The 72,089-nt window shown below is 37.3% G+C and overlaps 2 protein-coding genes across 2 annotated transcripts; both read left to right on the top strand.

Moving 5' to 3' along the window:
* The first annotated feature begins 26,376 nt into the window (after positions 1-26,376).
* LOC107785989 (PRA1 family protein B4) lies at positions 26,377-27,532 on the top strand. The gene has a single exon (XM_016607424.2). The coding sequence runs from the start codon at positions 26,584-26,586 to the stop codon at positions 27,256-27,258; it is 675 nt and encodes a 224-aa protein (XP_016462910.1). The 5' UTR covers positions 26,377-26,583; the 3' UTR covers positions 27,259-27,532.
* Positions 27,533-34,980: 7,448 nt separating this feature from the next.
* On the top strand, positions 34,981-36,826 carry LOC107785980 (uncharacterized). Its single transcript, XM_016607417.2, has 2 exons — positions 34,981-35,132; positions 35,309-36,826. The coding sequence occupies exons 1-2, from the start codon at positions 35,110-35,112 to the stop codon at positions 36,540-36,542; spliced, it is 1,257 nt and encodes a 418-aa protein (XP_016462903.1). The 5' UTR covers positions 34,981-35,109; the 3' UTR covers positions 36,543-36,826.
* The last annotated feature ends 35,263 nt before the right edge of the window (positions 36,827-72,089 follow it).

Raw genomic sequence — 72,089 nt, forward strand, 5'->3', positions numbered from 1 at the left:
TCCAATTGTTGGTCTTGGCCTCAGGCCCCACAAATTGTATCTCTGCCCTGCTGGAACCCTCTCCAGCTTCCACCATACTGACATCTGCGAATAGTCTCTCAAAACTCTGATTCAGGTCTTCATTTACACCGATCAAAGGTCCTCGAATCTTTGGGATCGCCGACCCCTTGGCACTTGCTTTAACAAAAGACCTTGAGAGGCGTGGCACTGGTTTAGGCAGAAACCAGACCTTCTTCTTCATTCTTCGCGCCTCCTTCCTGTCTGCTGCGGTTGGTTTGAACCCCAACCCGAAGGTTTCCAGATTCTTAGGAAGGGAAACAGGTTGGACTATCCCTTGAAGTTCAACTCCCAGGCCTTTTCCCGGCACAAATCCGTTACCCAGCATCTCCGATACCATCATGACTGTTGCGGCAGCTACCCTAGGGTGCGGGATGATTTCTCCTTCAGAGATTTTGTTGGCCGACCCTGTATCGAGAATCTGGTAGACCCAAGGACCCTTGTCATCACTGGTCTCTATGAAAGGCACAATGATTCCGCCCATGGTGTATGTTGTATCCTCACCGTGCAACACGACCTCTTGTCTTTCCCACTCGAACTTCACTGTCTGATGTAGGGTGGAAGGCACCGCTTTAGCTGCGTGAATCCAGGGTCGTCCTAACAGCAAGTTGTAAGATACCGTGGCGTCCAATACCTGGAATTCCATGGTAAACAGGACCGGGCCAATGGTTAGTTCAAGTACAACATCCCCCACAGTGGCTGTTCCGTTTCCGTCAAACCCTCGGACACAGATGCTATTCTCCCGGATTCTTCCACGGTCAATCTTTAACTGGTCCAGGGTGGACAATGGACAAATATTGGCGCTTGAGCCGTTATCCACCAATACTCGGGTTACCACCGAGTCTTCACATTTGACAGCTAGGTATAGAGCTTTGTTATGCTCCGTACCTTCCACCGGCAGGTCATCATCTGAGAATGTCACTCTGTTCACCTCGAAAATCTTGCTAGCAATGGTTTCCAGGTGGTTTACAGAAATCTCACTGGGTACATGAGCCTCGTTCAATATCTTTAACAGGGCCCGACGATGTTCCTCGGAATGGAGGAGTAATGACAATAGTGAGATCTGGGCAGGTGTTTTTCTCAGCTGCTCAACCACAGAATAGTCTTGTACTTTCATCTTCCTCAGGAAGTCTTCAGCCTCTTCTTCTGACACTGGCTTCTTGGTTGCCACTGGGTTGGTTTTTCTTAACTCCGCCGGAGCAAAACATCGACCTGATCGAGTCAAACCTTGCGCTTCACAACTGACTTCTTCCACCTGTTTTCCTTGGTACGTTACCACTGCTTTTTCATATTTCCAGGGCACAGCCCTGCTGTCAAGCACAGGCAGTTGGACCACCGGCTTTATGGTCACCCGTTCTCTACATACCCCTTTCAACATGACTGCCGGTGTGGGCAGGATCCCTGGTATTACCAATTTGCTTGGCTCGGGTTTGCTTGTTATGACGGACGGGTTCTTCCCCCATATTACTACCGGCTTGACACCTTCTCCCTGCGACTGTACATTTGTTCCTCCCCTGGTTAAGACTTCTTTTGGGGCAGCTTGGATCATCATCACTGTTTGTGAGGGTTTTCTTAATTCACCTCCCTCACACACCAACTCAATCATGTGAGCTTCGTGGTGCGCTGGCAGCGGGTTTTGGTTGATGTTAGGAGCCTCCGGTGTCTGGACCTCGATCTTATTGGTGTCAATAAGATCCTGTATGGCATGCCTTAACTTCCAACACTTCTCGGTATCGTGCCCGAGCATCCCTGAACAGTATTCACAACTGATTGAACGGTCCAAATTCTGAGGTGGGGGATTTGGTTCCCGAGTATGGACGGGACTAACCAAACCCAATTGTCGCAGCTTGTGGAACACAGCGGTGTAGGTTTCTCCCAGTTCGGTGAAGGTTCTTTGCTTCCGCAACCTGTCATTTCTGGCATCTGGATTTCCCCGGAAACCTGCCCCTGAAGGATTTCTATATGCCCTTGGTGGAGGGTAAGTGTTTTGTGGTGGTGCATATATGTTCTGGGGAGCCGGTGCGCGCCATTGTGGGCGAACCGGGGGCTGAGTGTATATCTGGGCTTGGTGTACGGAACAATGCGGTTCTCGAGGTGGATAGAAATTTTGTGGTGGGTTGTATGGATAGTTTGACCTGTGAGGCCTGGGTTGGTTGTAGTGTGGCCTGCCAGCCCTGGGCCAACTGCCTGCCTCGATCGTGGCAACCTCTTCTTTCTTTCTTCTTAGCGCACCTCCCGTGCCGCTTTGAATAGCCTGGGTTGTGGCCTTAAGTGCCGAATAGTTTAAGATCTTGTCCGACCTCAAACCTTCTTCTATCATGACCCCTATTTTGACCACCTCGTTGAAAGATTTTCCAACCGTTGTCACCAAGTGACCAAAGTAGGTTGGATCCAATGTCTGCAAAAAGTAGTCTACCATCTCTCCCTCTCTCATGGGAGGATCGACCCTAGCTGCTTGTTCTCTCCAGCGGAACCCGAACTCGCGAAAACTTTCCCCGGGTTTCTTCCCAGTTCTCAATAACGTGAGACGGTCTGGGACTATCTCCAGATTGTATTGGAAATGACCTGCAAAAGCCTGCGCCAGGTCATCCCACGTGTACCACCTGCTGAAATCCTGCCTGGTATACCATTCCAGTGCAGATCCGCTCAGACTTTGGCCGAAATAAGCTATCAACAGCTCATCCTTGCCTCCTGCCCCTCTCATTTTGCTACAGAATCCCCGCAAATGTGCCATGGGATCACCGTGCCCTTCATATAAATCAAACTTGGGCATCTTGAACCCTGCCGGGAGTTGGACATCTGGGAAAGGGCACAGATCTTTGTATGCCATGCTGACTTGATTGCCCAGCCCGTGTAAGTTCCTGAAGGATTGCTCCAGGCTTTTGAACTTTCTCAACACTTCATCCTGTTCAGGGGCCTTAACCGGCTTCTCAACCTCTGCCGGGACTTCCAAATGGGGATTGTAAGCCTGTGGTTCGGGTGCATGGAATGTAGGTTCAGGGGGGTAGTATTGTGTATCGTGAGCCTGAAACAATGGCTCACTGGTCGTTCGCTGCAAAGGGGCTGATGCAGGTCCCACAAAAATGGGAATATTGGGTGTTGGGAGAGGTTGATGGGGTGGTGGAGCTTGGGAATCATGAGGGCTTCTTTCTTGATGATAGAGGGGATTTGGGCGGCTTGTGGAGGGGCCAGAGTGAGGGTATTCCGGCATGTGTCCCAGTGTCTCAGGGCTCTTTTGTGTTTTGGCCAGGGCTAGCTGCATTGCATGCATCTCTAGTCCCATCCTTTCAATCTTTTCCATTGCCTCTTTTAGCAACTGGCTCATCGGCCTTTCTTCCTCATTACTATTCTCTGAAGTAGTCATGCTTGTTGCTACCGGTCCTTTGGATCTGGTTTGGTATGAATGTGTTGCCAGAATTCTTTAACAACTAACTGTCTGGTTATCAGACAACAACAAACTTTGTTAGTGTTAGAGCTTAACAGATTTGATCATAACACATAGAGGATGCAATGCACCTAGGCAGTTAACCGTTTCTACATGCTTTGCTTCAAACCACATGCGTCATCCCGGTTTGTTCATTCGTCTCTTTTTAGAGTATTCTGCGAAACCCCGTGTCTTATTTTATTTACATTTTCTTTTCTTTATTTATTAAAAGCGGTCGAATCTTATGGGGATTGCCTACGTATCACGTCCCCGCGTGAATCAGACCAGGCGTAGTTCTGCCTTAAAGTAAAAACACACAATTTTTGTGAAATCATTGAATTCATTCTCAAAATTTTGCTATTACAAATTACATCAAGCAAGGAATAGCAATAGTACAAACTCGACGGTTTCAAACTCGGTTTAACGAAAAAGAAAACAACATATGGAAAAACAACCCAAGCCAAATAAACAGGACTTGACCAAAACTAATTCTCCAATTTAAGGGGCCGTGAGGCATCATCCGGCCTTTTTGCGGCTCTAGGTGTAAGGTCTCTTTGCAAGCTCTTCAATTCGTTCATAATCCGGCGGACGCAACCCATGATGGAAACAAGGAGGGTCTTCCGAGGTGTTCGCTCATATGCCAAGCATTTCATGTAGATGTAATGCCCTATTTCATCAATCCTTCCCCGGATGTTGTCCCTTTTTGCGAACAAATGCCTTATCTGTTGGTTCTTCAATCCCAGTGTTTGCGCATTGTTGGCAAGCTGATCCTGGAACATCTCCATTTGCCTTTCCATTCTGGTCATTGCATCGTAATAATGCCTTCTGTCGTCTTGGGCATTTCGTGTTTGCTTGAGGATCCTTTCTCGAAGAGAGGCATTCGTTTCCCTTAATGTCCCGATGCTCAGTTCATACTCCCTTATGACTTGTTGCAGGTGCTGCCTCCGAGCCATCGCACCCTTTGCCCACTTGGTTCGCAATTTTGCTGTGCTGGCCCTGGCTTTTTCCAAATCTTCCTGGCATTCCGCAACCTGATCTTTTAACCCTGCTATCAATCTTTTATCTGCCCGGCTTCCTAGCTGGCTATTAGCCTCTTTTTTCATTCTCCGGATCTGAGTTTTGAGGATCTCGCCTTCTCTGATTAACTTGTTCTTTTCTCCCTTGTGGGCAGCAGACTGTAATTGGCACTCAAACTTCATATCCTGAACTTGTTGCTTCAGTTTGCCTGCTTTGACAAGATATTCCTGCTCTTTGGCCAACCAGCCCCACTGTTCTTGTGAAGATTTGGCAAATTCTTGCAGGTGAGGTCTTTTGGTCGGTCTTCCAGATGATGTCTCCCCTTTGTACCAGGCCTGATACCCGGGCGAAACTTCCCCTTTTGCTCGATTCAATACACAAGTATTTGCTTCTAAGTATTGACATTGGCTCCAAATTTGACGAACCCTTGCTTCAGGAAACTGGCCGTCGGGACTGATCTCGATTACCTGGATGCTCAGATCCTCGTCTTTCGGCACTATCTGATACCTCCCAAGTTGCCTTAAAACCCGATGCGGCGCGTATGGTTGAATGCTCTTAAGTCCCATTAAAAGAAAATGGGGCCTGGCTGCTGGCATGTATATGACTTCGTCGATCGGTAACCATCCTAGCGCCCACTGTATTTGACTGGCGTTGAGGGTTTGGAAATATGAGGTCCATGCTACAACTCCTTCTGGTAGGTCGGTTTCATCAACTCTGGTATAGAATTCCTCTATGCAGGTCTTTCCAGCGGATCCATGGCTCAGAAACTGGGCTCGGTGACATAGGTGTTCGATCATCCACATTTGCAACAACAAATTGCAACCCTCGAAAAAGCTTCCTCCGGCTTTGCAAGAAGTGAGTGCTCGGAATATATCAGATACTATCATGGGCGCCAACGTACTATCACTCTGTGTGAGCAACGTACTGACGACCCCTGCTATCTTTATGTCAATATTCCCATCTTTTCTTGGGAATACTAGTAGTCCTAAGAAAGTTATCATGAAAGCAATTCGTCTATGTTCTTCCCACTTCTGGCGATTACCTTTGCTGCACAACTGGTTTTCTGGCTTGTCGAATCCTCCTATGTGACCATATCTTTGATATATGAAACTCATGCTGCAAAAACCTTTTGCCAAGTCAGGGTTATGAACTGTTCTGACTATCTTTAAGGAGTCCAGGAACCGGTGTACTGCTACAGCTCTTGGAGCAATCAGATATTTGTGCCTCAAAGGAGTCTCAGTGCTGCCGATATACCCTGCTATTTCTTCTAAAGTTGGGGTAAGTTCGAAATCTGAGAAGCGGAAGACATTGTGCGCAGGATCCCAGTGGGGGACTAGTGCCCTTATGATATCTCCTCGTGGCCTGATATCCAACAAACTCGTGAGGCCTTTCAGATACTTCTTGATTTCGTCATGCCCCTCTTTGCCCAAATCATTCCACCAGAGCCGCAATTGGAGGGGAATTTTATTCATGATTGAAAAGGGTTCATTCGGAATCGTGCTCATTCTGCACATTTATTAATAAGATTTTAACAAACGACACTTATCCTGCTAAAAAATATATGCGATTTTTGTGAATTTTGAATTTTCATATATATATAAAAACTTTCTAAAGAAGTCAATAACGGAAAATATTTTGGATTTTTTTTTTTTTTTTTTTTTAATGACTGGGAGCCCGAAAGGACTTTTCTAGACCTTTAACAAGATAAATACTTTTGCCATAAATAAAGATATATACATTTTGAAATAAAGCAAAACTTTTGAATTTTTCATATATATATATATATATATATATATATATATATATATATATATATACATATATTTGTAACAAATAATAAAAGTAAAGACAACACAAGACTTTCTTTTTTATTATAAAAAAACAATTTTAAAAATAAGATTTTTTTTGATTTTTATGACAAGACAAACTCTATATTTCTGTTGATATATTTTTATTATTATTATTATTTATTTTTTCTAAGACAGAACAGCGACTTTCCTAACCGTTATTTCCTTTTTTTCACAATATTCCAAATATTCAAACACCGGTCAGCGTGCGGGTATGAGACAAATAAATGCACGAAAAACAATAGGATGCATCAGCATGGCCTTTTCATATCAGGTTGCTAGTCCTAGACGGACCCAACCCCTGTGTTGAGTCCCCTAAGTCAAATGCAACGTGATGCAAATAAGCGTTCCTACTAGGGATCCGGCATGAAGTCACGTTATTCTATGTTCAAAACCTGGGTCGGTGTTCTAGACAGTGTACCCGAGCGGACAACTCGAGTTGAGGAAGGAGCTCCTTTCCGGGAACCAAAAGGCCAGCCGGCTTAGAAACTTTCCGAGCCTCTTTTATTTAGGGTATGACACTAACAGAATAGGGAGTCTCAACCAGTGAGCACATCCCCGGAGGCAAGAAGAGAAAGGTTTCGGCACAGTTTATATACAGTTCAAATAATATCAAAGCGGTAAAGGCAGCATTTAGCACATTAGGCTCAAAACATGTAATAATCAGATAATAAATAAAGTCAAATAATAATAATTACTCTAAGCTCGAATTCTTAACCCTGAACCAGTGGTTCTGGGTTTTTAAATCCCCAGCAGAGTCGCCAGAGCTGTCACACCTCCTTTTTACGCACCCGCGAGGGCGCAGGAGTTTTTTCCAATTAAAGGACAATCGAAACGGGATTGGTTTAATTATTTCAGAGTCGCCACTTGGGAGATTTAGGGTGTCCCAAGTCACCAATTTTAATCCCGAATCGAGGAAAAGAATGACTCTATATTATGGTCTGCGTACCAGAAATCCGGATAAGGAATTCTGTTAACCCGGGAGAAGGTGTTAGGCATTCCCGAGTTCCGTGGTTCTAGCACGGTCGCTCGATTGTTATATTCGGCTTGATTATCTGATTTTATACAAGTATGAACTTATGTGCAAATTTTATCCTTCAACCGCTTTTATCATTTACTATTATTTTTATCAAGAATTACAACGTTATAAAATGTATCTCGAACCACGTTACAATCAATGTACCCGTGGTCGTCGACACACTTTGACTCCGTTGAGATTTGGATTTGGGTCACATCAATGTGCACCCGAGTTTAAGGAAATTAAATTATTAGAGGCGTGCCTAAAGCGACTAGCGTATTTATTTTGGGTAGGACCGTGGAATTTTACTAAACGGTTCATCCTGAAGTCTAAACAATTTTTAAAGCAGATATTTACTGAGGGCCCCGCAATTTGTATTTTTATTTGATGAGGCTCATCTCATTCTTATTTTAAAATGAATTTGCAACGCCATGGACACGCATTTCGAACCACGTCACAATCAATGTACCCGTGATTAGAAACACATTTCGACTCCATTGAGAATTGGATTTGGGTCACATAAATGTGCACCCGAGTTTAAGAAGGTAAGATTTACTAAAGCGCGTCCTAAAAGAGTCTAACGTATTGTTAATTTAGGAGGGTTGTGAGATTTGCTAAACGACCCGTCCTAGAAACTAAATGCTTCGATAATATACGTTTAACGAGGGCCCCGCATCTTGTGCGTTTTTGTTTGTCGAAGCTCATCTCGTCTTTATTTTAAAAGGAGATCCTATAGCAACTACGTTTCTTGTCGCATTTGTCTCTACTAGTTGAGAATAAAAATGACCCTATTCAATTACATGCTTGCAGGTTATTATAACGGAATTCTGAGTGCCTTTGCAGAATAAGAAAACATGGCCATGCCCATGGGCAGCTAATCGAGCATCGTGGGCCCGAACCCAGCCCACACAGTATCGGCTGGACCTGGGCCAATGCCTTTCTGATGAAAGCCTGCTGGGTTCGTTTGATTCGGGCTCGACCTTCGTGAGGTTGAGGAGTGCAGACTTGCGCCGTTTATTTTAAGGCAATGGTTTGCCAATTGTAAGGAGACAGTTTATCAAAAGGACATGAAATTAACTAACATGGATAGTTCTATGTATTTAAGGACATGCTAACCATATAAAACCTAAGATACAACCTACTGCATTGGAGACCCTTTTATCTATCAACTTTCATATACAAACTAGCATTCAATCACCACATATTGACATCTACTGGGCACACAGGCTACCTTCAGTATCTAAACAAGAATGCAAACTACTACACATTACATGAATATTTAATGTAACAATCTATGTATAAAAGACATTCTTCAGGACTTTCATTTGTATTCATGCTTCAAATTTCCCAATTACATTTTTGACAGTGCATTGGTTGTGTACCTGGTATAGAGGACAAAGAAGAAAGGAATGATCAGCTGGGCAGTATGTAGTAAACACAGCAACAGCAGATACACAGCAACAACACAGCAACAAATCAACAATCCAAGTGTTTTCCACAGCCCACGACAACCAACAATATTTCCCAGAATAAGGAAAACCAGCAAATAGTCGAGCACCAAATGAGCAATCCCAGGAAAGAGTGATGAAACAAGCAGCAGTAACAGAGTATTCAATGCAGCAACACCAACAGTTCAACAACCACAAACAGATCAATCAATGCGAACAACAGAACTTGGCCAAGGCAGCTTGACCAATATGAACTCTTATACAACTTTCAGGCAGTGTTTGGTTACAATCTATTTGAAAACTAACTTATGTTATTCAGCTTTTTTTTTTTAAAACTCAGTAAAACTTTTTAGACTAAAAGTTTCAGCTTTCAAACTAAAAATTCCAGCCTTTTCTCTCTTTTTTTTTCTGAAGACTAAAAGTCCAGCCCTTTTTCAGTTCTCGAATGGCCTATTTATAAGCCAAAGTGACCAAGTGCAGCTAAGCTGCCCCCATGCTGCAACTTGCAGCCTGCCCTTACCCTGTTAAACCCATGCTTGAGCATCTCTTGATGCCAGCCCCCTTTGTTCCCCACGTCTGGTTTATTCTTTAATCCAGGATTATGGGCTTATTTTAGTATTCCTTTTAAACCCATACTCTTGTGTCTTGTCCCCCCATTGACATTAGTTTAATCCTAATTTAGTACCCCATTTGTCAGTTCACTTAAACTAATTACTTTTGTTCTTTTTTAACACCCCAGAATACCCCTGTCAACCTTGATTATTACTGCCCCTGCCTACTGCAACATCGGGGCATTTTTTGAACTGATGAAAGTTCGAACTCAAGACTGCCTGGGCTGAACCTTTTCAGTCAGTTTTATAGTGCCAACAAACCATTTCAAACAATGCTGGGGCATACAGTCAGTGACAAAGCTCAATTAATCATGCGACCTTATTAGCTCATTCGATTTATTAGTTATAGAAAGCTAATCGACGATATTTATCGAGTCGACTATACTAATTATAACAGGTAATAATCAATCGCTCACATAAACAATATGTTTAGGGACCTAAAGGGCATCGGACAATTCTGTGTTCAAAACTGGGAACCTATATAAGTTTATTCATTTGACGACCAATCTAATCGAACATGTTCATCACAGAGTACATTCAGAATACACCCATAGAAAATTAACCGACCAAAGAAAAAGGTCTTTAAAGAGATGAAAGAAATCTGGATGAAAAATAACAAAAATAACAAACAAAACCAACGAAACATGCTGACCACTTAATTAAAAACTAAACAGAAGAAAGGAAAACGTACCGAAAATGTTTAAATCACACAGACCCAAATCTGATTCATCTTCGAACTTTTGAGGCCGAACAAACTTTAATCAGGGTGTTCTCACATGAGAGCACCTTGATTAAGGTCTATTAGACCTCAAACCCATGTCAAAACTGGCCGGGTTCCCCAGGTGCATGTGTTTCAAAAGTCTGGATTTCCAGATCTGGATTTTTGGGAGTTGTGGGTAGATTCGGACCAAACCAAGTTTGGTTTGGTCACGAGGAAGGTCAGGGGAGTGTCTGGTATGAAGATGGGATGGTTTGGCATAGATCCGGGTTCGACTCAAATCTTCAAATGAAGATTCGAGACGAACGAAAGTGATTCGAGGTTCGTGGTTAGTGGATTCGTGTTCAGGGGAGTGAGGGGGTCTTAGGGTGTTCAGGGGGTGGTCACCGGCGTTCGTGCCGCCGGCTTTAATGGCGAAGGAGACTAGGGCGGCTGCTAGGGTTTGGGGGTTTCAGGGTTCAGGGAAGGAGACGAGTGAGGGGTGGGGTTCGGATAGGGGGCGTGGGGTGTAAGGGAAGGTTTATATATGGTGAGGTTGATTGGATCTGAGCCGTTGGATCATACGATCTCAACGGCTTGGATCTGAGGGTGAGAAACAAGACGGGGTCGTTCAGTAGTTAAACGGGGTCGTTTGGTTTAAATGAGGGGTTGGGTCAGACCGGTTATTGGGTCGGGTTCAAAAACGGGTTGCTGAAAGAGGTCCTGAGCCGTTGGATCGGCTAGGACGGACGGCTCAGATTGATTTGCCTGAAACGACGTCGTTTCAGGAGGTTCCTGGGCAGGCCTGGTCTGGACCGGGTCAGATCGTTGGTTTGGGCCTTTTTTTTGTTTTATTTTTGGGCCTAAATTGATTTCAACTTTCTTTTGTTTTCCAATTTAAAGAAAAATAATAAAAATAAAATAAAAAAATAAAAATAACTAATAAAACAAATGAAATTAAAACAAATAACAATATGGCGTTTCAACATAATTATCATACCAAGTAAGTTAAATCACAACCTAAAACGGACGATGCACATATATTTATATTTTTTTTTTTTTTTTGAATTTTCTTTTAACGCCACATATATTTTTTGTATTTTTGTTTGATAATGACTAGATGCAAAATGGACAGACTCACAAACGACTAACAACACATGTCACGGAAAGATCGAAAAATTGTACAGCGAAGCCTTTTGCCACTATTTTTATTTTCTTTTGGAGCGATTGTCCGTGAAGCAAAAATCACGTGCTTACAAGGTCTTCCAAGCAGAAATCAAAGTTATCATGGCAAGAGAGGGAGCAGTAGACCTCAAGGCCAGGGCCAGTGGTTTAAGTTAAGGAAGAATAGCATATACACTGAGTTAGTAACAATCAACATGCGTTGGGATCCATATGAAATACAAGGAAAAAAAAGGTGGTAAACCAGTGACAAGCAAGATCTTCCATACAGAAATCAAAGCTATCATGGCAAGCAATGGAGCAATAGACCTCAAGACCAAGGCCAGTGATTTAAATCGGGAAAGAACAATGTGTGCATTGAAGTTGGTAATAATCAATATACCGTGGGGATCATGTGAAACACAAAAGTTTGGTAGATGTCGGTTCATGAGCAATGCAACAGATAGAAGGTATTGGGTCTGAATGGATCAGAGGTATTTTCTGTGATAAGGGTGACAGAGAAAGTGGTCAGTCAATAAACAGGCAAGGTATTTCAAGATGAAACCAAAGTTATCATAGGAAGTGAAGGAGCAATCGCCCTCAAAGTCAAGGCCACAAACCAACCACCATATTTATAAACTCACATGTTTTCTTTGTTTGAAACAGGGACGAAAATTGTGTCCAAATCAAAGCTTGGAAGTTTGAATTTTTTTTCAAGTGTCATGCCCAAATTTTGTCAGCACAAAGGCAGTTGGAGAAGGGGAAAGGAAAATTTGTTCGATCTATAAGAACCCTCAATGAGGAAAAGCATGGTTCAGAGGCAAGGAATTTTATCCGTTCTGCAGAGATCCTCCAGAAAGAAAGCATGGCTCAGGTAAGTTCATTCTCAGCTCTTCGGGACCCTCCTGGATAATGAGATTTAGTTTTAAGTGTTTAGGACCCTCCTGAAAAATGGAACTTAGTCTAAAATTCAAAACAATCATGAGTAGTAAGATATAGCATAAATGTACCCCAAAAGAATATAAGTTGGTTTCAAAATTTTCGTTCTGGAGATAGGATTTAGTTTTAAGCGTTTAGGACCCTCCTGGAAAATGGAACTTAGTTTAAAATTCAAAACAATCATCAGTAGCAAGATCTGGCATAAATGTATTACAAAAGAATATAAGTTGGTTTCAAAATTTTCATTCTGGAGATAGAATTCAGTTAGGAGTTGTCAGGACCCTCCTGGAAAATGAGACCTAGTTTAAAATTTAAAACAGTCATGAGTAGTAAAATCTAGCATAAATGTACCCCAAGAAATATAAGATAATTTTAAAGTTCGCATGTGGGAGATAAGATTCAATTAGGAGTTTTCAGGACCCTCCTGGATAATGGGGCCTAGCTTTGAGATCTCCATTAGATAATAAGGTTTAGCATAAGTTCTTGTTGTAGGGTAATATAATTTAGCCGTAGAATTGTCACTCTTAAGATAAGACTTGATTTAAGAGTTGTCAGGGCCCGCCTGGATAATGGGACGTAGTTTAAAACTGGTTTGGATAACAAGATTTAGCATAAGACATATCCTTCAGTAGATATAATTTAGCTCTAAAATTGTCGTTTAATTAAGAATTGTCAGGACCCTCCTGGATAATGGGGAGTAGTTTAAGACCTCCTTAGATAACAAGATATAGCTTAGATTTAAAATCGTCATTTAGTTAAGAGTTGTCAGGACCCCCCTGGATAATGAGACCTAGCTTTCAAATTCTTAGTAATATTTGGTGATGTGATTCAGTTTAAACTCACAGATGCGCCTAGCTACCAAACTGGGGCAGAAAATTTTCTTTTGTTTTGTCTATTTTTTTGAAGTCAGGTGCCCATCTGAAGAATAGGGAGAACAACACGCATATCAAAGATAAGAGCATGACCAAGTACTAGCAATCAGGCATCCACCTGGAGAACAAGGAACAACAGTTGAAGTATCAACAATCAGGAGCCCACCTGGAGAACAAGGGAATACATTCGAGTTTTAGAAGTCAGGAGCCCACCTGGAGAGCAAGGGAATACATTTCGAGTTCAGCAATCAGGAACCTACCTGGAGAATAAGAGAATACATTTCAAGTTTTAGCAGACCTAGAGAACAAGGGAATACATTCGAGTTTTAGCAGTCAGGAGCCCACCTGGAGAGCAAGGGAATACAATTCCATTTTTGGCAATCAGGCGCCCACCTGGAGAGCAAGGGAATACAATTCAAGTTTTGGCAATCAGGCGCCCACCTGGAGAGCAAGGGAATACAATTCAAGTTTTGGCAATCAGGCGCCCACCTGGAGAGCAAGGGAATACAATTCAAGTTTTGGCAATCAGGCTTCCACCTGGAGAGCAAGGGAATACAGTTCAAGTATTGGTAATCAGGAGCCCACCTGAAGAACGAAGGGAAGAAGCAAGTCAAGTGTTGGTAATCAGGAGCCCACCTGAAGAACGAAGGGAAGCAGTTCAAGTTTCGAGGAAAAGCAGTGCAAGTATTGGCAATCAGGAGCACACCAGGAGAACGAAGGGAAGCATCAAGGTTCAAAGGAGTTCAGCAATCAGGAAACCACCTAAAAAATGAAGGGAAGCAGTTCAAGTTTCGAGGAAAAGCAACGCAAGTGTTGGTAATCAGGAGCCCACCTGGAGAACGAAGGGAAACAACAAGGTTTAAAGGAAGACAACAATCAGGAGCCCACTTGAAGAACAATGGGAAAGCATCTCAGAATGCAATTCAAGTCAGCAACAAAGGAATCTCACTCAGAGAGTACAAGTCAGTAGGGCAGCAGAAACTGCAAGTTCAATATATAGATAGGATTCTTGTAATTCGTATATCATAGTTTAGTCTGGCTTCTTTTATTTTGTCACGGTGTAATAAGGAGTTCAGTAAGCAAAAACAGCAGCAATAACAGCAAAATCACAGCTCTTCGGTAGTACCAGCTACCAAAACTTCTTGAACTACACGCAACCTGATTCCCCTATAACTCGGGATATGTAGGCTATCCAGAACCAAGACTCGGTTGCACCCTTTCTCTTTTCTCTTATCCTTATTTCTTCCCTTTTGAATAAAAATATGTTCAAAAATTAGTCACATGCCTCACCTTATCTTTGCTTGAAAACTCTTCATGTTTCCAAACAAAGAGGGGCAGCTGTGAGCACCTAATTTTTGATAATATTTAATTTTTTATCACTTCTTCTATGTAAATATTTTAGGGGGTTTTAACCTACAATTTTTAGCTTTGTTATACTTTTTATTATAGGGTAAAAATACAAAATTTAAAAGGTGAATTATTACTATTAATATTATTTTATTTTTATTTTTATTTTAAAATAATAAAAAAATTCCCAAAAAATATTAATTTTTTTTAATTTTCAGGAGTGATTTAAAAAATAATAAAAAGGGAAGTATTGAATAAAAAAAATAAAAATAAAAGTAGGTGGAATTCTCTTTTAAAAAGTAGAAAGTAGAAAATTAAAAAAATAAAATTAAAGTTTTGTGGAAATTTTAAGAAAATAAAAAGTAAAAGAAAGTTGGAATTAAAAAACAAATATAAAGGTATCTGAAATTAAAAAAAAATTAAAGTAAAAGAAAGTAGCATTTTTAAAAGAAAAGCAAAAGAAAGTGGATTGTTTTTTTAAGAAAAGTTAAATAAAGTGGAATTCTCTTATAAAAAGTAAAAAAAGTGGGATTTTAAATAAGATAAAAGTAATTAAAGTTGGAATTTAAAAAATTAAAGTAAAGAAAAGTGGGATTTATTTTTATAAAAAAAATAAAAGCAATTTGTAAGTGAGATTTCTTTTAATTAAAAAATAATAAAATAATAAAATATTTAAAAAAAATCTGAAAAATCTCGAAAATTTTGCTATAAATAGAAGAGAAAATTTGAGAAGAAAGAGAAAAAAAAAGAGAGGAGAAGAAAAAAGAAGGGGGCGGAGAGAGCGGTATACACTCGATATACACTCTGGATACACTGGATATACAGGGGCAGAATTCATTTTGGAGAGAGTAAAAAATATAGAACCAAATTTTCTGAAATATTGGGAGCGGAAGAACACCAGAGAGAGTTCAAAGCTAGAAAGAGAAAACAAAGAGAGATTTCCGGACTATTTTTCTTCTCCATTTTCACTGGTTTTCTCCGTGTTGCTGGGATTTCTGAATTGAGGTGTTGAAGCTACTGTGTTGGGCTTTCTGCTGCTGTATTTTGCTGTTTGTTGTTGCTGATTGCTTACCCCATTTTTCTGTTCTACATACCAGCATGTCCGGAAACTCGATGTATGTAAATATCCAGTTGAAAATGAATGAAGTGGAGGCCTATTGTTGATTTACTGCTTTCATTATACTGTAATAACCGTACTGATGGACTGTTAATTATAAGTTTGTGCATTTGAATCGTTAAGTGTGTATTAGATATTTAAAAATGCATATGAGTTTAGTTGAGTATTCGCTGTAGTAATTCCATGCTGGACTAACAAAATAGTTTCTATTAGTTTAGTTAATTTCCGATTTTCCTAGATCGGTATAAATGGTATTTTCAAGTTGTGATTAATTAGGCTGTAGACTGTTAAAGTAGTGTGATACTTCTTCTGATCATGGGAACTTTATATTTAGTAGTGATGATGTGAGTTAATCTATAATTCTGAGTTTGAGTGGTTGTATGCGGGTTCGAAATCAGAAAGTTAAAAGTAGATATGAGATATGTAATTCGTAAGGTTAATTTAGGCAATCCATTTTCGTCCAGCATCCTTAATTCTCGAGTTTCAATTCTCATATGTGGTCACGTTAGTATTTAATCAAAGTTCATGAGTCAACATTTTAATAAAAAAAGAGTCATAGTAGGGAATTTGAAATTTGAACTAGTATGCACCATGTTTGAAATTGTGATCATAGGCAGTTTACGTGGGTCATGAAATCTGAAATCGGTTGCTTTCCAACTCATGTTTAATGTTGCATTGAATTTATTTTACTGGCTAGTTAATTTTAGTAGTAGATTCATCAGATTTGTGTTCTTAATTAAATTGAAATTCCATTCAGTGTAAAAGACAGGGGTTAACAGGCTAGTCCCTAAACGTTTGGGCCTCAGGATAATTGATGCACGGCCCAGGCCAGTTTTGGCCCCTTTCTCATTTAGGTCTGGGCCAAGGTCTGTTTTGGCCGATTTTATGGTGTATATCTGGTTTTAAATTCCCGCTGCTGGGCTCACATCGGAGCCCAATGGTCGGATGTTGGTGCAAAAATATTACTTAGTTTGCATCAGTCCAGTAACAAATTAATTAGGGCCTTTCTTTTATTTTAGAGACAAATTAAGTAGAAAACTATAGATTGCTCTAGGTTTGCACTTTAAATTAATAAAACGGGATGAGCCTCGCTAAACAAAACACATAAATTGCGGGGCCCTCGATAATTGTATATATTAAAATACTTAGATTTCGGGACGGGCCGTTTAGCGAATTTCACGGCCTTCCCCAAAATAATAACGCGTTAGTCTCTTTAGGCGCGTATTTTAATAACATTACCTCCCTAAACTCGGGTGCGCATTTATGTGACCCAAATCCAAATCCCAACGATGTTAAAGTATGTCCAAAAACCACGGGTGCATTTATGTGACGTGGTTCAAGACTTGTTTTAATGAACGTTGCAATTTTCTTTAAAAATGAATAAAAGCGGTTAAGGTTAAAATTTGCACATAGGTTCATAATTGTTAAAATCAGATAATTTAAGCCAAATATAACAGTTGAGCGACCGTGTTAGAACCACGGAACTCGGGAATGCCTAACACCTTCTCCCGGGTTAACAGAATTCCTTACTCAGATTTCTGGTTCGCGGACTGTAATACATAGTCAATCTTTTCCTCGATTCGGGATTCAACCGGTGACTTGGGACACCATAAATCTCCCAAGTGGTGATTCTAAATCTTTAATAATAAATCCCGTTTCGATTTTCCTTTAATTGGAAAAACTCCTTTATGCCCTTGCGGGTGTAGGTAAAAAGGAGGTGTGACAACAATCTTTTACCATCGTTGGCCAATAATATCCCATCCTTTTTATAAGAAAGTGGAGCTTTGGTCCAGACTGGTGTGACCCACATACCCCAGAATGAGCTTCTTGCAAAGCTTGGAGTGCTTCATCTTACCCTAAGCATCGCAAGAGTACTCCCTTGAATGATCTTCTGTGTAGGGTATCTTTGTAGTAAAGGAAGCGAGGTGCACGACGACGGATTTCAATTCTTCTCTGCGGATTTTCTGGAAGTATCCCATAGCACAAGTAGTCGATAATGGGTTGTCTCCATTCTTCTTTCTCGACTTCGGAAACAGCGACAAGATGCTTGAGTTTATTTTCTTCACCTTCAGCCTCATTTGGCAGCGGTACTACCCATTTTTGGCAGATAATAACTTGCACTTGATCAGGCAGGGTTAAAGATGAAGCTAGGGCGGCTAAAGCATCTGCCTTCTTATTTTCTTTCCTTGGCACATGTTGAATAGTCACATCACCGAGCCACCCCATTAAATTTTTAGCGTAATCATGAAATGGGCGTAGTTCAGGCTTCTTGACCTCGTAACTACCTAAAAGTTAATTGATCACTAACTGAGAGTCACCAAAGACTTGCAATTGCAACCGCTTCATTTCAACAGCCATTTCGAGCCCAAGTATTAGTGCTTGATATTCAGCAACGTCGTTAGAGCAGAGTTGCGTCAAAGTAAAAGAGTAGGGCAGAACTTCACCTTGAGAAGTGATAAATACTACACCAGCACCAGCTCCTCCGTGATATGCAGCACCATTAAAGTACATCTTTCATGGAGGCTGAACTTTTATGACCATGGCGTCCTTATCAGGTAGTTCGTCAGTTAGCTCCCAATCATTAGGTATAGGGTGATCTGCCAAGAAGTCCGCTAACGATTGTTTTTTTATAGCCTTTTGAGAGATGTACACAATTTCAAATTGTTGAAACTGGAGGTACCACCTTGCTAGTCGATCACTAAGGACAGGTTTTGACATCACTAACTTGATGGGATTTGCCCTAGAAACCAAACGAATGACATGATATTGAAAGTAGTGCTTCAACTTTTGGATTGCGAAGACTAGCACCAAACATAACTTTTCAATTGGCGAATAATTCAACTCATTTGGTGTCATCATCCTGCTCAAGTAGTAAAGGGAGTTTTCTTTCCTTTCACTATTTTCTTGGGCCAATAGTGCTCCAACAAACCTTTCTTGTGCTGAAATGTATAGTATCAGCGGCTTTCCAAGTATAGGGCTGCCAGAACAGGAGGTTTCATCAAGTAGGATTTAATGCTCTCAAAGGCATTGCTACACGCTTGGTCCCATTTGAAAGGGACACCTTTCTTCATAAGGCGACTGAATGGTTGGCACCTCCTAGCTAGGTTTGAGATGAATCTCCTAAGGTACGTTAACTTTCCTTGCAGACTTTTCAATTCGTGAATATCCCGAGGCTCATGCATTTTCAAGATTACATCTACTTTGGCTTGATCAATTTCAATCCCCCAATGTCTTACAATGAAACCAAGGAACTTTCTGGAAGTAACTGCAAAGGTGCATTTCAATGGGTTCATCCTAAGTTGGTACCTCCGGAGTAACTCAAACACCATTCTCAAGTCTTTCAAGTGGTTGCCCTTCTCTCTTGATTTTACCACCAAGTCATCAATATAGCATTTGACATTCTTGTAGAGAAGATCGTCAAAAATATTCTGCATAGCCTTTTGGTAAGTAGCACCAGTATTTTCAAGCCAAAAGACATTACCTTGTAGCAATAAATACCCTTGGGGGTGCGGAATACAGTAAGCTCTTCATCTTTTGGCACCATGCAAATTTGGTTATAGCCTGATGAACCGTCCATAAATGACATTGCCTCGTACCCAGTGGTAGCATCGATCATCAGTTCTAGAATGGGAAGCGGGAACTCATCTTTCGAACATGCATTGTTAAGATCCCTAAAGTCAACGCACACTCGAATCTGGCCATTTTTCTTCATTACAGGGACAATGCTTGAAACCCATGTTGGGTATTTAACTTCACAAATAAAGCCAGCTTCGATGAGTTTGTTAACTTCGGTTTTAATTAAGGGAACCAAGTCCGGCCTAAAATGCCTTTAAGCTTGTTTAACAAGGCGAGCACCATTTTTGACTGCAAGGTGATGGACTGCTACTTTCGGGTCCAAGCCAGACATCTCTTTGTAACTCCAAGCGAAGACATCCCTGAACTCCTTGAGTAACTCAATATAAGTGCTCTCTTCATTAGCTTCTAATAAAGCACTTAGGTAGGTGGGTCTTGGTTCCTCATTGGTGCCAAGGTTAACTTCTTTTAAGGCATCAACTGTCGTCTTCACTCCTTCTTCAAGTTTGGGTGGAGCGTCTTTCGCATCTTCATCTTCTCGAGGGTCCCCATCGTTTAAGGATATGTAATAACACGGTAAAACATCCTCCAATTCTGCATTATCCTCCATTGAAGATGGAACATCATTCTTGCCTTGTACAGTAATATGATACAAAGAACCCACACTCTCTTCATCTTTGTCACGCTCCTTAGCGTAGATCACAGTATATGGCTTTACCTTCAGCACTTCTTTACATGAAACCATAAGTTTTATTTGTCGCCTCATTCTAGAAGGAGCCAAACTTTGGAAATCCTTAGAGATCTCCTGGATTTTGGGTGAAGCGGGTGTTCTTATGCTTTGAAAATTTCTCTGGAACTTGTTCCCCTTCTTTAATGGACCCAATCTTTTAAACACGGAGGTTCTCACAAGTGATTTTCCAAGTCGATCAAAGACAGAAGGCTTGTTAGAAGCGACCGATTCATCTTCTACAGTGATATAATTGATGCTCGCCTTTCTTATTGAGATGCGCACTGGTGACGGTTGCTTGTATCCCAAACCTTCACGTGGTTGCCTCATTGCAGCTTCTGATGGGAGCTTCCCTAACTTTGACGGCTCATTGGGATTGTATCCAGCTTTTGCAAATAGCTTATAAGCGTTAGGGTCAAAACCTTCATCTATTCGCTTTGTAAGAAGTGCCACATTCTGCAAATGATTTTGGGCTACAAACCCTGTAAGCGGCTTCGGGGACAACTTTACTGCCTCAATTCATTTTACTGGAAGAGTTAACTCCTTTAGCTTATTAGTTTGGAGGTTAGATGATTCACCCTCATCTTTCTTCCTTTTAGGGACATACTGGAGCGCAGGATTCACTTTCTTGCCATAAGACGCAATACCCCCTCTATAAGATTTATACGGGTTGGGTTGTACCTCCTCGATAACATCTTTGACTCTACCAGTAGGGACTTTGACTCTTTTAGTTGTGGGCTCGTCATTTTTGCTTTTTATGACATTATCGACTTTTAGCTCCTTCACAATGCGGTTCTTTAAGTAGAATTCTGCATCGACGAAGTATGACTCAGCCTCGGTGAATTGCTCATCATCAGCAACTATTTTCTTCTCGACTTCACCCTCGTAGAAACATTGATGATAGGTAGATGGAACCACTTTGTTCTCATGTATCCAAGGCCTTTTAAGAAAGACGTTATATGAAGTCTTTGCATCGATCACATGTAGCCATGCACTTAATTGCATATCTTCAATGGTGATTTCCAGCCTGATCACGCCTATGGCTCTTTTCCCCCCTTGGTTGAATCCTTAGATCATCACATGACTTTTTAAGAGTTCACTCATGGGAATACCAAGTTCTTTCGCAGTGCGAATTGGCAAAATGTTCACTGAGGATCCCCTATCAACCAAAATTTGATTTATTCTTTCATCGCGCATATAGCCAACCAGGTATAATGGGCGATTATGAAGAACGTCACCCAGTAGAAGATCGTCGTTTGTGAACGTACCTTTTTCTCGCATGCATTAGCTTCTTGAGGAATAGACTCGATGAGCTTTTCTGAAGATGGTATCTTTTTCTTCCCCTTTATCAGCATTGCAACAAGAGGCTTCAATACCATCATGGGAAATCTTCATACGGAACCAACATGGTAAGAAATCCTCCAAAGTCATTGGATGTCGTGGCTTTTGAGGTTGGTGCATCTCCACTTTTGCTTTCTTCAGCGCCTAAGTAGATTATTTTTTGTTAGTCTTTTTACCATCATCTTCCTTGTTGGTTGTTCTATTGATTCTTTTTGTGGGCTCCTTTTTTAGCGCCTACGACGAGTCACCAACGTCCAACCTTCATCATCATCAGGTTGATCATCTTCAACTTTGTTGTTCTACAGTAATTCTTCATTTTTTATTCTTTTTAAACTGCATAACTCATCTAGACTGAATGAGCCAAAGGTAATAGAGACTTGGTTCGCGCTTGCTTTCTCATCTTCAAGCACGATCTTCTTTTCATGGGCCAAGTCCATAACTTTGTCCTTGAAGACAAAGCACTTCTCTAGTGGGTGGCTTACAAGTCGGTGATATTTGTAATAATTTGGGTCATTCGTTTTCTTAGCTTCATCTGGTCGCTTCATCTCCGAAAGCTCAATGAGATTTAACTTAAGGAGTTCTTCGAAAATGGATGGCACATCAGAATCCAGGAATGGGTACTCTTTCTCCTGCATTTCTTTTAGAGTCAACTTTCCACTTGGCTTATCTTGAAAAGAAGTGGATTTCATACTCTATTTCTTGCTCACCTTCGTCATGAACTTCATAGGTGACATGTTGTCATTCATAGCTTCTTTGCTTTCAGACTTGAGTACGAACTTGCCCCACTTCCTGACTTCTTGCTGGTCATTCCCTTTGCGAGGTTCATAGATGGGCAGCCTTTCATTTTCAGCGGAGGCCATGCTCAATTCTATGTCATGGGCACGAGTTGCAAGGTTTTCAAATGTGCCAGGTTTGATACCTTGTAAGATGTAGCGCAATCACCAATGCATGCCTTGGATGTATATCTCTATGCCTGAAGTTTCACTAAGCCTGTCTTTGTAGTTGAGGCTTCATTCCTCCAACTATTGATAAAGTCGATAACCAGTTCCCCCTTTCGTTGACGAGTATTTGTAAGTTCTATCATACTTACAGTACGTCTCATGCTATAAAAGCGATTGAGGAACTCTTGCTCTAGTTGACCACAGCTATCGGTAGATCCAGCTTCGAGGTCCGTGTACCAGTCAAAAGCATTTCCTTTTAGCGAGCGGACAAACTGCTTGATGAGGTAATATCCATAAGTCCCAACATTGTTGCACGTCTCCACGAAGTGCGCAACATGTTGCTTTGGATTACCTTTACCATCAAATTGTTGAAACTTTGGAGGTTGATAACCAGCAGGCATCTTCAACATATCGACCCTTGTGGTGTACGACTTTGCATATATAAGGGAGGATTTGGCAGCAACTTCATATTTGTTCTTAATGGTTCCTTCAATGAACTCCTTCAGTTGATCGATTAGAATCATCCCTTCAGATGAGATGGGGATAGCCTTAGTGGATGCTGCTTGTCGTGGGAGAGAGTCATTCTCTAGAACTTTTGGGAGCTTGTCGGGTGCATGGGTGGATTCTTCTTCCATCAAGATTCCCACTATGTCTGTTAGATTGTCAATTCTAGCCTCTTGATTTTGCATGCATTTGGTCAAGCCAGCGATTGCTTCCATCAAGTTTCCCAACTTCTCCTCCATAGATGAAGTGTTTGTCACCATGGCTTGCATGATTATCGTGGACTACGGATAGTAGCATGGATTTTCACACAGATTGATCCTTGATTGGCTCACGCTATGTGGTGTAAGTAGGGAGGATTCATCACTTGAAGCATCATCATCTTCCTTCACAGCAGAGTGCTTGGATCCGGAGAGGTAAAGAAGAGCAAGAGTTTTCTTGATCTTTTCAACAACATCGCTTCCTCCTTCAGATGCGTTTGTGGAAGATCTTGCTCCTTTTGAGGATGAAGATCCGAAAACAAGGGTTGATGCGAATGGCACTTGGGGTGCTTGTTGTCCTAAAGAACTTGCTTTGCTCCTCGTAACTGGTCCGAAGCTTCAAAAGGTAACATCGAGGATGCTTTCCACATCAACGTAGAACCTGGAGTTAGTAGCCTTGGTGGAAGTTGAACTGGAGCTAATTTTCTTTGAAGTCATTTCAATGTTCTCAGACTTTGGTGATTGAAAACTTGAGATGAGAGGTAGAGATTGCCCCATTGGACATGCTAGAATTTGTAGATAATAAATTGCATCGAGAAAATAAAATCAGGACCGAAAAATATTGCAACAATTGTAGTATTTTATTTCGAATATTTGAGTGTTAAAATTCCTATGAATCCTCTGATTCTTATTTTCAATAGTAAATAAATTCAAGGGCCTTTGAGCTTGATCTTGAATCTATGTTTGTTGCCACGAACGATGATCTTGTTCTTGAGCTTGAGCTTGATTGCTTGAACTTGACTTTGATTTGTTCTTCGTTCTTGAGCTTGAACTTGATTTGTTCTTCGTTCTTGAGCTTGAATTTGATTGCTTGAAACTTGTGGAAGAATTTGCAGCGTTTGATCCATGAGCTCCTTCTTGCTTCTTATTATAACTTCTGGTCCTTTTTTTGAGTTGTGAAGACCCCTATTTATAGTTGTGGGAGGGAAGAGTTATGATAAGAACAAACTCTTTCCGACCAATCAAATTGAAGTGCGACAAGACCGTATTTGATTGGTCAGAACATGTCACTTGAAGAGTAGAAGTCCACTATTGATGGGCATTCAAAGTTTTGCTTTCGAAAATAGGATTTTTTTTGAGTTTGTTAGTTGTTTGGATTGAGTGTTGTTCTAATGTATTGAAAATATCAAAATGAGTTCAAAATTTAAATTTGAAGTGATTTGGAGTAGATTTGAGTTAAACTTTAGAAAAGACGTAAGGAAGAAGACGAAGTCAATTTTTTTGTATAATTATGTATAATCTTGTATAATAGTGTATATGAGTGTATAAACACATCTTATACACTTTTATACACCTTTATGCAACGTCTGTAAATGAACTTCGTCCACAATTTTCAATTGCAATTCTTGTGCAAAACTAGTCCAAATCTCCATTAAATGACTTCAAATTTTATATACAACATCCTTATACTATTCTAACAAGTCTAAATAACACTCACTCCAAATTTCTCACAAAATCAAATTCGAAATTTAAACCCACATGTTTAAGCTTGTTAGAAATTTAATTTTCACCATCCAAATGGATTTGGTTTGTTGAACTAATATTTGAGTCACAGTTACTGATTCGAAAATTAACTTAAAAGCTTGAGGAATCTTTTTTAAAAATTAAATAGTAATTTCTAGAACCTATTGGAGTTGGATGTTGAATCTTAGCCTATTATTTTTTGGGCTAGTTTGTTGTAAATTGAAATATAAGCTATAAAATTGAAAAGTAGGGAGCTCAGTTGTTCTTATATGAAATGTTCCCTATAATTTATCATATTTTTCGTTGGGAAAAATTTTATTAACTTAAAAGACCTCCCTAATCTAAAAGGAGAAATTTAATACTCCTAAATATAAATGGAGTTGAAAGTGAACAAAACTCTCCTTTGTGAATCGCTTAAAATTCAAGAACTAAAAGGAATTGAAAATTAAAGTTTCAAATATTAGGAGAAAATTAAATGACTATTCCTAAATAGTCAAAAATTATTTAAATAATTATTTTTAATATTAGAAAAATAATTAAATGACTATTTTGTATAGTGTGAAAGTTATTTTTAAAGGGTAAAAAGATGAACGACATTTCGCTAAAGGCTTTCGCGCTTTTAATATAGTTATATTATATTATATTCTATTATATTGTATTAATAGATAGATTGTTTCCAAGACAGAAGTAGTATTAATATGTGCTTAATAAAATAAATCGAATCGATGTCACGTATTAATCCAAAAATAAATAAAATCTTTCTGATGTTTATTATTAAAGCAAATGATTAAATCGCTTTTCTTTTACCCATATTTTGTAATAGCATAATAGTCTAAATGATACCTATACTTATGTCACTTTGTTATTCAGGTCCCTGTATCCAATAAAGTTTCATCCAAACATCTGAACTTAGTCAAAACATGTATTTTAAACTCCTCTGACCATTGACTGAGCTTATGTGTTATTCATTTTGCTGAGTCAGAAAAATGAGTGATCACACGCTCTAAAAAGGAGAGTGGATATATTTGTTTTGATTTACAAATATTAAAAATAATAAAGAATAATCATAAAAAAAAAGAGTAAATTAATTAATTTCCCAACCTTTCTGTTCCCCCCGTTTCTCCCCGTCTTCTTCTCCCCCCTCTTTCCTATTGTAACCCCCCAACTCCCCACTCCCACTCCTTTCTGGATAGTTAGGAACAAAATTAATAGTACAAAAAGGAGAAGAATTTTCTTTGAGGAAAGTTAAATAAGCAGATTTATTAATGGGGTTAAAGTTTTTAAAGATACCAAAAAGCTATGGCCAAGTAATTTTCGTGTTCATCAGTCCGTTGTGGTCATGAGTTTTCCAAAGGAGTCCGGTGAGTGAAGAAATAGGTGGTGTAGTCCGCTAGTGATTATTTTCCAACGATCTGATTTTGCTTTGTGGTGGTCAGCAGTGAAATACTTCCAGTAATATAGTTCTTTATTTTCTAGTGATGGTACGCTGCTCGTTGGTTGTTGCCCCTTTTTGCATCTCAGTAAATTCTAAGATTACATTGGTTTTACCTAAAATAGTAAGAGTAAATAGATGAAGCAGGATAAAAATAAAATTATCGAAATTGAAGAGTTTTATGTATATGAATTAGGGTTAAGATTGTGCTCAAAAAGGAGGAAAGAGAGCAAAACGGTGAAGGCAATTCCGTTTTTTTGGTTGTTTTCCATGATAAGGGTCGCCGACAACATAGGAAGATGGGGTGGATTTGAAATATTATTAAAAATTAATTTTTAATAAATAAAAATGTGTCATTGATTTATCTGATGTGGACATGATATTTTGTCCACGTCAGGCGAGTGACCAACACGTAATGCCGAAGTGGTTTAAAATACATGTTTTGATTAAATTCACGTGTTTGGATAAAACTTTATTAGATACAGGGACCAGCATGACAAAGTGATACAAGTATATGTGTCATTTAGACAATTCTATCTTTTGTAATTAAAACAACTTACTCAAACTACGTCCACCTCTAAATTTCCTGTCAAAGAAAAATCGTATGCTATATAAATGAGAAAATCGGTGAATAGGAAATTCAGAGATCCACCGACGAAAATTGGATCTCCTTTCTCTCTCAGTCAACCTCTCAAACCGTACAAATCAAGCAAATCCCCAATTTCCATATAAATCAATTAACCAAATAATCTTCCAATTTCTCTTTGCATTTCCAATTTCTTCACAACAATGGCCGCAGCCGCTTCATCGCCAGCAGTTCTTCCAATTTCCAACCCTCAAACCACCACCACCACCACCACCAACACCCAACAAACCACCACCGGCGTGGGTCCCACACCTGCTCTCCGATCCTTCATCAACCGCATTTCCGAGACTATCCAAGGTGGTCTTTCCAATCGCCGTCCATGGTCTGAACTCGTTGATCGTTCGGCCTTCTCCAAACCCGAATCCGTTTCCGATGCTACCCTCCGCATCCGCAAAAACTATTCCTATTTCCGTACCAATTACCTTTCCCTCATCGCCGTTGTTCTCGCCTTTTCCCTAATCACAAACCCATTTTCCCTTTTTCTTCTCGCCGGTCTCCTTGCTGCTTGGCTTTTCCTCTACCTTTTCCGGCCGTCGGATCCGCCTTTGGTTTTATTTGGTCGGCAGTTTTCTGAACGTGAGACGCTTGGGGCTCTTATTGTTTCTACGGTTGTTGTGATCTTTCTAACCAGTGTTGGATCGGTCCTTGTTTCAGCTTTGATGGTTGGTGTTGCTATTGTGTGTACCCATGCTGCTTTTAGGGCTCCGGAAGATCTTTTCCTTGAGGAGCAAGAGTCTCCGGCCACTGGGTTCCTCTCATTCTTGTCCGGCGCTGCCGCTTCCTCCGCCGCTGGCCCAGCTGTTGCTGCTAGGGTTTGAGGTGCACGACGTCGTATTGGTGTCCAAAGAGATCGATAGCGGTTCTGTTGGGGTAATTTCGTGTTTGTTTTTTAAAGGTATTGGAATTGGAATTTTAGTATAGAAAGGGAACGATCAGTATGAGATGAGAATATATTACGAATAAGATTTTACTTTGATTGTTCTTAATGTTTTTGTTTTAAAAAAAAATTGGAAATGTATAATAGGGGAGATGTGTTGGGGATTTTGTTTCCGTAATTTGTTATACGAAATGATGTTAAATCATTCAGATTAATTCATTTCTTATTGTTTGTTTAGAATACTTGGGAGAATTACATCCTTGTCCCTTGGCCCAACGACCCAATCAAAAAATGGCCCACATTTGAAGAAAATTATTTTCACTAGTTAGCCCACTCTTATTTCTTCGTTCCCCTTTTTTTCTTCGTTCTTCTTCTCCTTCTCATGCCATCATTTGCACTACAAAATTTTTTCTACTATTGTTATTCTCCTTCAATTCTTTACGGGATTCCAATGGTTAACTAATAATTTGAAAAATAATAGTCACCATTACAAGTGGTTCGAAGATTCGATTTCAGAAATTGAATTTTCCGATTTGTTAGTTGTTTGGAATGAGTGCTATCTCAATTGATTGGAATCATCAATATGAGTTCAAAACTTAAATTTCAAGTGATTTGGAGTAGATTTAGGCTATATTTGAGATTTCAGAAATTGAATTTTCCGATTTGTTAGTTGTTTGGAATGAGTGTTATCTCAATTGATTGGAATCATCAATATGAGTTCAAAACTTAAATTTCAAGTGATTTGGAGTAGATTTAGGCTATATTTGAGTTAAATTTCAGAGTATTTGTGAAGCTACATTAATAGGACTCATTTGTATAATAATGTATATAATATTATATAAATAGTATGTAATAGTGTATAAACATAACTTATACACTATTATATATAAGGTTGATACATTATTTACAGTTATTTGGTAAATTTCTCGCATTTTCTTCATCTTCTTCTTCTCATTCTTCTTATACACCTATATACATCGTGTATCAAGAATATTTCACTCTGTGATTATATATCTTTATACACTTTTATACAACTATATATATAATGTACCTCTTTGTATAAAAGTGTATAACATTGTATAAAAGTGTATGAGCATCGCCAGCGAAATTTTTGTACGATTTTCACTTGCAATTCATGTATAAAACTAGTCCAAATCTCCGGCAAATAACTTCAAACTTTGTATACAACCTACTTAAACTATTTCTAATAAGTTCAAACAATACCCACTCTAAATTTCTCACAAAATCATAATCGAAATTTAACAAAATTAGCATTAAAGGAGATGAGATTAAATATTTATGGGTGAAAAATGAGGAGAAAGTTACAATAGGGACAAGTAGGAATAAATGAGGTTGTTATAATTAGAGGGAATGAGAAAAGAAAAGATGTTATTGATATGAGATTTTTTCATTCCTATACACTATTTGAAATTTTATTACCGTTAATGTCCATGTTTAGCTAATTACCTGGCATAAACAAGTTTTATTTACAAAATATATACAATCTACCTTAAAGGCTCCCAAATTCATTATTTGTGCCTTCAATCAAGGAAATTAGATATATCTTTTTCCTTTTTTCTCTCCTTTTTCCCCTCTTCTCTCAATATTCTCTTTTTCTCCCCTCGTCGGTTCCAAAGCTGCAGCCCAACACTGAGGAAAAGGAAAAACCAAAAGACAGCATCCACAGTCCAATTCCGAAAGACCATTTCTATTTTTCTATGTAGTGAACTAAATAACGCACAAAATAAAATAAGAAAAAAAACCCACCTATTTAATATGTAGGAATTTTTATTTCCTATAACAAATGTTAACACCTTATTTATTTTAAATAAATAGCATTTAAAAAAAGTATATTCTATAGATACCTTTTAAGATTTATAGCAAAATATTTAATTTTGGTTACCTCCTAACCCTAAGTTACTAAATACGCTAATCAGTTACACTATTTTCTTTCTCTCTCTACTTTGATACATCCCATCATCTCCCGTCATCCCATTAAAATTTTCGATCTCCTTGAAATATCCTCAACATATTCACCTATCTTTTTCTCGTTACAGTCTCGAGAGTCAATTTCAAGTTCAATCTCGACTTCAGAAGCATCTGGCATAATATCACATATCATGATTATTTTCGTACAATATTTTTTTGGTACTCTTAATGTGAAAAACATACTGTAAGTAATGATTATGTTATGACGTTGAGGATGGAATTGACTGGGCCAGCAGGGGAAGCAGCCATAGCGAGGCAAGTGTTACTGCTTGAACTGCTACAGATCAAGAAGTTGTCTTGCGGCAATGTATTTCCATGCCCGCAAACATCAGCATTATTGTTGGAATTGTAATGGGGACTGTGCAGCAAGTGTCGAATCCCCCAAGGCTTGTCATTGTCGTTTTCCTTCCCATTCTCCTCCTAAACTCGTTCATCACTGCTGTATAAGCTGGCTCCACTAGCCTCGTGAATATCGTCCCTGCCAATTGAAAAAATTGAGATATGGATGTTGTAGGATGATTTTCTGTTAATATATGTCAATGTATTTTCATGTATTTCATTGTATTCATTGTCTTTTTTTTTTCATTGTAATTCAATGTATCTCGTTGTATTCCATATATTTTATTGTATTCACTGTCTTTTTTTCTCATTATATTTCAATGTATCCCGTTGTATTTATGTATTTCATTGTATTCACTGTTTCGCTATTTATCATGAATGTATTCATAAGTTTTTTTTTATAATTGATATAATAATTTCTCTGCAGATTGCTATATTTTTGGGGTATTTTTCGGTTGAGAATCTTTTTTATAACTGAATATACAAAATTTGTGTGTTATAATTGAGTTTGTTGAGTTATATTAAGAGTCTATTATGTTAATTGATTCATTTTCCCTTTTAAAAATAGTGTAATCTCATATTTCACGCCGTGAATACAGTCAAATACAATAATCTGTCCAGCTGTAATCCCATGTTTCACTCCATGAATACAGTCGAATACAACAACTGATTAGCTGGACTTCCCCGATTCACGCCTATTTTTGCTATATTACAATAGTTTAAATACATCAAATACATCTTATAACCACATAAAAGGTATCTATAATCCGTAATATAGCAAATGATATCTATAAATGACTAATTATTATTAAAAGATAGTGCTTTATGAAAATTTCCCAAAAAAATATCTGGCCTGTTGGGTATAAGAGGTAAGCCACCGCCAAAAAGTCCGAGAGAATCACATCTTAGGCTCCGTTTGTCCATTAAAAAAAATTCTTTTTCTTTTCAATAAAAATTTTCAAAAATATATTTGTTCATGAAATTTTGCAAGTTTTCAAAAAAAAAAATCGAAGATGAGTCTTTTGATTACAACTACAATAACATACAACTTAAATACAAAATTTATATAGTATGTATTTTGTATATTTTGTATCTGATTTATACGTAGTAAAAACAAATTTCATACAATTAATTATATACTATACAACTTATCTACAATTTTCATACATTATTTCTACTCAGTTATATACAACTACAATATCATACAACTAAAATATAATTTTTATACAATATTGTTCAACTTTCATATATATAAACAGAATATAACTTTTTTACAATTTTACTACTCCCTCCGTTCCAATTTATGTGAACCTGTTTGACTGGGCACGGAGTTTAAGAAAAAAATGAAGACTTTTGGAATTTGTGATCCTAAACAAGTCCAAATGGGCCCAGAGTATTTGTGTGGTTATAAAAATTTCTCATTAAGGGTAAAGTTGTAACTTTAAGCTAAATTGTTACCAAATTTAGAAAGGGTTCATTCTTTTTAGAACGGACCAAAAAAGAAATAGGTTCACATAAACTGGAACAGAGGGAGTACAAGTTTGTAAATATAATGTATATCATGTCTTCTTCTTCTTCTTATTCTTCTTATTCTTCTTCTTCTTCTTCTTCTTCTTCTTCTTCTTCTTCTTCTTCTTCTTCTTCTTCTTCTTCTTCTTCTTCTTCTTCTTCTTCTTCTTTCTTCGAGTTTCAATATGAAATTCAGCCAAAATCAAGTTTAATCTTCACCAAAACACCCTCAAAATCGAGATATAAACTTCAAACCATATTTTCAATTGTTTGCAACAACACCCAATCCAAACAAATAATGATTTTTTAAAACCCAAATTCAAATTCAAAGCTTTTTAATGGCTGTCAATGGTGAAATTGCTCCTCTCTTTTTCGTTGCTTTACATTACTGAAATTAGGGATTGGGAGATTGAGAGCGACATAGAGAGAATTTCCAATTCTTTGCAACAACACCCAATTCAAACAAATAATATTTTTTTGGGTGAATTCTCTAAGAAAATACCCAAATCAAATGTAGGAATATTGGCTCCTTTGCCTTTTTAGGGCTGTTCTTTGAAGTTGTTTTCTTTTTCATTAAAAATCAAGCTAAGCACGGACGTTAATGGAGGTGATTTTTTGAAGAAGAGAGTAAAAGTTTAGAATGCTTATGGAAGAAGAGAGGAAATAGGCGTTAATGGAGGGATTCTGAATTTTGTGAAGAGAAAATTATGGGTGAGTGCAAGATACGTAGGGGGAGGGGGGATGTGGAGAGAGAAACGTGGGAGGAGTGGAAGATACGTTAGAGTGATTTTAGGACAGTAATTATTATCATTAATTCCCATAAAATGTACATAAATGGTAATTGGTATATAATATGTAATTATAGTAAAACTTGAGTAGGGAGGGTAATATAATTCTATATAGTGTATAGGAATGTAAAAATCTCTATTGATATTTGGCTATACATTTGCAAACTTATAACTGAGCTAAAATAGTGCAAGGTCAACTTATGAAATGCATTATTCTGTAATTTTGTCTTTTTTTATTTGTAGACATGCCTCGGTTGAGTAACCCGATCTGAAATTGGAGGTCGTAATGAGTATTTTAACATATAATAAAAAATTAAATACGTTTAAATTACGTAATAGTTTAAAAAAATATTTAAAATTATGGTAAAAACAATTTGAGATGTGAAAGGGTAATGGTTCATAGACCATCTTCATAAAAAGCCCTATGTACTGAGCTCTAACTAGGGGTGTAGATAGGTGGGTGGAAGGGATTCAAACCCCTTTCGTTGAAAATTACCCATGTTATATTTTTTTTTATGTATATATATTAGGTGTTGAATTTCCTTAGCTTATTTGCGTATTTATTTTTTCAAATTTTTAAATCCGGTAAAATAATCTTGCTTTCGCCACGGGCTCTAAGATTCTCACTTTAGAATAGCTATTGTAGGCTATTATAAGAAATGATAAACCAGATTAGTCTTCAATCTCCAATGTTCATCCTAGTATTTTTTGGTTCATCCTAGTTATTGTGTGTGCAAATGGTGAACCCTTCTAATCTTAGGCATTCCAAACAACATACACTTTCTATAGAAAGTGAATCAGCCAATTACCCATTTACAAACTTCAATGTTACTTCCTTGAAGAAAATATGCTAGCCACATGAAATATTGGATGCATGTATACGTGTCTTCGTGAGACAAATTATGTAATCGGGGAAATTTACAAGATGTACGCACATTTAGCACTTTTTTTTTTAAAAAAAAAACAAAAAATTCCCCTCTCCTATGATTCCCGTTGATCCTCTTTGTTGGAGCTATTGTTCCTTTGGTGACTCGAACCCATAATTCTGAAATTGTAGGTGGAAAGTGCCGACCATGGCATTTCATATGAGTCCGAGTGATTTTATTTTGTACCTCACACAACTTATACTAGTTGTGTGAGACATCTTTTTATCTGACATATTTGTGGACCGATATCTTACACATCTGGGTTTATAAAAATTCTAGACCACACAATTGTGAGACAAAAAAAAGACCTCACACAACTAGTGTCAGTTATGTGAGGCACAAAATAAAAAGTTTCGAGTAATGATCGGTCCGATTTATATATGGGCAAGACTAGGGGTGTTCATATATAAAAACCCGAAAAATCGAACCAAACCGAAAATCAAACCAAACCGACCAAAAAATCCGATACTTTTTGGTTTGGTTTGGTTTTAGTTTTGAATTTTAAAAACCGATCAAATTTGATTTGGGTTTGGTTTTAATCAGAGAAAAATGAAAAACAAACCAAACCAAACTGACTATAGGAGTAGCTATTTCAAATTTATTATTACACCTATATATATGTATATTTTTATACAAAGTTTCAAAATTTTCATGGTAAATGTTAATAATTTGCACTTTTAGTATAGTTCTTTACCATTACATTCTAGTTTGATTGGTAGTTTTCTTTTGTTAAATGTAAGAATCCATTTCGTGTTAAAAATAATATATTTTTAGTTGAGTCCTTATATTATTCATCACTATTTGATTCCATTATCATCAATATATTTTGATAAATAATAGATTTCTCAAAGGGCAATTGATTTGATAGTGTTACGTTGAAAATGTGGTCGCCGGAATATGTGTTTGGTAATGTATGTCTTATATTTAAGAAAAAACCGCCAAATAACCGAAAAACCAAAAACCCGACAAAACCCGACATAAACCGAATCGAGAAAAAACCGACTTAATTGGTTTGATTTGGTTCTAATATTGGAAAAACCGACTTACTTGATTTGGTTTTTTTGTAGTGAAAAATCGATTCAAACCGAACCATAAACACGCGTACGCAAGACCTTTCCAGTTTCTGTATATTTAATAGTCAAGCACATAAAAATCTCTTTCTTTTTTCTGAGGTTAGGTTGAAACATAGATATCAGAAGCATTTGGATACAGCGGTAGGACCCCTATTTTTTTTTTATTTTTTGTTTGCAGTAATCCTTTTCAGCTTTATCAAATTATTTTTATTTGGAGATACTGGGTGCGAAGGATATTTAATACTAGTGTTGAATACTATAAACGTTGAAACTGTTGGCTTTGCCATTAAGAATTGCTCGTTCATAAGTTATAATTTGACTTGTAAAGATCAACTCTATCTGTCCTGCTTTTTCAACTCCAAAATATCTGAACAATAATTCGACAAAAAAATGGAGTAAATACGTAATCACTGCTGCAAATCCTTGTATTAGCAGTGTAGGCCGTCATTACCATTTACCACTAGCTAATGTTTTCTTAATGTTTACTTCCACTTATATATATATATATATTCTCCAATTCTTAAGAAAAAAAATTACTCTATTTATATATAAGAGTATATGTTTTTGTGATTTTTCGACCAAACGAAGTGAAGGCGTCTCTGCCGATGGATGTAATATTGATCAGTTACCTTATTATATTATTCTTCTGCCTTTCTTTCTTTGCGCGCAAGAAACAAATAGCCGCAATATAATTTGTGTTTGGTAGAAAATGAAACATCTCTAATCTGGAAAGAGACAGGAAAACACAAATTCCGTGGTCGCCAAGAAAAGATAAGGACAGCCAACCAAAACATTATCATAAACAAAAACTATTAATTTAAGTTTCCTGTGTGCCCCAAATTCGCTTACGTTCCTTATAGTTAAATTAAATACTTAATTAATCCCCAAGGAAAAAAAACTAAATATGGTTTATCATTTATTGCTCTTACTAAATATAGTTAAGATACAATCAGCACACGTTAATACTAAGTAGTAAGTACCAAAATAACACGCTATTTATTTATTTGTTTTCCCAAAAATAAATGAAACCCAATTTGACAAGGAAAAGGATTCTATATAAATACACACCAAACAAGGAGAGGAACATTCTTGAAACGACAAATATTCCATTGGCAAAGCAAATAACAAGACTTCAAATCAGATTTATAAATTAATACCTTTGACGTACATGTCTTCTCACATTCTTCACAGGTGATTTTCTTCTCTTTTATTCCTTTCTCTATCTATTTTAAAAAAATACTAAAACATCTGCCAACTTTGTAGTACTTAGTATTCTCTGCAATTAGCCACTATACAATTCTTGTATTCAATTAATAGCTTTTTTCTAATCTTTATTTTAACATAATAATGGCTTCTTTTGCAAACAGGAAACAGAAAAGAAGGCGCAATGGATGTGATTCTCTGGAGGAAATTTTATTAAAGTGGAAAAATCATTATCAGGAGCTTAATTCTAGCATTGAAGATGTACAAGTAAAGAAAAAGAGAAAAATTCCAGTTAAGAGATCAAGAAAAGGTTGTATGCGAGGTAAAGGCGGTCCTGAGAATTCAGGTTGTATATATAGAGGAGTTAGACAAAGGACATGGGGAAAGTGGGTAGCTGAAATTAGAGAACCTGTATATAATAGTGGTCGGTTTAAAACTAGCGGTAAACGTCTTTGGCTCGGTACATTCTCTACATCTGTTGATGCTGCTCTTGCTTATGATGAAGCTGCTAAGGTTATGTATGGTTCTAATGCCATGCTTAATTTTCCAGATTATTGTATACAGAATGACTCGTCGAGTATTGTTAGCATTGCTCGAACATCTTCACTTGAATCGACTGATCAATCGTCCGTTGATCATGAGGATTCAGGTGCTGAAGATGCGAAGATTAGAGTTGATCAGTCCACTTTTGCAACATCAGTAGTTACAGCAGATGAAAAGCAACGTTCTTGTTGTTGTTTGACTGAGAAATCAGATGTAATGCCAGAGGAGGATTATGAGAACGAGTTAAACGATTCAGGATGCAGTTCTAGAATTGATTTTAAGCCTCCGAATTATTGTGTTAAAGTTGAGACACCTATAAAGGAAGAAATCGAGAAGGATGAGTTTGTACATGATAATGATTTGGAACGCCTGAAATCGTATGAAGTCTCAAATAGTTTACACATTATGAACGAGGAGACGACAGATGTGAAGCCACACGATCTGAATATATTGCAAGAACAACCATTGGATTTCAGGTCTACTGAAAACCCGAGTGAAGATTTTTGTAAGCGTCTAGAATACATGGAGCATTGGCTAATGGAAGACGATTGTTCAACCGAAGCAACAAAAGTACCAGACACGTTTTGTTTGACAAAGAACCATGATGAAGATAACAGTTTTCAAAAGTTTTTAGAGGAATCATTTGATTTCAAGCCAATTATGGTCTCTCAAGAGTCTGCTGAGTTTAACTATGTGAAGACTGAGGAGCAATTTGATTGTACATACAACCAGCAAATTGACCAGCAGACAGATGGAATTATTAGCAACCAAGCTGATTGGAATTCTTCGATTAGTTGGCAACCGGAAGATAGTATCAAAGATTTGTCTGTCTTTAACTTTGATTTTGATATATAATCCTTTCTTGATGATGTTCATTAATTATTACAAATTGCTGTTTCATTTCATCATCCTTGTAATTTGTTTCTATAGTCTTCTATACTAGAGATTAGAAAGTTAATAGGTTAGAGTGCGTACTATTTTTTGTAAGTAGAAAGTCAGCCTTCTATTCGCCACATATATAGTCTATCGTTCTTCATAGAATTCAAAACGGAAAAAAAGGAGAGTTTTGATGTTCTAATCCTCTATTCTAGACCTCTTACTGTTTGTTTTTGATAACCTTGTTGTTAAACTTCCAAAAAGTTGTCTTCTTTTGAATCGCCAATCATGTACAGTTTCAGATTAGGATATCTCAAATTATCAGTCAATGAACAAAACATAAGCATATTACAATATATAGTATTAGAATTGCTTGGATGCGAGTGTTTGCACTAAGTTTGAGCGCGTTGGAAAGGATGTCTTGCTGCTTTTCCGCTCATTATCCTTGTTATAGGCGGGATCATATTATTTATTTAAGTTACATATAATGAAGGCAGAGGCCAAAGAACTACACATGTTATCGAGATAAATATGCAATTGGTCATCAAAGTTTCATATATGTTGTCAATATGATACCACTATTAGGATCTATGGATTTGTCCTCAGAATCCAAGCTCCAGTGACCGCAAACAGTGAGAGAGAAGGAAGGAGAGGTAGGGGTTGGGTAATGTGCAGAGTATATGTGTGTCAGCAATATCAATAGACAGTTAATGGTGGGATAAAAAGAGAGCAGCGCGTATACCAGGTAGAACTAAGGGACTAGTGCTTGTTTGGTTTGGTGAAGGAGGACACATTCATGTACTTAAAGTTTTCATGTTTCCATCTGAAACTATTCGGATGTCTAGCTTGTGCTTGTTAGCTGAAATCTTGTTCCTCTTTCTACATGGTGCTGTATCTAAGAACATCAATTTACCAGTCAGGAATTTATAAAAGAAAATTGTATGAAGTATTCCAAGTCACGATTTTACTACCACTGAAGAGCTAAAAGTGATCTGTAGAAGGAGGGGATAGCCTGGCCTTCTGTTGCAATTTGTGAACTTTGAGACAAAATTTTGAACAACAAATAACAATGACTCTAAGAAGTGGTAATAATGCTGAGATTATCAAGGTGGCTCATATACTAGAGCATTAGACCACCTCTTCCTGACTCGGAAAGATGGAAACTATCATCTATCAACATTGAGTAATCCTTTGACTTGCCTTGGCATTGTCTCGAAGTAGTTATAAATGTGAGTTTCCTCCAGTTTGGTGGCTTAAAGAGGCCATTCTGTCCGCAATCTGATTAGCCTCATGAAAACAATGTCTAATGAAAAGACACCATTGGCATCTACTAACTGTTTCATCTCAGACATTATACTGATGAATTCAATGTGCCTGTGGAATAGACTTACAGAAATCCAGAGTCCAAGACGGGGCAAGACCTTTATCTAGAGCATCGACAAAGACTAGCTTAGTGATACGTAGGGGTGTCAAAATGGTTAAAAGAAAGTAGTTATCCCCCCATATTATTAACTAAAAAATGGGTTGGATAATGAATTGTTTAAAAATGGGTCATAATATGGATAAGAACCATATTATCTATTTAAAAAATGGACTAATGAGTTTAACTTTTACATTTATAAATCCTCAAATTGGGGGTTCCTCAAGTTTGGGAGACTAGGAATTCTTCCAAAAGTGATCATATTGAAAAAGCCATGGATAATATGGATATCCATATTATCTGCCGGTTAACCCTTTTTTATCCGTATTAAATATGGGTCGGATTGGATAATTTATTCGTATTTACATTACTCGTTTTCGACCCGAATCATATTCGACCCGATTGTCACGACCCAATTAAGGATCATGACCAGCACCTAGGAGCAAGTGCCCCCAAGTAAGCCTCGTCGATATTTTACAGAAAATCGGACAGAGTTTTCCCTGTTTTTGGACTATCCCAAAAATTTCCTTGTCTTAAATCAGCAACCAAACATCCTAATAGCAATTCAAATTACAATATCTTTATCAATTAACCAAAACATATATCTACCTTTAACAGTCTACCCACTAACAACTAGAAATACTATTTTATCTCCCAATTTGATAAGAATGAGCATTACTCAACATAAGTCTATAATAACAAAGAATACTCAAGACTCTAAAAGAATGACTATAGAGCGACTCTAAGAGTTCAAAGAAAAGATCATAACAATAAATAAATCTCCGCCCACACGAACAAGTGTGAGGCTCACCAGGAACTATCAACCTGTGCGCTCTAATTAACGAAATCCTCGCCTGCGTCAACTGCTGTCTCTAAAAAAAATTAGCCGGGAATGAGTCGCTAGCTCAGTGAGTAATGACGCTTAACCATAACCGTTTTATTGGGGACAAGTCAGAAAACATGTTAGTATCTCAAACAGAAAATAACATAAAAATGTCCTTTCCGAAATAATAAATAATTTTCAGTCTCATCATATTTTTCTTGTAGTATAATACAATCAACAATTCAGTAATATGCTCGGTAACCACTGTATAATATCAATATTCACATTTGGGAGGTTTCAATGAACGGATCATATAATCGGTATAACTGTGGACTTCATTGCAAGAAGTCAAATATAACGGTAGTCCCTACTCGCGGAAAATCGGTAACGGTATGCTAGTTCTACCTTCCCACTAGAGAGGGCTATAACTGTACTCTGTAATCGGTAAATACAAGGTGCACCAGGTCTAACGAACCCGCCATTAGCTACGGGATCCTTCAAAGTCTACTCCCATTTATACTTGTCTCTGTATCCGTATATACTCATAGGAAAATATTTTAAAACAATATAGGGCATTTCAGTTCTTATCAAATCATGTAATTTTATTTCGATAACAGTAAATTCAAGTAACGGTAGAACATATCTAGTGACAACAAGAATATTTAAAACAACGATAATCATCTCAAATAATTATTTCGGTATCATATCGAGTAAAAGACGTGTCCCATATGCAACTCAAAATAATCAGTAACATATTCATATTAAAAATCATGTGTAAATCATGCAAGTTATAAAAACACAAATTGCAATAAGATAACTACTCACAGTACTCGTACCGAAATACCAAATGCTTCACCTCGAGCAAATTCATACAAATTCCTCCAATCAATCTATAATTAGATAATATTGATCTCATGTTAATTTCCTTGTTTAGGCTAATTTATAGTAGCTAATTTAGAATACCCAACCCTCGAGGTTTCATATTTGACTCTTAATTCGCTGAATTATATTTACCTACATATGAGTAATTACTAATCTATCAACTCCAACATATTCATATATTTTATTAATCCAATTTCATAAATTTCTATTGATTCTTTAGGACGAAAATTCCCAATTGCGAGAATAAACTAGTGTAATTTCTATTACTCTGTAGATCTTCCGAGAATCGAAACTAAAATCTACCAAAAGAAGAAGCTCAAGCAATACCCGTAACACACAATTCGTGCTTAAGATTCTTCAACAGATTTCCAAAGATTAACAAAACTTATACATATCTTTCTTTGTTTCACTGACTTTTGCCAATCTCCTCATTTAACTCTAACCATTAAAATATATTCTCAAATTTGTGGAATACAGTACCTGAAGATTTGAACAAATAATGGCTAGAAGTGGCTTCTTTTGTGGCACCAAGCTTTTTTCCCAACTCACCTTCTGAATTTTTTTGTTTTTTTCCTTAACCCTTGACCCGTCAAAATCCCTTTTTGCTTCTGGCTTAGTTTTCGCAACAAATTTGATTTTTTGGCAAGAGAAAGGGGCTTCAGCCTTTTTCCTTTTTGTTTCTGTTAGCTAGCGTGGGGCTTTTCCCTATTTCATCTTATTTTGTAATTTTTTTTGTTGGTAAATTACTTAATTACCTTTTTTTTGTAATGAGTATTACACCGACATGCTCGTTTGCCATTTCTAGTGATATGCATAAGCTACAGTCAGCAACTTACATTACCCTGCCTAAAGATAAGCCTGAAAAGTTTGCCTTCATCTGTAAATGATGAGAACTGTAAAAAAGATCCATCATTTGGTTAAACTACAAGTCACTCACCAGGAGCACTTGCCAAATATTGCATTGGTAGTAACATAAGATTTAAAATGAACTACGATGTGATAAGCTGAAGCACATACAATTGAATACGTTTATGTTTTCGTAGTGACCAAATGTTGAACTTCGTGGCCAGAGGGGCATTTGCATCTATACCCGCTTTTTGTGTCACGTTTTAACTTGTGTCCGCTTTGCAAAAATAATTGCAAGCGTACCCGCTTTTTCACATAACTTCAGCATACATGACTGAAGTAGAAAAGACAATCACGCAAAACTTCAGCATTCTAGTAGCCGGGCCTGAAGTTCAGCTCTAGAGCTGAAGTTTTTGTTTTGTAACTGTCGAACTTCAGCTCTAGAGCTGAAGTTTTTGTTTGTAACTGGAGAACTTCAGCTGCTGAAGTTTTTGTTTGTAAGCTTCAGCTCTAAAGCTGAAGTTTTTGTTTTGTAACTGTCGAACTTCAGCTCTAGAGCTGAAGTTTTTGTTTGTAAGCTTCAGCTCTAGAGCTGAAGTTTTTGTTTGTAACTAGAGCTGAAGTTTTTGTTTGTAAGCTTCAGCTCTAGAGCTGAAGTTTTTGTTTTTTAACTATCGAACTTCAGCTCTAGAGCTGAAGTTTGTGTTTGTAACTGGCGAACTTCAGCTCTAGAACTGAAGTTTTTTCTGGAAAAATCAGCTTTTTATGTCATCGTCCGCTTTAAACGCAGCAACCTCATTTCGTCTAACTCACACTCAGCTTTGCTCAACCATATTTATTGCTAAGCAACTGATATTCCAAAATACATTATATAGTTCTATTATACATTCAGACAACACAATTTTTTTTTTCTGAACACAGAAACATATAATTCACATATATAAGGTTAGCTTTCTACTTGCTTCAATTGTGCTTCTGGCTATAGCAATAAGTTTCTCCACAAATTATGTTGGAAAAATCCCAAGTACTAGAGGCTCTTTCTAAAAATGATTATTAATTTCTTGAAAACGAAATCCTAGATAAAAACGTTATGTGAATACAAGTTATATACATAGCCGTAACAGGTTTCTTGCAGAAAAGGGAGAAGGAGAAGTTTGAGAAAGAAGAGGCGGGTATAACTTTGACGAGGAGAAAGGAGGCTGAAGTTGTTTAAAAAGTGGGTACAAGTTAAATGTTTTAAAAAAAATGCGTATAGGTTAAATGGGGGCGACCAATAGGGCGCCCCGTGCAATTTTTACGAAATTGAAAAGTAATGTGGATCCATTTAATGGCTTGGCCTTGTTTAATTGGGTCATGGATCTAGTTATCGGCCCACTTATCTCCTTAATGTGTTGGAGCCGGCAACTTACAATCCTTAATCGGATAAGCCTGCCCCTGGCTCGCGTCAATTGAATTGGGCCTGTATTGGCCCATTTGATATGCCTGCTACTAATGCAGCAGCACTTGGCTTAGGATTTCGTGGAAATAACACTAGGTAGCCACTTTTAAGTATGTTGTTTAAAATATATCCACAATTTATGATGTATTTAAAGATTAACCAATTAGCTCAAACTTTAGAACACTGCGGCCTAGAGTTTAAACATCAAAGTTCAAACTTCAAGACATCACATCCTAGAATTCGAGAATTATATCCAGAGGTTCAAATCTTATGTCCTGAATTTTAAATTAATAATTTAGATATTTAAGACACTTAGTCCTGAATTTCAAAATAGTAGCTCAAAAATTCAGGATACTAAGTCCTGAATTTTCAAATTCAGGATACTTAGCCCTAAAGTTTGGGTGAATTGTCTAATCTTTAAATACAATTGTAAATTATAGATATATTTTAAACAACGAGCTTAAAAGTGGCTACTGGTACACTTTGCCCCTGCATTTCCTCTACAAACACCATTGGGGCAAGTACACAAACAACCATTCTTAGGGCTGTTATTTCGGGATTAGCTAATACTTATTTTGTCCTGAAAATTTGAACTAAAAATCTTAATTTCAGGACAATTCAGGACATTTATGTCCTGAATTTGAACTTAAAAACTGAAATTCATGACACATTGGCTAATTCTTAAATAGCAGCCCTTTAGAGTGGCTACCTGGTGCCATTTCTACTTGTTGATTTTTATCCATCATGTTGTAAATATTACCACATAACTCTAATTTAGAGGTTATATACGGCCTAGGGATGGCAATGGGGCGGTGCGGGTGCGGGATGGTGCGGGTTTATACATATGCAGTGCGGGGCGGGGCGGGGCTGCGTGGGTCAACATAAAAACAAATTCAGTTTTTTGCGGGTGCGGTGCGGGTTAAGATCTAAATTTTTTGAATAAGCACAACTTTTCAGCTATCGATCACTAATATTCAACCAAGAGATATTTGTTTTCCAGTTTTGAACTTATAATTCCATTCTCCTACGAATTGGATCATTGTAGTCTCAAATTGATTTAGTTTTTAAAATTGATTCATAGTAGACGTCTATTCAGTTTATTGTAAATATGAATGCTTCTGCTAATTGCATCACTAATTGCATCACTGGGAAGAAGAGATGCTTGTTTTATATTTTATTTACTGCTCCAACGTCTCACTTTTAACTATATAGTTAATTTGTTTTAAGCTAAGTTCAGGTATATGATCTTATTACATTGTACAATCTGAATTGTATATTTGAATGACATACTAATAGCATTCAGTAGGGTTTATAGTTATTTCCTAGTTATGCGTATTCAAAATATGACTTGGTTTGCCACTGGATTCTGATAGAAACTTTTACATTAGCAATGACATATACAAACATAATTAAAAAGACAAAAAAAATAAAAAAATAGGAGAAAATGTTAAAGCTATAGGCTTAAAGTTTCTCTCTTTTCTCTTTCTCTCTCGGTGCATTTTAGTGTGAATTGCTAATATGCGCTCACCGGAATGGCGAGAGCACGAGGACGACCATCGAAGGCTACTAAGCTACTGATTGAGGAAGACAACAACTCAATGGAAGGAAGGGCTCTAGAAACGGTGAGATTGGTTACACCAAAACCTCTAGCAATTGGAGGTGATGGTACTGTTACATTGAACAAAGCAGGAGTCAAAGAGGCGAACATCATAATTGAAAGGAAATTGAGTGAGGAAACATCAGTACACAAAGGAAAGGATCATGCAATACCGAATTTGGAGATATGGCCAACCCTACCAGCTCGAAGTGGAGGAAGCAAAGCATCAGCAGGTACATGGACAACGCCGACTAACATGCAGAAGGTATCAAGCTCGGAAGGACCAACACAACAACAGATGCAAGCTGTAGATCTGAAATTGAAGTCTGCTCCAAGTGAAAACACCAATGGAACAGTAGCTCAAACTTGAGGTGCACAGAGGAAATTGCAGTTGGAATCTGACCAAAGCCAGCTAAGACATGGTCGATGCTGTTTGAGGAGAATAAATTAGCAAAAAGAGGTATAGATCTGAAGTTTATACTGCCTACTATTGTTGAGGGTGAGGTGATTATAGAACTGGTACAAGAGGATATTGATAGTGAAGTACATAAGTGAAAATATGCGGCAATAGTATATGTCATAGGTGGATCACCTTCAATTAGGGCTATGGAGAGATTTATAGCAGGACAAGGGGATTTCTCAATGAAACCAAAAGTATATTATCATAATGCTGGTTATTTTGTGATTAATTTTTCATGTTCGGAGGAGAGGGATATGGTGATGTATTCAGAACCACATATGCTTAACAATAGACCAATTATTATGAAGGCATGGACTGCTGAATTTGACTTTGATGCTGAGGTTTGAGGATAATTCCCATTTGGATCAAACCGCCTAACTTACCTCTATGTTGTTGGAGTGAAAGTGCATTGAGCAAAATTGGTAGTGGTTTCGGCCAGCTAATATATGCAGGTGCTTGTACTTCAAATACTGAGAGAATTTCATATGCAAGGCTATTGATAGAAGTTGATGTTACTAAGGAGTTACCAAATGTTATTAAAATGAAAGATCCAAAGGGAAGAATCATGGCGCAAGAGATATGGTATGACTGGAAACCTACATATTGTTTAAGATGTATGAAAATAGGACACAATTGTCAACAAAAGCAGACCAACACAGTAGGGGTAGAGAAGAAAATAGGACAACAACAACAGAAGACAACGGCAAAACAGAGAATAGAATGAAGGCCTATCAATAATGAAGCTGGATTACAAAGCCAGCATCAGCAGGAGGTACAAAGGAAAACTAATAAGTAACAAGTGAATAATGATAAAAGAGAAGGAAGTGGAGATGTATGGCAACAAGTTAAAAGTAAATCTGCAGCAAAAGGGCAAAAAACACAAGATGCTAGGAAATGCATTCTAGTTCTGAATGGTTTCAACAGCCTAGTGGAGACAGTATAAGAACAAATAACAAGAGGAATAGCTGAATGTAGTACAAGTAGAGGGGTGGAGGTGGAGAGGTTGGAACAAAACACTTTAGCAACATCAACATAATAGTCACATGGAATGTAAGGAGGTTCAATAAAGTGTTTAAGCACAAGGAGTTAAAGGTGTTTATGGGGGATAATAAAGTAGATGTGATAGCAATATGTGAGCATAGAGTAAAAGATACAAAAGCATATAAAATTATTGAGAAAATACTACCAGGATGGGAATGGAGTCATAATGTGTCAAATACATATAAAGGCAGAATCTGGGTAATATGGAATCCAAATGTGTTGCAGTATACAGTGGTAGAGAAACATTCCCAGGTTATACATGGCAGTGTGAAGATTCTGAAGACTAACAAGTATTTCTATTTTTCAGCAATCTATGGATTACATAGTGTGCAAGACAGAAAATCACTATGGGAGGTAATTAGGAACTTAACAGGGTAATGCATGAGACCTTGATTGCTGATGGGAGATTTTAACTCTATATTAGGGTTGATGAGAGAATGCATGGAAGTGAAGTTCAGGATAATGAAACAAAATATTTTAAATAAGTTATAGAAGATTGTAGTTTGGCAGAATTACCTACTGTCACACCTCCTTTTTGCGCGCCTCGTCCCGAAGGGTAAAAATGCGCGAGGGAGTTTTTCCAATTTAAGTGACAATATTCGAAATGGGATTATTTATTTAATTTAGAGTCGCCACTTGGGAAAGGTTTGGCTTTTGGTGTCCCAAGTCACCGGTTTATCTTGAATCCCAAACCGAGGAAATTTTCGACTTTTCCAAATGAAGTCTACGAACCAGAAATTCTAAGTAAGGAATTCTGTTGACCCGAGGGAAGGTGTTAGGCACCCTCGAATCCCGTGGTTCTAGCACGGTCGCTTAAATTGTTATAATGGCTAAATATCTGATTTAAATACATGTTATGACTTACGTGCTTTTATTAAGTTTAAACCGCTTTTATGATTATCATTTATTTTTTATAGAATTTCAACGTCGTGAAAATGCATCTTGAACCACGTCACAATCAATGCACCCGTGGTCGTCGACACATTTTGACTCTGTTGAGATTTGGATTTGGGTTACATCAATGTGCACCCGCGTTTAAGAAGGTTAAATTATTAAAGGTGCGCCTAAAGCAACTAGCGTATTGTTATTTTGGGAAAGCCGTAAAATTCGCTAAACGGCCTGTCCCGAATTCTAAGTATTTTAATATATACATTTAGAGGGCCCCGCAGCTTGTGCATTTTTGTTTGTCGAGGCTCGTCTCATTTTTATTTAAAAGGATAAACCTACAGTGACTATATTTTTCTATTAAGTTCATCTCTAAAATAAAAGAAAATCTCTTAATTAATTACATGCTAAAACGTAACTTATTAGTTATTAGTTTACGGCTAATGCGAATGGAAAATTGCGACCGAGTTTGTACAAAGAAAAACTGCTTTCACTCTATATTCTACTATTCAATAATACTAAAACGTGAGATTGACACACCATAATATCAAAACAGATTAACTATTCTTTGATTAATTTAAACTAACATTATTAGATGAAGAAGTTATACATATGTGACATCTTTACTCATTTAATCAATCAACTACATTTTTATACAAGAAAGGAAAATTATATTCAAACACAAATCTAAACAGGAGGGATTCAACAGGAACTAAGCCTGATTAATATTTCATTTCTCTTCAATCCGAGAGTATACAAATGTGTACCTGGAAATGGCAGTACAAGAACAAAAGAAGGGGAAGTCAGCAGCAATAATAACACAGCAACAACAGGTTCAGCAACACCGCAAACCAGTAATAACCAGTAGAATAACCCAACAACGGATTGAAAAAATCAGCAATACCAAAGTGCAATCACAGTCAAAGCAGAAGAGAGACGGATACAAGATGCAGTAGTTTACTGATTTTGAATAACACTCGAGAAAAGACAAACAGAATTTATTCAAGTAGAAGTTCAAGTTGTCCTTCTCTTCTTTAAAACTCTACCACACTTCTTCAAATTTTCAGAGAGTATTACTCTCAAAAAATATTTTCCCAAATAATAATCCTCTCCCTCTCTAAGTCTTTTTTAATCTTCAAGTTCTAGTCTAAGTTTTTTCTCTAAGTCTAGTTCTCTTTTAATGTCAATAAATGACTCTATATATAGCAAGACAAGTCTTCAATTCCCAACCCCAAATTATTCCTTAATGGCATGCTTTGTCCCACTTATTAATAATTTCTTTATTTTAAACTTTGTCCCCCATGCCTACATTAAATAAATACATCCACCACAACCCATTACAATTTGTCCCCCATGCTTACATAAACAAATGCAATATTCTCCTCCACTACATTATGTTTTGTCCCCCATTATGTTAAACAATTATATCACCCACACCCCATTATATTTTGTCCCCCATGCTTAACATAAAGAATCAAAATAATGTTCAATTACCAAACTACCCCTCCGACCTTATTGCAATTACAAATCTACCCCCGAATGCAATGCAATTTACCAAATTACCCCCATCAGCTCTAAACACTCAATTAATCATAACTTGACCAAAATATAGTCAAGATGACCAATTTCTCAACAATCTTCAACAACAAATCACATGAACATGATGAACAAACACAACTCCAAATTAATGGAAATAAATTAACCATATCGGGAACCAATCCTGGTTAATTTAGACCATCAATGGATGAGCAAGGATACAACAATACAAACAACAAAATACATGATTCAAACTAAATCAACAAATCAAAACAAACATAAAACTCACATTAAACCACTGGATTAAACATGAACTTCAAGCAAAGATGAACATGAACTAAAAACAACAAACATGACGGATTAAAACGATTCAAACAATATTAATAATTTCTGGAAAATACATAACAACATATGAAACAAATTAAAGAAATAATTAATTAAATTTTAATTTGAATCTAACAAACTAACAAATATTTAAACAATAATACAAACATGAAAAACAACTAATTAATCTTTCATTTGAAATCTGAAAAATTAATTTAACAAAGCACATGAACAAACTAAAAAATTAATTCAAACGATAGACATGAACAAAACAAACATTTTGCCGATTTTAGATTCGAGAAATATCAAAACAAAATACGGACAAAAATAAAAACTCAAAATCTACTAACCGGATCGAAACGACGAACAATCGACTAACCAACGACGAACTCGACGAGCCTCGACCAAAGTTCGAACAAACGACGATGAATACGAACCTAATTAGTTGGCGCCAGAACAGTAGTGATGAGACAGAAGCAGCTGGAGGTGCGCTTGGTTTGTTCGCGTGAAGAAGATGAGGGCAACAACAGTAGCGTGAAGACAGCTTGGCCATGGTGATGCCCAAGCTCAAAGAGGACGAAGCAGTAACGGAGGTCGTTTGGCCATGGAAACGAGTGGTCGACGAGGGCAATGACAGCAGTAGCATGATGGGTCTGTTTGGTTCGAACTGGACGAAGAGCAGCTGTTCGTCGAGGAGGAAGAAGGTGGTTGATGCAGCAAGCAGAAAACTCGAGCTTGAAGCAGCGTCAATGGCGGGAAGGCAACGCCGCCATGGATGACGATGGCAAAGCTCAGAGACGACGGAGCAATAGCAGTGACGCTGCTGGATCAGGCTGAAGAAGATGAAGCAGTAGCAACACACAAAACATGGCATCCATGGCGATGGGTTTTCCTTCCATTTTGGCCGAGGGTTTTCCGGCGAAGCAGCGGCGAAGCAGACGGGGAGGTCGACGTGGATGGTGGTGACGTTGGTTGTTCTGAGTAGACGAAGAATAAGGTAAGGGCAGCCATGGTTGTGTGCTTGGAGCTTTGGAGAAGAAGTGAAGAAGAAGAGAAGGGATGGGGGCGGGTGAGTTCTTTTTGTTTTTTAGGGTTTTTGTTTTTGTGTTTTGCTTTGTGTTAGGCCAAAATGAAGAGTGGGTGTTGGGTTAATGGGGCGGAACGGGTCGACCCGGCCTGAAGTGGACTGGGTCGTGAGGAATATTGGACAATTGTTTGGGTCTGGGGTTGAAATTTGAAGAAGTGGCCCAATCCGATTTTTCTTTGTATTTTTGTTATCTTTTCTTCTTTTATTTTTCTAAATCTAAATTATAAAAATACTTAAATGATTATTAAGAACTAAATTAAGTTATGAAAGCGCAAATTAACTACCAATAATAATTAACGCACAATTAAGTAATAATTAAGCATAAAATTGTATATTTGGACATTAAATGCTAAAAATGCAAAAGATGCTTATTTTTGTAATTTTCATTTTTTGTAAACAAACTTAATTACTAACAATTGTAGAATTAAATCCTACATGCAAAATGCGACATATTTTTGTATATTTTTAGTAATTTAACAAATAAACATGCACAGAAAAATACAAATAATTATTCAAAATATCACAAAATTGCACACCAAGGAAAATCATTTTATTTTGAATTTTTGGGAGTAATTATCATATAGGGCAAAAATCACGTGCTTACAGCTGCCCCTCTTTGCCCGAAGACACGAAGGGTTTTCGCGCAAAGATAAAGTGAGCGATTTTTGCCCATTCGAGTACTCCGTGTGAAGCATTTTTTTTTTTGAAAAAGATTGAACCAAACCTTTGCTTCAAAGGTTTCCTACATATCCCTGGCTAAAGGGGAATCAGGTTAATGTAGTTCAGGAAGTTTTGGTAGCTGGGACTACCGTGGGTCTGCAGTGCTTGCTGTTACTGTTGTTGCTGTTGCTACCACCGCTTTACTGACCGCCTTATTACAACCAAAGGAAATTGAAACTAAACTAACTATTTATGCCTGTCACTTGCTAGTTACAAGATTCCTATCTATGATTCTTTTGTAACTTGATCTCGGGTCTCAGCTGATTTTGCTTGTAGACTTCGATCCGAATCTTGATGCTTGCAAGTTGTAGGTGCATGTTTATTTCTGCGACACTGAGTGAGACGGGAGTGGTAGAACTCGGGGCCTTGATCGAAACTCGGAGCGATCCGCCCTTCGTTTTTTCAAGCATCTCGGAACATCTTCTCTTTTTTTATTCTAGGTTGAGGCTCATCTTATGGGTCTTCTCGATCCATGCGCCTCGAGGTCAGACCTGATGGGAAAAAACAAACGAACGAAATTTTCTGCCCCAGTTTCACTAGGAAAATTTCGTGAGTTATTTGCCAGGAAGTTCATAGCATTGATGAAGGAATTGGATCAACGATATTGCCACAAGGTAAGAATACTCAGTTTAGGGTTGGAACCCTAAGGCTGACGGAATGGAAATAGTTCAGTTCAGGGTTGGAGCCCTAATGCTGACTAGCTGGGGAGAAGCTTAGTTTAGAGTTGAAACTCTAATGTTGACCAACTAGGGAAAAGTTCAGTTTAGGGTTGGGGCCCTAATGCTGACTGAATGGACAGAAGCTCAGTTTTAGGGTTGACGCCCTAATGCTGACTAAGGGAAAGTTCAGTTTAGGGTTTAAAACCCTAATCCTGATTAAAGGGAAAAGTTCAGTTTAGGGTTTAAAACCCTAATGATGACTAAATGGAAGAATTCAGTTTAGGGTTTAAAACTCTAATGCTGACTAAAGGGAAGAGTTCAGTTTAGGGTTTAAAACCCTAATCCTGATTAAAGGGAAGAGTTCAGTTTAGGGTTTAAAACCCTAATGCTGACTAAATGGAAGAGTTCAGTTTAGGGTTTAAAACCCTAATGCTGACTAAAGGGAAGAGTTCAGTTTAGGGTTTAAAACCCTAATGTTGACTAAATGGAAGAATTCAGTTTAGGGTTTAAAACCCTAATGCTGACTAAAGGGAAGAGTTCAGTTTAGGGTTTAAAACCCTAATCCTGACTAAAGGGAAGAGTTCAGTTTAGGGTTTAAATCCCTAATGCTGACTAAATGGAAGAATTCAGTTTAGGGTTTAAAACCCTAATGCTGACTAAAGGGAAGAGTTCAGTTTAGGGTTTAAAACCCTAATCCTGATTAAAGGGAAGAGTTCAGTTTAGGGTTTAAAACCCTAATGCTGACTAAATGGAAGAGTTCAGTTTAGGGTTTAAAACCCTAATGCTGACTAAAAGGGAAAGTTCAGTTTAGGGTTTCAAACCCTAATACTGACTGGCTGGAAAGAGTTCAGTTTAGGGTTTAAAACCCTAATGCTGACTAAAGGAAAGAGTTCAGTTTAGGGTTTAAAACCCTAATGCTGACTGAATGGAAAGAGTTCAGTTTAGGGTTTAAAACCCTAATGCTGACTAAAGGAAAGAGTTCAGTTTAGGGTTTAAAACCCTAATGCTGACTGAATGGAAAGAGTTCAGTTTAGGGTTTAAAACCCTAATGCTGACTGAATGGAAAGAGTTCAGTTTAGGGTTTAAAACCCTAATGCTGACTAAAGGAAAAAGTTCAGTTTAGGGTTTAAAACCCTAATGCTGACTGAAGGGAAAAAGTTCAGTTTAGGGTTTAAAACCCTAATGCTGACTGAATGGAAAAAGTTCAGTTTAGGGTTTAAAACCCTAATGCTGACTGAATGGAAAGAGTTCAGTTTAGGGTTTAAAACCCTAATGCTGACTGAATGGAAAAAGTTCAGTTTAGGGTTTAAAACCCTAATGCTGACTAAAGGAAAGAGTTCAGTTTAGGGTTTAAAACCCTAATGCTGACTAAAGGAAAGAGTTCAGTTTAGGGTTTAAAACCCTAATGCTGACTAAATGAAAAAGTTTAGTTTAGGGTTTAAAACCCTAATGCTGACTAAAGGAAAAAGTTCAGTTTAGGGTTTAAAACCCTAATGCTGACTAAAGGAAAGAGTTTAGTTTAGGGTTTAAAACCCTAATGCTGACTAAATGGAAAGAGTTCAGTTTAGGGTTTAAAACCTTAATGCTGACTAAATGGAAAAAGTTCAGTTTAGGGTTTAAAACCCAAATGCTGATTAAAGGGAAAGTTCAGTTTAGGGTTTAAAACTCTAATCCTGATTAAATGGAAAAGTTCAGTTTAGGGTTTAAAACCCTAATGCTGACTAAATGGAAAGAGTTCAGTTTAGGGTTTAAAACCCTAATGCTGACTGAAGGAAAAAGTTCAGTTTAGGGTTTAAAACCCTAATGCTGACTAAAGGAAAAAGTTCAGTTTAGGGTTTAAAACCCTAATGCTGACTGAATGGAAAAAAGTTCAGTTTAGGGTTTAAAACCCTAATGCTGACTGAAGGAAAAAGTTCAGTTTAGGGTTTAAAACCCTAATGCTGACTGAAGGAAAAAGTTCAGTTTAGGGTTTTAAAACCCTAATGCTGACTGAATGGAAAAAGTTCAGTTTAGGGTTTAAAACCCTAATGCTGACTACATGGAAATAGTTCAGTTTAGGGTTTAAAACCCTAATGCTGACTAAATGGAAAAGTTCAGTTTAGGGTTTAAAACCCTAATGCTGACTGAAAGAAAAGAGTTCAGTTTAGGGTTTAAAACCCTAATGCTGACTACATGGAAAAAGTTCAGTTTAGGGTTTAAAACCCTAATGCTGACTACATGGAAAAAGTTCAGTTTAGGGTTTAAAACCCTAATGCTGACTGAATGGAAAGAGTTCAGTTTAGGGTTTAAAACCCTAATGCTGACTAAATGGAAAAAGTTCAGTTTAGGGTTTAAAACCCTAATGCTGACTAAAGGAAAAAGTTCAGTTTAGTATTTAAAACCCTAATGCTGACTGAATGGAAAGAGTTCAGTTTAGGGTTTAAAACCCTAATACTGACTAAAGGAAAGAGTTCAGTTTAGGGTTTAAAACCCTAATGCTGACTGAATGGAAATAGTTCAGTTTAGGGTTTAAAACCCTAATGCTGACTAAATGGAAAAAGTTCAGTTAAGGATTTAAAACCGTAATGCTGACTAAAGGGAAGAGTTCAGTTTAGGGTTTAAAACCCTAATGCTGACTGAATGGAAAAGAGTTCGGTTTAGGATTTAAAACCCTAATGCTGATTGAATGGAAAGAGTTCAGTTTAGGGTTTAAAACCCTAATGCTGACTAAAGGAAAAAATTCAGTTTAGGGTTTAAAACCCTAATGTTGACTGAAGGGAAAAAGTTCAGTTTAGGGTTTAAAACCCTAATGCTGACTGAATGGAAAAAGTTCAGTTTAGGGTTTAAAACCCTAATGCTGACTGAATGGAAAGAGTTCAGTTTTGGGTTTAAAACCCTAATGCTGACTGAATGGAAATAGTTTAGTTTAGGGTTTAAAACCCTAATGTTGACTAAATAGAGAAAGTTCAGTTTAGGGTTTAAAACCCTAATGCTGACTAAAGGAAAGAGTTCAGTTTAGGGTTTAAAACCCTAATGCTGACTAAATGGAAAAAATCTAGTTTAGGATTTAAAACCCTAATGCTGACTAAAGGAAAGAGTTCAGTTTAGGGTTTAAAACCCTAATGCTGACTGAATGGAAAAGAGTTCGGTTTAGGGTTTAAAACCCTAATGCTGACTGAATGGAAAAAGTTCAGTTTAAGGTTTAAAATCCTAATGCTGACTAAATGGAAAAAGTTCAGTTTAGGGTTTAAAACTCTAATCCTAATTAAATGGAAAAGTTTAGTTTAGGGTTTAAAACTCTAATGCTGACTAAATGGAAAGAGTTCAGTTTAGGGTTTAAAACCCTAATGCTGACTGAAGGAAAAAGTTCAGTTTAGGGTTTAAAACCCTAATGCTGACTGAAGGGAAAAAGTTCAGTTTAGGGTTTAAAACCTTAATGCTGACTGAATGGAAAAAGTTCAGTTTAGGGTTTAAAACCCTAATGCTGACTAAATGGAAAAAGTTCAGTTTAGGGTTTAAAACCCTAATGCTGACTGAAGGGAAAAAGTTCAGTTTAGGGTTTAAAACCCTAATGCTGACTGAAGGGAAAAAGTTCAGTTTAGGGTTTAAAACCCTAATGCTGACTGAATGGAAAAAGTTCAGTTTAGGGTTTAAAACCCTAATGCTGACTACATGGAAAAAGTTAAGTTTAGGGTTTAAAACCCTAATGCTGACTAAATGGAAAAGTTTAGTTTAGGGTTTAAAACCCTAATGCTGACTGAAAGAAAAGAGTTCAGTTTAGGGTTTAAAACCCTAATGCTGACTACATGGAAAAAGTTCAGTTTAGGGTTTAAAACCCTAATGCTGACTGAATGGAAAGAGTTCAGTTTAGGGTTTAAAACCCTAATGCTGACTAAATGGAAAAAGTTCAGTTTAGGGTTTAAAACCCTAATGCTGACTAAAGGAAAAAGTTCAGTTTAGGGTTTAAAACCCTAATGCTGACTGAATGGAAAGAGTTCAGTTTAGGGTTTAAAACCCTAATGCTGACTAAATGGAAAAAGTTCAGTTTAGGGTTTAAAACCCTAATGCTGACTAAAGGAAAAAGTTCAGTTTAGTATTTAAAACCCTAATGCTGACTGAATGGAAAGAGTTCAGTTTAGGGTTTAAAACCCTAATACTGACTAAAGGAAAGAGTTCAGTTTAGGGTTTAAAACCCTAATGCTGACTGAATGGAAATAGTTCAGTTTAGGGTTTAAAACCCTAATGCTGACTAAATGGAAAAAGTTCAGTTTAGGATTTAAAACCCTAATGCTGACTAAAGGGAAGAGTTCAGTTTAGGGTTTAAAACCCTAATGCTGACTGAATGGAAAAGAGTTCGGTTTAGGATTTAAAACCCTAATGCTGATTGAATGGAAAGAGTTCAGTTTAGGGTTTAAAACCCTAATGCTGACTAAAGGAAAAAATTCAGTTTAGGGTTTAAAACCCTAATGCTGACTGAATGGAAATACTTTAGTTTAGGGTTTAAAACCCTAATGTTGACTAAATAGAGAAAGTTCAGTTTAGGGTTTAAAACCCTAATGCTGACTAAAGGAAAGAGTTCAGTTTAGGGTTTAAAACCCTAATGCTGACTAAATGGAAAAAATCTAGTTTAGGATTTAAAACCCTAATGCTGACTAAAGGAAAGAGTTCAGTTTAGGGTTTAAAACCCTAATGCTGACTGAATGGAAAAGAGTTCGGTTTAGGGTTTAAAACCCTAATGCTGACTGAATGGAAAAAGTTCAGTTTAAGGTTTAAAATCCTAATGCTGACTAAATGGAAAAAGTTCAGTTTAGGGTTTAAAACTCTAATCCTAATTAAATGGAAAAGTTTAGTTTAGGGTTTAAAACCCTAATGCTGACTAAATGGAAAGAGTTCAGTTTAGGGTTTAAAACCCTAATGCTGACTGAAGGAAAAAGTTCAGTTTAGGGTTTAAAACCCTAATGCTGACTGAAGGGAAAAAGTTCAGTTTAGGGTTTAAAACCCTAATGCTGACTGAATGGAAAAAGTTCAGTTTAGGGTTTAAAACCCTAATGCTGACTAAATGGAAAAAGTTCAGTTTAGGGTTTAAAACCCTAATGCTGACTGAAGGGAAAAAGTTCAGTTTAGGGTTTAAAACCCTAATGCTGACTGAAGGGAAAAAGTTCAGTTTAGGGTTTAAAACCCTAATGCTGACTGAATGGAAAAAGTTCAGTTTAGGGTTTAAAACCCTAATGCTGACTACATGGAAAAAGTTAAGTTTAGGGTTTAAAACCCTAATGCTGACTAAATGGAAAAGTTTAGTTTAGGGTTTAAAACCCTAATGCTGACTGAAAGAAAAGAGTTCAGTTTAGGGTTTAAAACCCTAATGCTGACTACATGGAAAAAGTTCAGTTTAGGGTTTAAAACTCTAATGCTGACTGAATGGAAAGAGTTCAGTTTAGGGTTTAAAACTCTAATGCTGACTAAAGGAAAAAGTTCAGTTTAGGGTTTAAAACCCTAATGCTGACTGAATGGAAAGAGTTCAGTTCAGGGTTTAAAACCCTAATACTGACTAAAGGAAAGAGTTCAGTTTAGGGTTTAAAACCCTAATGCTGACTGAATGGAAAGAGTTCAGTTTAGGGTTTAAAACCCTAATGCTGACTGGCTGGGGACAAAGTTCGAGGATACTAACTGACCTCTTTTTTTGAATTTTCTTGTTTTAGTAGAAGATAAAAGGGAATCTCTTGGAAACTTACCTTTCGAGTGAATTCCTTATTGCCAAACTGTTTCTTGTACTCATGTACCTTCTTCTTTGGGTGACACCTGCTTCTTACACGGTTGTCTTGGATTATACCTGTTTCAACTTCTCAAACAAAGATCAATTATTAGTTCGGAAATGGCGGTTGGTTCGATGACCTTGATTGTTCCCATTGCTTTGTTGCGTCCTTATTTCTGTTGAGAAATCCTGCCATTGATTGGATTCAAATGGCGAAACCCTTTTGGACTGCTCAGGCTTGTATTTCCAAATTCCGTGATGATTTGCCTTGTAAGGCTCTTTTTGTGCCCCGTTTTGCTTGGAGATCCTCAACGGGGATTTTACTGGGGATACTCTGTGGGGATTTGTACAAGGCGGACTTGCCGGGGATTTGTTGCAAAGCGGACTTGCAAGGATTTGTTGGGAAAGCTCGCTGGGGAATTTTTACAAAGGGAGGCTCTGTGGGGATTTGTACAAAGGGAAGTTCTGTGGGGATTTGTACAAGGGAAGTTCTGTGGGGATTTGTACAAGGCAAACTTGATGGGCAAATTTCTCTCTTTTTTTATTTTTTATTTTTATTTTTTTATTTTTAAATGCAGTCAAACATCATGATTCATCAGGTTTGGACAAATGTACCAACGAAACGAGGCGTTTTCCTTCGTGAAACGGAATTTCGTGAAACCAAACCTGCCACCTATCCTTTCCGGTATATCTGGAACTCAGGGTTAAAAAAAATGAGAGGGAATCGAAGAAAAACAAAGAAAGGAGAAAGCAAACTTCAGAAAAGAAGTGTCCCTTTCGGAACGAAAAAGACTTATCTGAGGAAGACAATGCTGACTTTAAATGGACATGACATGCTCTTTGGACTGGACGCCTGACCTTCAATGAACTTGCATTTCCTCCCGAACCAAAATGGGTCTGTGTTTCAAACCGATGGAATTTTGCCGAGACTTCCTGGGGCGGAGTCATCTTTTTGGCCAACAACGCCCTTTGCGGGTTTTCGCTAGTTGACCTCCCTCATTTCCCTCCTTGCTGTCGCTTGATAGCACTCTTTACGAGTTTTTACTACACAAGCTCTCTCATTTTGGTTTCTCTACTCCCGTCGCCTCGCGGTGCCCGGAGGTTTTCACCGACGAGACTCTCTCATTTTATTTCTCTCAATTTATAGGGTACCGGTCTCCATTTGTGACGCTTTTTGGCTTCCCGTTACCTTTGGTAATTGATCTGAAAGGCTTGTGCTTGGCAAAGAAAAGTAGATGATACTAACTTCTAAACCGCTTGACGTGCCCCGGTTTCAATTTCAGGGTAAATGGGATTTTATTGTTGGTGTGACTGAACCTCAGGGAGAGGCTGCCTACGTATCCTTTCGGAATCAAGTCAAACGTAGTTCAGGCCTCAATCAATGTTTGTTTTTTTTTCGGAGCATCAGAGATTTTTTTGATCCTCAAACCTAACTGCAATGACTAGTCGCGTGGGACTTAACCTTTCTAACTTTATTTTGCCTTTGTAGGCCTTTCTTTTCTGTCTTTTTTCTTCCAACTTCAATTTTAGAGCATTTGGGGGTACCTTGGTTTCTTCGACTTTGCTGAGGCGATTAGCCATGTGAAACTCAACCCTTTCAACTTCAATTGCCTTTATAGGCGCTTTAATTTGATTTTCTCCTTCCAAGAGTTTTGATTCCTGAGCATCGGCCGCCATGGCCCGTCGAGGTCGACTTGATGCACCTGCTGAGGCTGGGTGCCTTTTGCACATTAGCGTGTATCAAACGAAAGCCCTGTAAATCAGTCTTGCCAATCTTTCTTTGTCTTGGTTTTGGAACAGTGTTAGACCAAAAGGGATTCAAAGAGAAACAAATAATTGAATGGAGAGAGTTTAAAACTAGAAGTGTCCCTTTCGGGGAAATGAGAGAAGGACTTATCCGGAGTACATGCGGACTTCAATGAACATGACATGCCTTTTGGACTGGATGCCTGATCTGTGTAAACCGTCTGACTCCCAAAAATTTATCACAACTTTGCTTTGAATACCGAGGAACATTGCTAGGACTCTGTTGATGACGGTGGTTGTGAGGATCTCATTTTCGATCATGGGCGCCCTTTGCGGGTTTTCACGAGCTGACATTTTCATTTCATTTCTTACCATCTCCTTATAGTGTCCGTGTGGGTGTTCACTAACAAGACTTCTCATTTGATTTTCTCTGCTTACCGTCGCCTTACGGTGCCCGTGTGGGTTTTCACCAATAAGACTCTCCCATTTTATTCTTCTCATTTTGTTGTATCAGGTCCAAATAACTCCATCCTCCCATTTTGAACCGCTTTGCCGATTGATCAGAAGGACTTGAACAAGGTTTGGGGTGAAAAGAATTTGGATTGAACTACAACTTTGGAACCTTTTGGGCGGGATCATTGTTGAATCGTTATAACTTCTGCCCCAGTTTCACTTTTGGGGGATTTCTTGGATTTTTGTTTTGGTGTGACTGAACCCCAAGGAGAGGTTGCCTACGTATCCTTTCGGAATCAAGTCAGACGTAGTTCAGGCCACTTTTGTTTTTGGATTTTTTTTTTGTATATATATTTTCTTATTTTTCCAATTCTTTCTTCTTCTTTTTTCATTTTTCTTTTTCATTTTATTTTCAATAATATTTTCATGTTCCAAAGAGGGTAATCAAAGAAGAGTAACCAGCTCAAATGGGTTTTGCAAACCGTTGATAGTGTTTGGGTAGCGAGAATGAAAGTCTTCGTCATCTCAAACGGACAAGATTTTATTATATAAAGGATCCAACATAGTACCTTTTGACTACATTTGCATTGACAGTTATTTCAAGGCCATTTCCTTCGATGTGTCCCAAGTACAACGCACTCTTTCTGGCAGTACTCTTGTTGTAATGTATGGACCTTTCCAATTTCGGGAATCAATTTTCCTTCAGTTGTTCCAACTCTTTGTCTTGTTTCCTTAAGCTATTCTTCATGGCGACCCAATTCTTGATTCATTATTTCGAGGTCTGACAGAGTTTTAAGATCCGGGCATGAAGTCCGCAAGCATGTCATATTATTGAAATCTGCATTTAACAGAACTAAAAGAGAATGAGAAAATTGACAAGATTTAAGAAAAGAGACATTCTGGGAAAATGAAATATCAATTTTATTTGATTTTTTTTTGAATTTTTTTAATTTTTGAAGATAGAAGGGTTTACATCGGAAAGTAAGACAATAAAGTAAAACATCCGGATCACACCCTGAGATAATCCAGATGCAGAAAGGATAGCAAGACTGGCTACCGAGACTCCCGTCTGATGGGGAACTTTCAGGCTTGACAATCGTTTTTTGGCTTTTCTTCTGTCTCGGCAATGGCTGCAATAGCCTTCAGTGCCGGATCAAATTCCTCAGCTTCACAGATCATCCCGGGGAACGATTCTTTCAGCTTCAATCAAGTCTTTCATATTAGGTCTTCAACTGCCATTTTGAGGGTCCAATGACCAACAGTCCTTTATACCGTGCCCCACTGCTCCAGAGTGGCATTCACATCTTGTATCAGCTTGATGCGGGGAGGGGGGACTCGGTGTTTGGTCGATTTGGGGCCACTGGCTGCAACAGACTTCGCCTGTCTAGGTTTTGGAACAAGCCTGAGTATGATTCACCAACAGAGGTGAACTGATTCCTTTTGAAAGACTCTCTTGGGTGAGGATTGTACTGAGGAACATTTAATTGGGGACTATATGGAGCTTGGTAAGGATGGGCATTTCTGGGAGGTGGAGCTCTGTTTTGTGTATAATGTTGTGGCCGCGTGCAAGGCTGCTCATCACTGCATACCAACAAAACCAATCACCTGAACAGAACCTGGCTAATTTACTCACACACACAACCTTGTTAGTTTTGAAGCATTTAACATATAGGAAATCGCAAGATGGGATGCAATGCACCTAAACAGTTAAACGCTTTTACCATGTGTTTGAACGGGTTGCATGTTTCATCCCGACCCTAAACTAGCCCTCTTCACTATGTACCTCTTTTCTTTTATTCTTGCCTCTCTTTAGTCACTCTTGATCTTGTTTTTGCCACTCTTTTATTTTTTGCTCTTTTTTTTTTCTTTTTTCCTTTTTGTTTTTTTTCTATTTTCTTTTTCACTCGATTTTCTTTTTCCTTTTCTTTCAGTTTGTTTTTTTTCTCAATTTATTTTATAGCTATGATCGAATCCAATGGAGATTGCCTACGTATCATGACCCCGCATGAATCAGATCTTGCGTAGTTCGGGCCAAATGAAAGGTAAAAGTAATGAAACATTTTTTTTCTTCATAATAAAAAATTGGGTTTCAACACTCACAAAATGCAACCGAACGGTTGTTTTTTTGCAAACGTGGCCCCTTCCAAATTTCACATGAATTTTGAGGCCGGGGAGGATCATTTTACAAACTTGTCCGTTCTTTTATGAAAATAACCTTTCGACAACTGAAAGATACTCTAAGGCTACTTCGGCAAGAACGGTTTAAGACGCGACCGAAGCTGGCTCGGCTTATTATGACAAAATTCAAACGGTATTCACCCGACCGCTGACTCTTTGTTTTTTTGTTGTTTTTTTTTTCAAATTACAATAAAAACCTGGTGTTGCAAACACGACCCTTCAGCGCCTCGGGGCGAAGGTTTTTAAGGCTGCGTGGGTCTACTGGGCAAAAAATACTAAACAAGACCCAAAGGTGGCTGTTTATGCAAAGTCAGCCTTCCGGCGTCCCTTCCGGGAACATTCGGCTATTTATGACAAAACAGCATCACCTGACTTATTTATGACTCTTTTTATCGTTTTTCAAATTAGAAAACTCAATATTGCCAACACGGCCTTTCAACGCCTCGGTGACGAAGATTTTAAGGCCGTGTGGGTCAACTGGACCAAACCTTAAAAAATGACCCAAAGGTGGTTGTTTATGCAAAGTCAGCCTTCCGGCGTCCCTTCCGGGAACATTCGACTATTTATGACAAAACAGCATCACCTGACTTATTTATGACTCTTTTTATCGTTTTTCAAATTAGAAAACTCAATATTGCCAACACGGCCTTTCAACGCCTCGGTGACGAAGATTTTAAGGCTGTGTGGGTCAACTGGACCAAACCTTAAAAAATGACCCAAAGGTGGCTGTTTATGCAAAGTCAGCCTTCCGGCGTCCCTTTCGGGAACATTCGGCTATTTATGACAAAACAACATCACCTGACTTATTTATGACAGATTTAAAATTTGACATATATTTTTGGCTATTTTTAGCAAAAGGGTAGGTTGGACACCACCCAACTTATTTATGGCAAAATTTAAAATTTGACACGTTTTTATTTATTTATTGATTTTGGCTATTTTAGCAAAAGGTGGGGTTGGACCCGATGAGGGTTGCCTACGTATCTCACATCCGGTGAGAATCAAACCCGCGTAGTTCGAGCGATCGTGAATGGAGTAAGTAAACTAAATCTCTTTTTTTTTTTGGAATTTTCGAAAGAAATGCTTTAAAAGAAGAAAGAAGATATTTTTTTTATATTGATTTTTGTTTTATTTTTTTAAAGAAAGACTTCTAAAAAAAGTTATTTGCTTTTGACTTGAACTTTGGGAATATATATATATATATATATATATATATATATATATATATATATATATATATATATATATATATATATATATATATTTTATTTTAAAAAAAAAAAGAAAAGAAAAATGTGTTTGGTTGATTTTTCATTTGTTTCACCTTTTTCTACGGAAGAAAGAATATATTTTTTGATTTATGATGTTGCCTCTTAAATTTTGAAAGAGGGACTTTTAAGAAAATGATTTGGAATTTCTGAGTTTTTATTTATTTACAAAAGCACTTCTAAAGAAGAGCGAAAATATTTTTTTGGAATTAATTTTTCAAATATTTATTTTTTATGGACATTTACAAAAGAAAGACTAAAAAAGAAAAGAGTATTTTTGGATTTTTGTTGCTGATTTTTAATTCTTATTTCATTTTTCGTATGAAAGACTTCAGAAAGAAGGAAACTATTTTTTTTATTTGAGTTTAAAGAAAACTTCTATATTATTTTTTTATTTCTTTTTTTTTTTTGCATTTTCTAAGGAAAGATTTATAAAGAAGGAACTAAAGGAAAATATTTTTGGATATTTTTTTGAAAATTGGGGTCGAAACCGATGAGGTTTGCCTACGTATCTCACATCCGGTGAGAATTAGACCCGCGTAGTTCGGTCATAAATAGGGGAAACAAATAAAATCTTTTAAAGAAAAGAGGAATAACTATTATATATATCTTTATTTTATTTTATATATATTTTTTGAACAAGAGACTAAGGAGATCTTTATACATTTAAACTTCTTTTTTTTTTTGAAATTTCGAAAATCTTTTAAAGAGGTACTACAATAAAAAATTTTGATTTTTTTTATTTATACATATTTTGGATTTTGAAAGTGATTAAAAGGAATAGTCAAACTGAAAGACAAGCTTTGTTTTCATTTATATATATATATATATATATATATTTTCATTTTTTTATATATATATTTTTTTAAGAAAATTCCGGTGAGGTTTTGACATTACTTGGACATTGGTTTTATTTTTTCCAAAAAATAAGTAATTATATCCCTACCCTGCTATTCTTTTTTTTTTGAAAATTTTTCGGAAACCGGTCAGCATGCAGATCTGAAGCAAATAGATGCCCAAACAAACGGGATGCCGCAGGATGGTCTTTTCATTTCAGGTTGTCTGTCCTAGACGGACCCAACCCCTGTGTTGAGTCCCCTATGTCAAATGCAACATGATGCAGATAAGCGTTCCTACTAGGGATCCGGCATGAGGTTTCGTTATACTAGGTTTATAACTTGGGTATTTGTTCTAGACTGTGTACCCGAGCGAACAACTCGAGTCGAGGAGGGGCAACTTACCGGGAACCAAAAGGCCGTCCGGCTTCGTAACTTATCCGTCCTCTTTCTTATTTCAGGTATTGACACTAACAGAATAGGGAGCCTCGACCAGCGAGCTTCTCCCCGGAGGTGAAGAGAGAAGGGTTCGGCACAGTTTATATACATTTCAGATAATATCAAAGCGGTAAAAGACAACATTCAGCACGTTATATCAAAACATGTAATAAATATCAGATAATAAAGCCAAATATAACAATTATTCTAAGCTCGAATTCTTGAACCCTGAACCAGAGATTCTGGGTTCGAATCCCCAGCAGAGTCGCCAGAGCTGTCACACCTCCTTTTTGCGCGCCCCGCCCCGAAGGGTAAAAATGCGCGAGGGAGTTTTTCCAATTTAAGTGACAATATTCGAAATGGGATTATTTATTTAATTCAGAGTCGCCACTTGGGAAAGGTTTGGCTTTTGGTGTCCCAAGTCACCGGTTTATCTTGAATCCCAAACCGAGAAAATTTTCGACTTTTCCAAATGAAGTCTGCAAACCAGAAATTCTAAGTAAGGAATTCTGTTGACCCGAGGGAAGGTGTTAGGCACCCTCGAATCCCGTGGTTCTAGCACGGTCGCTTAAATTGTTATAATGGCTAAATATCTGATTTAAATACATGTTATGACTTACGTGCTTTTATTAAGTTTAAACCGCTTTTATGATTATCATTTATTTTTTATAGAATTGCAACGTCGTGAAAATGCATCTCGAACCACGTCACAATCAATGCACCCGTGGTCGTCGACACATTTTGACTCCGTTGAGATTTGGATTTGGGTCACATCAATGTGCACTCGCGTTTAAGAAGGTTAAATTATTAAAGATGCGCCTAAAGCAACTAGCGTATTGTTATTTTGGGAAAGCCGTAAAATTCGCTAAACGGCCTGTCCCGAATTCTAAGTATTTTAATATATACATTTAGAGGGCCCCGTAGCTTGTGCATTTTTGTTTGTCGAGGCTCGTCTCATTTTTATTTAAAAGGATAAACCTACAGTGACTATATTTTTCTATTAAGTTCATCTCTAAAATAAAAGAAAATCTCTTAATTAATTACATGCTAAAACGTAACTTATTAGTTATTAGTTTACGGCTAATGCGAATGGAAAATTGCGACCGAGTTTGTACAAAGAAAAACTGCTTTCATTCTATATTCTATTATTCAATAATACTAAAACGTGAGATTGACACACCATAATATCAAAACAGATTAACTATTCTTTGATTAATTTAAACTAACATAATTAGATGAAGAAGTTATACATATGCGACATCATTACTCATTTAATCAATCAACTACATTTTTATACAAGAAAGGAAAATTATATTCAAACACAAATCTAAACAGGAGGGATTCAACAGGAACAAAGCCTGATTAATATTTCATTTCTCTTCAATCCGAGAGTATACAAATGTGTACCTGGAAATGGCAGTACAAGAACAAAAGAAGGAGAAGTCAGCAGCAATAATAACACAGCAACAACAGGTTCAGCAACACCGCAAACCAGTAATAACCAGTAGAATAACCCAGCAACGGATTGAAAAAATCAGCAATACCAAAGTGCAATCACAGTCAAAGCAGAAGAGAGACGGATACAAGATGCAGTAGTTTATTGATTTTGAATAACACTCGAGAAAAGACAAACAGAATTTATTCAAGTAGAAGTTCAAGTTGTCCTTCTCTTCTTCAAAACTCTACCACACTTCTTCAGATTTTCAGAGAGTATTACTCTCAAAAAATATTTTCCCAAATAATAATCCTCTCCCTCTCTAAGTCTTTTTTAATCTTCAAGTTCTAGTCTAAGTTTTTTCTTTAAGTCTAGTCCTCTTTTAATGTCAAGAAATGACTCTATATATAGCAAGACAAGTCTTCAATTCCCAACCCCAAATTATTCCTTAATGGCATGCTTTGTCTCACTTATTAATGTTTTCTTTATTTTAAACTTTGTCCCCCATGCCTACATTAAATAAATACATCCACCACAACTCATTACAATTTGTCCCCCATGCTTACATAAACAAATGCAATATTCTCCTCCACTACATTATGTTTTGTCCCCCATTATGTTAAACAATTATATCACTCACACCCCATTATATTTTGTCCCCCATGCTTAACATAAAGAATCAAAATAATGTTCAATTACCAAACTATCCCTCCGACCTTATTGCAATTACAAATCTACCCCCGAATGCAATGCAATTTACCAAATTACCCCCATCAGCTCTAAACACTCAATTAATCATAACTTGACCAAAATATAGTCAAGATGACCAATTTCTCAACAATCTTCAACAACAAATCACATGAACACGATGAACAAACACAACTCCAAATTAATGGAAATAAATTAATCATATCGGGAACCAATCATGGTTAATTTAGACCATCAATGGACGAGCAAGGATACAACAATACAAACAACAAAATACATGATTCAAACTAAATCAACAAATCAAAACAAACATAAAACTCACATTAAACCACTGGATTAAACATGAACTTCAAGCAAAGATGAACATGAACTAAAAACAACAAACATGACGGATTAAAACGATTCAAACAATATTAATAATTTCTGGAAAATACATAACAACACATGAAACAAATTGAAGAAATAATTAATTAAATTTCAATTTTAATCTAACAAACTAACAAATATTTAAACAATAATACAAACATGAAAAACAACTAATTAATCTTTCATTTGAAATCTGAAAAATTAATTTAACAAAGCACATGAACAAACTAAAAAATTAATTCAAACGATAGACATGAACAAAACAAACATTTTGCCGATTTTAGATTCGAGAAATATCAAAACAAAATACGGACAAAAATAAAAACTCAAAATCTACTAACCGGATCGAAACGACGAACAATCGACTAACCAACGACGAACTCGACGAGCCTCGACCAAAGTTCGAACAAACGACGATGAATACAAACCTAATTAGTTGGCGCTGGAACAGTAGTGATGAGACAGAAGCAGCTGGAGGTGCGCTTGGTTTGTTCGCGCGAAGAAGATGAGGGCAGCAACAGTAGCGTGAAGACAGCTTGGCCATGGTGATGCCCAAGCTCAAAGAGGACGAAGCAGTAACGAATGTCGTTTGGCCATGGAAACGAGTGGTCGACGAGGGCAATGACAGCAGTAGCATGATGGGTCTGTTTGGTTCGAACTGGACGAAGAGCAGCTGTTCGTCGAGGAGGAGGAAGGTGGTCGATGCAGCAAGCAGAAAACTCGAGCTTGAAGCAGCGTCAATGGCGGGAAGGCAGCGCCGCCATGGACGACGATGGCAAAGCTCAGACACGACGGAGCAACAGCAGTGACGCTGCTGGAGCAGGCTGAAGAAGATGAAGCAGTAGCAACACACAAAACATGACATCCATGGCGATGGGTTTTCCTTCCATTTTGGCCGAGGGTTTTCCGGCGAAGCAGCGGCGAAGCAGCGGGGAGGTCGACGTGGATGGTGGTGACGTTGGTTGTTCTGAGTAGACGAAGAATAAGGTAAGGGCAGCCATGGTTGTGTGCTTGGAGCTTTGGAGAAGAAGTGAAGAAGAAGAGAAGGGATGGGGGCGGGTGAGTTCTTTTTGTTTTTTAGGGTTTTTGTTTTTGTGTTTTGCTTTGTGTTAGGCCAAAATGAAGAGTGGGTGTTGGGTTAATGGGGCGGAACGGGTCGACCCGGTCTGAAGTGGACTGGGTCGTGAGGAAGATTGGACAATTGTTTGGGTCTGGGGTTGAAATTTGAAGAAGTAGCCCAATCCGATTTTTCTTTGTATTTTTGTTATCTTTTCTTCTTTTATTTTTCTAAAACTAAATTATAAAAATACTTAAATGATTATTAAGAACTAAATTAAGTTATAAAAGCGCAAATTAACTACCAATAACAATTAACGCATAATTAAGTAATAATTAAGCATAAAATTGTATATTTGGACATTAAATGCTAAAAATGCAAAAGATGCCTATTTTTGTAATTTTCATTTTTTGTAAACAAACTTAATTACTAACAATTGTAGAATTAAATCCTACATGCAAAATGCGACATATTTTTGTATATTTTTATTAATTTAACAAATAAACATGCACAGAAAAATACAAATAATTATTCAAAATATCACAAAATATCACAAAATTGCACACCAAGGAAAATTATTTTATTTTGAATTTTTGGGAGTAATTCTCATATAGGGCAAAAATCACGTGCTTACACCTACAGTGGGCAAGACATATACATGGACAAATGGTCATGTGTATAGGAAAATTGATAAAGCAATAGTTAATGACAAATGGATGATTAATATGCCTCCTAGACAAATTCAAATATTGAATCCTCTTTTCTCATATCATTCTCCATTGGGGATTGAGGTAGAGGTAAGGTGTGATAACAAGAAAAGGACCTTTAAATCTATAATTGTATGGCTGATCACCCTGACTTTGGGGAGATTGTGAAAAGAAACTAGACAATGAAGAATGGGGGTATGGAAGCTGTATGGAAGAACCTGAAACCTATAAGAGCTGCTTTGAAACAATTAAACAATGTGGAGTTTAAGAATGTTAAGGGAAGTTAACTACCATCAGGAAGGAACCGGATGATATACAAGGAAGAATGAAGATTGCTAATCCAACAAGTGATCTGTTTGAAGAGGAGAAGAAACTACTACTACAACTAGAAAAGTGGGATAAAATTGAGAAGTCCATCTACAAGCAAAAGTCAAGAGTACAATGGTTAAAGCTGGGAGATACTAACAGTGCCTACTTCTTTGCTAGCATGAAAGGAAGGAAAGCACAAAATAAAATTACAAAGCTCACTAATAGTAATGGGGATGTGTTGACAGGTGGAAAGAGTATTGAAACTAAAGTGGTTGAGTTTTATAAGAGACTGTTAGGAACTGCAAGTGGCAGCATACCAACTATTCATCCTGGCTGGATAAGGAATGGACCAGTGCTAACTAGAAGACATTAGTTGCAACTCATAACTCCTTTCACAAAGGAAGATGTAATGGATGCACTAAAAGGTATAGATGACATGAAGGCACCGCGGGGAGGGTGGGGGGGGACAATGGGTTTAATGCATGTTTCTTTAAGAAAGCATGGAATATTGCTGGAGATGATATTGTTTCTGCAGTACTGGAGTTTTTTACTACTGGAGAATGTTCAAGCCAATCAATAACACAATAGTCACTTTTATACCTAAAGTAAAAAACCCAAGTTCAATCAGAGAGTATGGACCTATCTCATATTGCACTACATTATATAAGATCATATCCAAAATGTTGACAAGTAGGTTGAGGCAAGTGATGAATACACTGGTGGATGAGAGTCAAGAAGCCTTTGTTCCAGGAAGAGGCTTGATAGATAATGTACTGCTTAGTCATAAATTAATAAAAGGTTATAGTAGGAAAGGGGTCTCACCTAGATGCATGATTAAGATTAATATGCAAAAGGCATATGACTCACTTGAATGAGTGTTTTTGAAGCAGGTATTAACTGGACTGTGTTTTCCCAAAGTATTTATAGGATGGATTATGGAGTGTCTCAGAACTGTATCTTACTCCATCTCTATTAATGGTAGTCCTACTATGCCATTTGAAGCAAAAAAGGGGGTGAGGCAAGGTGATCCAATGTCACCACTATTGTTTGTATTAGCAACAGAGTACCTGACTAGAATCCTGAAACAATTGAAGGAGTCATCTAAGATGTGAGAAACTAAACATTGTCCAGCTCAGTTTTGCTGATGATTTGCTGCTATTCTGCAGAGGTGATGTGATGTCTATACAGCTATTATGTGAATGTTTCAATAGTTTTTCAAAAGCTTCTGGACTTGTTGCAAACCAAAGTAAAAGTTGCATGTATTTTGGTGGAGTTTCAACAACAGTGCAGTAGGAAATTGTTCAAGCTACTGGTTTTACCATTGGTGAACTTCCTTTTAGATACTTAGGAGTTCCTTTGAGCTCAAAAAAACTGTCAGTGAGCCAATGTCAACCTCTACTAGATAAAATGCTGGGAAAGTCAAACTATAGACAGTAAAATTCTTAAGCTATGCAGGAAGATTACAGTTGATAAAGAGTGTGTTAATTGCCATCCATGCTTTCTGGTCACATGTCTTTCCACTGCCAAAGAAAATTATACAGATAGTTGAAGGTATTTGCAGGAGATTTCTCTGGACTGGTGACACCAATTCAAGTAAAAAAGCTTTGGTGGCTTGGGAGAAGATGTGTAGGCCTAAATCCAAAGGAGGACTAAATATCACTGATTTCAGTACATGGAATAGAGCAGCACTATTAAAGCACCTATGGAATATTTGTTTGAAGAAGGACAAAGTATGGATAAGGTAGCTGCATGTTTATTATATAAAAGAAAAGATTCCATGGCAAGTAGATGTAAAACAAGCTTTATGGGTAATCAGGAAGATACTACAGGCTGGAAAATATATAAATGAATCAAGGTTGGATATTGGGAAGGTGTTAGGGACAAAAGCATTCTCTATCAGGAGAATGTACAATCAATTGAGAGGAGATTTCCCAAGTGAAAATTGGAGCATACTATTATGCAATAACAAAGGTTGTCCAAGGTGGAAGTTCATACTATACCTTGCTGTGCAGGAGAAGCTATATACCAAAGACAAATTGAGCAGCTGAGGATTACGAGTTAATCCAAATTATCCACTATGTGATCAAGAGCTGGAGAGTCATCAACACCTATTCTTTATGTGCGTCACACCCTTTTTTTAAACCTACTTCACTAACCCTCTTAAATTAATAAAAGAATTTTTGTAAAGTTCAAAAGAAAGTTTTTCAATTAGAAAGTGACAAAAATTGATGTTCAAAAGGAAATAACTCAGAGTCGCCACTTGACATTTGATCTCGGTGTGCCAGGTCACCGTTTTTAAAAAATAATTTTTTCTTTTAAAAATACTTTGGACTCCAAACTAAGTCTGCACCAGAGATTCAAGTAAGGGGGTTTATTTGACTCGGGGAGAAGGTGTTAGGCACTCCCCAAGTCCCGTAACTAGTACGGTTGCATACTTGATCTAGTCGGCTTTTAAAATATTCAAGTTGAGGTAAAATCACAGAAAAACAAAATAAACAATCAAGGAGGCTCGATGTCGTCTCCACCTAATAAAATAAAATAAAAGCAAAAATAAAAATACTTCGAGTTCTACTTTCGGCCTCTAAATACAAATACTTCAGGGCATACCCCAGATAAAAATATATACAAATTTTGCGGGGCATTCCCCGGATAATAAACTAAAAGAAACAACTTCTTGCCTCAAAAATAAAAATAAAAATAAAAATAAAAATAAAAATAAAATAAATAAAACCTAAGATTTGCCTACCCGAGTGTTAGCGGACCTAAGAAAACTATTGACGATTCAACCCAAAAGCAAGAACAAGGAGTAACGAACTTGTCTTGATTCCAAACTTTTTAATTTTAGTCCAAAAGGCTACTACCCACTTAATTCCATTAACAATTGATGTCTAGGCCTATTTGCTCAGTTCACTTAATAGTCTATTTATTTGAATTAGAGCAAATCCACGGACCCATTTCAAATCTTTGAAGAGAATTTCAAACAAACCCAATAGGATACAACAATTAAATTCTCATTCAATACACTAATTGAGGATATCAAAATGATATAAGCACACAAATGGAAAAAAAATTCAGCAAAATTTTCATTCAAATCCCAAACACACAAGGAAGAATATTGAAAATTAATTAAAAACAAGGTTTAGGAATGGACCTCAAATGGGTAACAATGAAGCCGAGAGTAGAGCGCGGCAGGAAAACCTCTAATGGAACTCGAATTGGTACCGGAAAGCTTTGGTATAGATCAACCAAATCGGAATTTCAAGAAGCTAAACAAACTCGCCGACTCTTGACCGGAGCTTTCGCCGGTGAACCCGGATGAAAACGACAACCTCGACCTCCACGCGGAAGCTTAATGAATAGGTACGGTTAAATCAAGCTCAATCTTTGCCTGATGGAAGAGGGTGTTAACAATTTCCTTCTAGTTCATGTAAAGCTAAAAATATCATTCTATGAGATTTTGCACCAGTTGTATATCTTCACGTGAAACTTTCTTAAGCTCCCCACTAGACATTTTTCAATCTTTCAATGCCATATACGTTCAGCAGAAATCTCGACGCAAGTCTTGTTGACAAGCCCCAATACAGGAAAAATCCACTACAATTGATATCACACCTGTTACACTAATTAGTTTGCGAAATTACCAAAGCTAGAATAAAGTCGTTGGGGAAGACGAATCGGACAAGCCGCCGATGCCAACACTCTAATTTTGTTCATCATTCTTTTTCTCTTAATTTTGTCTGTGGCTATGGGGGAATTGAGGAGTTCTAGGGTTCAGGGGTCCTTGTAGTGTGCTCAAGGGTTATTTCTTGTATGTTTTTTGTCTCCATCCAGAAGAAGGGTTTTGTTTCTAGTTTAAAAAGAAAGAAAATCTGATGGGTTTGGATGAGTTTTTGGGCGTAGGTCATGGGTTACATGGGTTGGGAAGATTTGGGCTTGCTAAAATTGGGCCATCTCCTTGCAAGAATTCAACTTGGACTAAAATTCTATAAAATTGGGCTAAGAAAAGGCTAAAAATTTAATCTACTTCTAAAAATATTTATAAGAAGATACAAGTAAAACTAAAATTAAAATTGAGATTATTATAATAAACTATTGTATTTAAAATATAACTAAAAATTAAAGTTGAAACTATTTTTGGTATTTTCAAAGATTATATTAAAATAAAATATAAATAGGTCCAAAGTAATATATCCTTCTAAAAATATCTAATACGTGAATTAAGTAGAGAAATATGGAACTATTTTTGTATTTTTCAATTTTGTGATAAAAATAATGTAAAAAAGTCAAAATTAGTTGAAATAACTATATTAGACCTAAACTAAATATTTAAATGTTAAAATATGTAAAATCTTGGGGAGAGTTAAAAATCACATGACTACAGCTGCCCCTCTTTGACTGGAAATACGAAGTATTTTCAGACAAAGAATGACTAGATAGGTTTTTTGGACCCGACCCTTATTTAGGAAGACCAAAAACTAAGAGGAAGGAGAATGTGACTGAGCCATGGTATTTGAGCCGCCTACATATCCTTGGCTATTAAGGAATCAGGTCACGTGTAGTTCAAAAGTAGGAACAA

The sequence above is a fragment of the Nicotiana tabacum genome, chromosome 5 (genome assembly GCF_000715075.1).
Source record: "Nicotiana tabacum cultivar K326 chromosome 5, ASM71507v2, whole genome shotgun sequence".
Classification (NCBI taxonomy): domain Eukaryota; kingdom Viridiplantae; phylum Streptophyta; class Magnoliopsida; order Solanales; family Solanaceae; genus Nicotiana; species Nicotiana tabacum.

What these genes read in the sequence shown, in the direction of transcription:
- LOC107785989 (XM_016607424.2), top strand. Translation starts at nt 26,584, where the DNA reads ATGGCCGCAGCCGCTTCATCGCCAGCAGTTCTTCCAATTTCCAACCCT.
- LOC107785980 (XM_016607417.2), top strand. Translation starts at nt 35,110, where the DNA reads ATGTCTTCTCACATTCTTCACAG. An exon ending in TCTTCTCACATTCTTCACAG is followed by an intron (nt 35,133 to 35,308) that starts GTGATTTTCTTC and finishes TTTTGCAAACAG; the next exon opens with GAAACAGAAAAGAAGGCGCA.